The 71,168-nt window shown below is 50.5% G+C and overlaps 1 long non-coding RNA gene and 4 other non-coding genes across 5 annotated transcripts; 4 read left to right on the top strand and 1 right to left on the bottom strand.

Annotated features, from left to right (window-relative positions):
- Positions 1–35,574: 35,574 nt before the first annotated feature.
- On the top strand, positions 35,575–36,204 carry LOC115658408. The gene is made up of 2 exons (XR_004002271.1): positions 35,575–35,609; positions 35,928–36,204. It is a non-coding gene; the product is annotated as an uncharacterized LOC115658408 (long non-coding RNA).
- Positions 36,205–37,624: 1,420 nt separating this feature from the next.
- On the top strand, positions 37,625–37,706 carry TRNAS-GCU. The gene has a single exon. It is a non-coding gene; the product is annotated as a tRNA-Ser (tRNA).
- Positions 37,707–47,508: 9,802 nt separating this feature from the next.
- On the top strand, positions 47,509–47,580 carry TRNAC-ACA. The gene has a single exon. It is a non-coding gene; the product is annotated as a tRNA-Cys (tRNA).
- A 20,127-nt stretch (positions 47,581–67,707) lies between these two features.
- TRNAT-UGU lies at positions 67,708–67,781 on the bottom strand. Its single transcript has one exon. It is a non-coding gene; the product is annotated as a tRNA-Thr (tRNA).
- Positions 67,782–68,547: 766 nt separating this feature from the next.
- On the top strand, positions 68,548–68,621 carry TRNAT-UGU. The gene has a single exon. It is a non-coding gene; the product is annotated as a tRNA-Thr (tRNA).
- The last annotated feature ends 2,547 nt before the right edge of the window (positions 68,622–71,168 follow it).

Raw genomic sequence — 71,168 nt, 5'->3', positions numbered from 1 at the left:
GTAGGTCCCCTGGAACTATGATTAGAGTCCCCACGGGAAGGGCCCCTGGAGCTTGGGTTAGGGACCCCACGGGCAGGGCCCCTGGAGCTAGGGTTAGGAGCCCCAAGGGAGGACAAGTGGAGCTAGGGTTAGGGGACCCAGGGATCCACTCTTCTCCTGCCCCACCCTGCCCTCAAGAGAATAAGGAAAAAAATCGTTTCTCGCCTTTTTTTTCCATGTCACCCTATGTCTACTCCATGCTGGTGGTAGACAGGATGCTGCAGCGCTGAACACCAGTCTCCCCTTCCTGGTGGCAGATGGTACAAAGTGATGGGTAGTCATTGTTATCATCAGCTAGTGAGTGCTCCTGGTTGGCCTTGGTCAGGTTGGCCTGAGGCACCTGGGTAAAAATGGGAATGATTCTCAGCCGTTCCTGGCAGATGGTACAAAAGGCTTGGTAACAGTCCTCATCATAGCAGCTGGAGACTGAGCTCCATCAGCCCCCCTCCCTTTCATGTCTAAAGAAGATTCTGTACTCCTTGGACTATCATAGCAGTGCTCCTTTCCCCCCCACCCTTTAATGTCCTGCCTGGACTATGAGCAGCTGGACCCTGCCTCCCCCTCATTTTATCTCTCTAAAAACTCAATGTTTCTTATTACTTCATCACACAAATGGGGGAACACTGCCACAGTAGCCCAGGAGGGTTGGGGGTGGAGGGAAGCAACAAGTGGGGTTGTTGCACGGGCAGCCTCTAGAATGGCACGCAGCTCATCATTTCTGCAGGTTCTCTAGTACACTTGCCCCATATTCTAGGCAGGAATGACTCTATTTTTAGACAAAACATAAAGAAGGGAATGACCAGGGGAATCATTCCTATTTTTGTCCATGCAGCCCCAGCCAAGTTCAGCAAGGCCAGCCTGGAGCACCTATGACAGCAGCAGACTGTACAAAAGGATTGATAACCACCATTGCCAATTTCCAATTGCAAAGGATGCAAAATGACTGATAACCATCTTCTCATTGCCAACTTACAATAGCAGATGGTGCAATAGGGATGGTAACCATCTCTGCTACCTTGCAAAAGCAAATGAATGCTGCTGTGTAGCACTGCAGTACCGTGTCTGCCAGCAGCATCCAGTACACATACGGTGACAGTGACAAAAGGCAAAACAGGTTCCATGGTTACCATGCTATGGCGTCTGCCAGGGCAATCCAGGGAAAAAGGGCGCTAAATCATTGTCTGCCATTGCTTTCATGGATGAAGGATTGAGTGACGACATTTACCCAGAATCACCTGCGACACTGTTTTTGCCCCATCATGCATTGGGATCTCAATCCAGAATTCCAATGGGCGAGGGAGACTGCGGAAAATATGGGATAGCTATGGGATAGCTACCCACAGTGCAACACTCTGGAAATCGACGCTACCCTCGGTACATGGACACACACCGCCGAATTAATGCGCTTAGTGTGGCCTCGTGCACTTGACTTCATACAATGTTTTACAAACCGGTTTCTGTAAAATCAGAATAATCCCGTCGTGTAGACATACCCTTAGTCTATTCTGTGTAGGTTCTTAAACCGCTCCCCTTAGTCTACCTTCCAGAATTAATTGCATGGTTTGGATCATTCTTTCCCTCGTCTCCCCACAGAAGAGAAATTTTCCATCCCTTTTCCATTGGCAAAATACCATCGTTTTAACTTAGGAAACAGTCTCTGTAAATGTTTTGCCCAGATGAGGGATAGTTCATAGGAGCAGACAAGGAATACTGTTGTGGCCCTTTGAGTCATATTTCTAGCGTTTAAGACTGGAAGGAACCAGCCGATCACCTTGGAAGGACTGGGGTGCACCAATGCCCGAGGCCCTATCATGCAAGGAATTGATTTGATGCCATTGACCGTACGTTTGAGGTAGTTCTGCGGGAAAGAAGCAGAAAAGTCACTCATTGCCTTTTGGCAGCAGAAGGTGCATTATGATTGATAGCAATTGTCATACTCTTAGGTGCTCTTTTAGTCAATTTCGGTGAGGTCAGTTGGGGCGCCTGGGCAAACATGGGAGTGACTCAGCCAGGTCATTCCCATCTTCTGTCAAGCACCCAGGAGATGATGATGACCAGCAGTCCTACTGCACCGTCTTCTGGTGAGCAACCAGGAGATGACAATGGCTAGCAGTTGTATTACCAGCCTAAGATGTAAAAGCCGGATGGCTCAAAACAAGAAATTGACCTGATTTGTTCTGTGAAATCAATGGCCTGCTAAACCCAGGGTTTTGAGTTCAGTCCTTGAGTGGACCATTCTCTGTGACAGTTGTTTGTATTTCTCCTTGATACAAAGCCACCCCTTTTGTTGATATTAATTCCCTGTAAGCCATGCCATCAGTCGCCCCTCCCTCCATAAAAGCAATGGCAGACAATTGTTTCGTGCCTTTTTTCAGCGCAGAACCAGAAGCTGCAAAAACAAAACCAGGCAAGGAGGCGACAGCAGTGCGGTGACGAGAGTGATGAGGACATAGACATGGTCATAGACTTCTCACAAAGTACGGGCAGGGCAATGTGCCCTGGGAACGTGCACATCATGCTGATGAGCTCTGCATGGTCACCTGTGCTGATCAGCTCGCCAAGCTGGCCAAACAGGAAATGAAATCAAAAGTTCGTGGGCCTTTTCCTGTCTACCTGGCCAGTGCATCTGATTTGAGAACGCTGTCCAGAGCGGTCACAATGGAGCACTCTGGGATAGCTCCCGGAGGCCAATACCATTGAGTTGCGTCCACACTACCCTAAATTTGACCCGGCAAGGCTGATTTCAGTGCTAATCCCCTCGTTGGAACTGGAATAAAGAAATCAATTTAAAGAACCCTTTAAGTTGAAAAAAAGGCTTCGTCTTGTGGATGGGTCCAGGGTTAAATCACGGTAAAGCTGCTAAATTCAACCTAAAGTCATAGTGTAGACCAGGCCTCAGAGGGATTTTATAGCTACTGGCTGGCTGGGTGTCCAAAAAAGGGAGCTACTCGCCCCCACCCCTTTCATTGATCACACTTGGGCTACGTCTACACTACAGGATAAATTTGAATTAGCTTAAACCGATTTTATAAAACAGATATTTTAAAGTCGATTATGCACGTCCACACTAGGCACATTAATTCACTGGTGTGCGTCCATGGTCGAGGCTAGCGTCGATTTCTGGAGTGGTGCACTGTGGGTAGCTACTGTAAAATAATGAGGCCAATAACGTCGATTTGCGTCCACACTAACCCTAATCTGATATAGTAATATCGATTTTAGCGTTACTCCTCTCGTTTTGTAGGAGTACAGAAATAGATTTAAAGAGCCCTTTAAATCGATATAAAGAGCAGTGTAGTGTGGATGGGTGCAGCGTTAAAACGATTTAATGCTGTTAAAATCGGTTTAACAACGTAGTGTAGACCAGGCCTTGGTAACTACTAAGTAGAAGCACAGAATCATAGATTGATTTGCTGAGTTTCCTGCAGGCCTTCCTAACGGAACAGCAGGGCTGGTCTTGGTTCTGAACAATGTTGTTTCGCTTAGCAGTGACTGTGAAGGCACTTCCAGCTATTTGGCCGTGGGAACGCTGGTATTAAGTGGACACCTTGTCTTAGCTGTGTATGGCTGTATTGCTTGTAGATTTATATATTCTGTACTGATGTTACCAAGTGGAGTATTTTGTAGCTGGCTGCTGTAATTTGTTTAACTTGTATGAACTATGAATATGCTCCCTCAGACTTAACCACCTGCCTTTCACACACTCCCTGCCCCTCGCTCTCTGGGGTGGGAAGAAGCCACCAGCACGTGTGTCCATTGGATTTTTTTTATTTAATTACTTCTCATTGTTAAATTATTTATGAATGTTTCTTAAATTTCATTGCAGTGTGTTTTCTTCCTGCCACTGTCCCCTGGCAGCTCAGGGATGTGAGATTCTCCTCCATTGCATTTCTGCCCACGGAAAAAGAAGAGAGATCACACTTCAGCACCTTTGGAAATAAAAGCAACCTGGAAACAAACCAACTGTCTCCTCAGTGTGCAGTTTGTGTCTCTTTTGGTGCAGTTGATGTGTGTGCAGCATGTGTGGTGGACAGGGGCACTGTGTGCTCATATGGGAATTCATCAGCCTTGGTGCAGGATTTGACTTGTTCCTGGAGTGAATGTAGCACTGTGGAGTGTCAGGCACAGGCTGCATGACCCCCTCCATTTATCCTTGGTGCAAATACAGCCCAGGCAGTGCTAGTGCAACCTCCTCTCCTGCTGCCCTCCACCATCATCTGCACAGCCCACCTGTCAGGGTAGGGGGGGAATGTTGCTCCATGGATCCTGGTTCTCAGATGGGACTGCCCTGGCATGGCGGTGTGTGGTTGCATCCATGAGGTCACCAGACTGAACCTTCTAATATCCTTGGTGGTTGTTGCCAAGATCCAGGACTTTGTGCTCAAACATCTCCCCGCTTCCTTGTTGAAAAGAAGGCCAAGGTTTCCTTGCAATACCCAGGAAGAAAGCATATTTTCACCCCAGATTGGGCTCAAACCCACAATCTATTGCTTTGAAAAACCAATGCCTTATGCATTAGGCCACCGGGGCCCTGCTGCAGAGGTGCTGAAAAGATGAAAATTCCCTCTCAGAAATGCACATTCCTCACATTTGCTTCAACACCAAATAGCCTCTTTATGTGCCTTACAGAAATGTCTGCATCCCCTGGCAGCGAGGCAACTGGGCAGGTGACTGACAGAGCTGAGCACCACCTTTCAGCCAGCCATCTTTAGAGAAGAACCCCACCTTAGAGTCACCCCTCCCTCCTCCAGCACCTCCATGTCTGTGGCTGTGAGTGGCAGTAGGATGATTAGGGGGTGAATCTGGGGCTGGAAGGAGGGTAAGGTCGGCCTGTAAGGAGTAACCAGGTGGGGCAGACCCAGAGGGAGGCTGTGGGCTGCTGGTCGGTAGTTGGGACTGGAGCTCTAGATCAAAGCTGCTCAGCAACCTGACACCCAGGGTTATAGGGCAGACATAATAGTGACTCCCTTACTGGCCTCTGTGAACCCCAGACCCTTGTTAATAAGGGCATTGAGGAGTCTCTGTCCCTTAAAGCTTCTGGGAGCTCCCCAGCAGGCTGCGGGCATCAGCTGCCTCCTGCCACACAGGTTAGACCCTTGGCGCTGTGCCAGCCACCCCCTCACTTGAGGGCCCAGTGTAAGAAGAAGGAGGCCCAGAGGTAGCAGAAAGGGGTTTTGATTGATTGACCTCTGTGGTATGGGCACAGGACGCTTCCACTGTGTCCCTCTGCTGGCTTTTCTTCAGCAGCACCTAGCGGCCCTGGCTCCAGGCTAGTGCCTGGTGAGCTCTGGCACTGGCAGGAAGCGCAGCAGGGTGCTGGGCAGCAGCCCTGGCAAACCAGCTGCTGGTAGGTGTCTTTGTGGTATCATGGGTCAGTGAGATAAGCTGTTAATGGAAAAGACGGGGGTTTATGCTCCCCCAGGGATGCCACTGAAGGCTCCTCGTAGGCTCCTCAAGGTCTGCTGGGAGCCGTGATGTTCCCCTTTTGCCACCTTGAAGAATCCCTCCTGGACACAGTGGGTTCACCTGCTGCCTACAAGAGTGTGGGGATCGCGCTGCAAAAGCCCATCTCCTGGCAGCCGTGCTGGAGGCTCGAACTTAATCCTCAAAGCCGAGCGCAAAACCTTCAGCCAGGAACATTTCACTTCCTCCCGCCTCCGCCCAAGCGGCAAGAGAGAAGCGGAGGAGACACGCCGGCTCGAAGACACCTCCCTCCCACTTCCCTGTAGGCCGTGCAAAGCTCTTGGCCTGCCTCATGCCTCGTCAGGAAAGAGCGGCCATGCTGCCCAAGCCTCAGTCACATCCACAGCCTGGCCCGCCCCAGCTGACGGCACGCAGAGCCACGTGAGTCAATGGCAGGTCAAGTTGGGAGCATTGGTTCTTTCCCCTGACAGTTACACAGGGCTGCCTAGCATCACGAGAGCCTCCCTCGTGTTCTTCCGCAGCAGCCACCTGGTGGGAAAAGGGGATGAGGAAGTACTGCGGCCTCAGGCTGGGACAGGAGACCCTCGCCACGCCCAGGCCTACCTCTTGCCTTCAGCCCAAGCAGCCAGAGGTGCCGGGGAGCTCCTGGGCAGGCCGCCGCCTCAGCCAGGAAATAAGGAAAAGGCGATGAATGAAGAAGTCAGGAAATAACAAGGAAATGAAGAGGTTTGTCGAACGGGTTTCTGTCTGATTTACCATCTTCTCAGCTACCACTGAAAGTTAAAGACCTGAAGTCAATCTATTGGCATAAGTACAGAAGGTTAGATGGGAGTTAAAAGGAGCTGCTGTCACAAGTGTTAGGTGCCTGCAAGCAGCATGCAGACCGTTTAAAAACACTGCAGTTAGAGGCTCAGATGAAACTTTTGCCCTAAATCAGAAACGACAATAGGAGGACCAGCAGAAAGCCACTCTTGGTAAAAGTCGAGTAATGGAGGCTGTTAAAGGCAAAAAGTCATCCCTCAAAATTTGGAAATCAAATCCTAGTGAGGATAATATGAAGGTGCACAAACTCTGGCCTGTTAAGTGTCAAAGTGTAACAAGCCAGGCCAAGAAAGAATCTGAGAAGCAACAGTTTAAAGACACAAAAGCTAAGCATAAATCCGGTCAATGCGAGTCCTGATCTGTCCCTGCAGAAAGGTGAACCTCCTCTGTGGCTGGAGTGAGCTCCTCTAAGCTGACCTCACTACAGACCTGTGCCAGGTAGTGCTCATTGTAAAAATGTTTCCTCTGATGGTCAGAAAAACGGGACCAGCGGTCCTCAGGCCAACTGACACAATTAAAATCCTCCCCCCAACAACAAACATCATGCAGTCCAGAGGAAGGGATCCTTTGATCTTCCCTCTCATGTCTTAACTGGGGACCATATACACTAATATAGCAGTAACCAGTGCCACAGAGCACAAAGTCTGCCAGTAATGCCCTCCCTGGTCGAAGCTCCACCACCTTCTGTACTCGCACCACGAATGTGAAAAACAAGACTCCAGCCACATCACTCTTCCCTGGCCAGAAGGCCCTTCCTCCAATCACCCGCTGCCTATTGAGCTACCCTAGAGCTGTTAATGTGCATTTCCTGAACACCCACCATGTCCAAGTCCAGCTGCTCCAAGGCACTGAGCATCGAGCACCTCCTCCTGGGCCCCCAAATCCCTTCCACCTTCCACACAGCCATTTTCACAGTTGCCCCTTCCCTGGTACTGCCCTTGCTCAGCTGCGCGGAGGAGTTTTCATCCCGAATCCCTGCCTGTCACTGCCCAGCAGCCCTCTGGCACCATTCCTGAGGGTCACCCTGCCTTGCTCTCTTCCTGTCATGTTGGGAAAGATAGCTCTTATCGTTAAAGGTCAGATGGGCCAACTAGGGGCAGAAGCCCATTCTATGTTTTCCTACTGCAGAGCCTAAGATCAGAGACTCACCTTCAGTGCCACCCAGAGGGGAGGCAAGTGTGGCATTATGCCCCAGACCCCACAGGGGCCCCATGAGAAAATAATGCAACTTTTTTTTTTAATGGAATGGACCCCCAAAATTGCTTTGCCCCAGGCCAGCCCTGCTCACTTTGGGTGCAGGCGTCTCTGTGCTGCTAGAAAACAAGATGCCCCTGCACAAAGAGGATGAAAGAACCTGCCAAAGCCTGGGCTTGATCCATGGACCGTTAACACGTCAATCTAATGCTCACCTAACTGAGCTATTTTGGCAGCCCTACAGGCTTATTTTGGCCTGTTGCTTCTCTGTCCAGGATGTTTTTGCAGCAGTTGCACACAAAAAGGACGTCATTGTGAGAGGCCCATGAAGACAAGACTCGTTTTTACCTGCCTTGCTCGGCTTGACTTACTTCCTCACCCTGTTCCTGCCCTAGTGCCCGGGTTGACCTGGTGGTGGAAAAGGACTAGGGGCCACTGGCGTGGGGATGAAGTTGAACTGGACTCTGAGCTAGACTAGACCCTGGCGGTAAGAGTCTGGCCACTACTTGCCACCCCCCCTGTTGTCCTGGCTTCCCTCACAGGATGTCATTTCGGGAGGGAAGTGGGGCTTCGGCCTCCCTTCCCCGATTTTCACACGGCAGAGGAGTGAGAACAGGAAAACGAACGGCTGCTCCACACCCCCACTGGAGGAACCTGACGTCCTTAGCTGTGGTGAGTAAGAAGTGGCTGTTGTCTGACAGGGCCTGTCCCCGAGGAGCTGGAACAGCAGCTGCCGCCTCCCTCTTGGCTCCAGGCTGTGGGAAATGCTCATTGCCTAGCTGCATGGGCGGCTGCTGCTCCATGCTCTGGAGAGCGTCTGTATTGCTCTGTCAATCTCCCTTCTTCACTGAGCCAGTCTGGTAAGGTCCCAAGTTCCCCCTTTGGCTCGGCAGCTCAGAGTCTGTGCAGACATCAGCCCCCCTGCCAGCCCCACAAGCAGCAGCAGCGCCAGCCCCCCAGCACCACAGGGGCACTCAATGCACTTCCTGTGGGGAAATGGCTCCTTGGCGTCCAGCTGCTAGAGTGAGAGCCAGGAGAGAGCAGTGTCTGGCTCACCTTGGCGGAGACAAGGGACCTGATGAGTCCGGATCTCCCTCTGTTTCCCCCACAATGCTTGTCAGTTTTATTGTCACTGTGATAGTCAGCGTTTCCCTTTAGGGCTGGCCCTAGAAGGATCTGGGGTCTGGGACAAATCCCCCCTTTCCTCCCCAGGTCCTGCCCCCACTCCACCCCTTCCCCAGGCCCCCACCCTTGTCCCATCTCTTCCCAGGCTACGTCCAGACTACCCGCCGTGCTGGCGGGTTAAAATCGATTGCTTGGGGATCGATATATTGCACGCTTATATCGATTCGGGAACTCCATCAACCCCAACGCAGTTGCGGAATCGACAGGGAGAGCCGCGAACATCGATCCCGCGTGGTGAGGATGGGTGAGTAATCTGATCTTAGATATTCGACTTCAGCTACGTTATTCACGTAGCTGAAGTTCCGTATCGAAGATCGATTTCCCCCCATAGTGTGGACCAGCCCCCAGATTTCACCATTCCTCTCCCTCTCCCACCTCTTCCCGTCCCTGCTCCTCCCCCACCCCACCCAGCACCTCCTGAACCCACTGAACAGCTGATCACTGGCAAGTGGGAGGTGCTGAAGGGGAAGAGGAGGAGCTTGTCTGCAAGGCCTGTAGTGGTGGGTGGGAGTTGGCTGCCAGTGGGTGCTGAGCACCTATTTTTTCTCTGTTGGTTCTCCAGCCCCATAGCTCCCATGGAGTTGCTAACTTGGCTTATTTCGCACTCTAGAGAGAGGAGCAGAACCAGGGCTATGGCTGATCTATGGGGCACCAGGTGAGTGCGTCAGATGCTGAGAGTTTGCCTGACACCTCAGGGACACAGTGTGAGGTGGCATCCCAGGCATCTCTATGAAAGGAGTAGAACAGGATTTACTTGGAGTGGGGAGAGAATTGAGAGTGTCTCAGGGGGTTGTACAGAGGTATTGCCTGGGTGAGAGACTGGCTAAAACACAGGCCTCGCTGTGCGCAAGATTCAAACCTATGCAGGGGAACCCTATTGGATTTCAACTCCAACGCCTTAACCACTCGGCCATCACAGCTGTGAGCTCAAAACTGCCCCAATGCCAGAGAAACTGGTAAAGAATCACAATGTCCAGGCTTGAATCATCCGAACTACAGAATTCCCATCTCAAACCTGGCTCCCAAAGCACAGGTGGGGATTTGGGTTTGTTCTCTTTGCTTAGCCATGTGCAGTAGCACAGAGAGCGTGTGTCATGGTATAATTCCCCACTATGAACCTTAGCGTCCAAAAGATGGGATACCAGCATGAATTCCTCTAAGCTCAATTACCAGCCTAGTACCTGTAGCATTGCCACCAACCAGGAATTCCAGTGCCTGGTACACTCTGGTCCCCCCAAAACCTTGCCCGGGGACCCCCAAGACCCTGACCCTCTGGATCTTAACACAAGGAAAGTAAACCCTTTCCCTCACCGTTGCCTCTCCCAGGCTTCCCCTCCCTGGGTTACCCTGGAAGATCACTGTGATTCAAACTCCTTGAATCTTTAAACAGAGAGGAAAATGCACCTTCCCCCCTCCTTCTCTTTCCCCCTCCCAGATTCTCCCTGAGAGAGACAGTAATCCTAACACAGAGAGAAATTAGCCTCTCTCTCCCCCTTCCCTCCTTTCTCCCCACCAATTCCCTGGTGAATACAGACCCAGTCCCCTGGGGTCTCACCAGAATAAAAAAACAATCAGGTTCTTAAACAAGAAAAACTTTTAATTAAAGAAAGAACAAAGGTAAAAATTATCTTTGTAAATTTAAGATGGAATATGTTACAAGGTCTTTCAGCTATAGACACTGGGAATACCCTCCCAGCCTAAGTATTCAAGTACAAATTAAAATCCTTTCAGCAAAATACACATTTGAACTCCTCCCAGCCAAATACACATTTGCAAATAAAGAAAACAAGCACAAGCCTAACTCGCTTTATCTACCTAGTACTCACTATTTTGAATATATAAGAACCTGTATTAGGGAGATTGGAGAGAAACCTGGTTGCATGTCTGGTCCCTCTGATGCCCCCAGAGTGAACAACAACCAAAAACTAACAGCACATACACAAACTTCCCTCCCTCAAGATTTGAAAGTATCCTGTCCCCTGATTGCTCCTCTGGTCAGGTGAAAGCCAAGCTCACTGATCTTGTTAACCCTTTCCAGGTAAAAGAGATATGAAGCACTTCTGTTCTATTAACTCTTATTTATCTGTTTATGACAGTGCATTTAAAAGTTTCCCCTCCCATAGAGAAGGAATGGGAAATGATTCTCAATTTGAAGCTTGATGTGAATGAGGATGTCTGGACCACAGGGCCAGGGACTGATCTTTGCTAGAGAAACCAGTGACACACAGAACCAGGCTAAGGAAAATGCTTCCTGGAGTCAGTAACTGGATTAGCAGCAGTATTATGCAGAGAAATGTCTCACAAGAGGACTCAGAGCATTGGTGGTTCGGTAGCAGAAAGTCACAGCTATAGTGGGGGAGGTCTAGCTTTGTTTCTGGCCAACAAAGGGATGAGTTTTATTGTCTCCAAATTTCAGTAGAAAAATTCAGACCCAAACTGTGTGTGGTGGGGGTTTCTCTGGTTTGTTTTGTTTTTCTCATTTGAAACGTCCTTGATCTTTTTTCAGGGAAACTATTTGGAGAAGGCCAAGGAGGAGTCCGTACAATTACAAATCTCCACAGGAGTGAGGGGGTCTCTCAGCGCCAGGGAGGGGTAAAGATTTTCATGGAGGGGAGTTGAGGGGATAAATGAGAGACTTTTGTTCCAGCAGAGGGAGCGGCTTGGCAGGTTCATTTTTACCAAGTGAAACCCTCCCCCCCCACACACATTCCCCTGCTGCTGCTGCCCCAGCTCAAAGCCAACTGTCACCCCTCGCATGTGACTTACAGCTTGCCACTGACAAAGCCCTTATCTATCAAAGACAAAATCCCCTCGTCTGCCCCTTCTCCCAGCTGAGCCCTCTCCCCACATAGTCCAGGACAACCCCAATCCCTGCCATGCCGGGGGGTTGGGCTTAATCTTCAATGCCGAGCACAAAACCTTCAGCTGGGCACGTTTCGCTCCCTTTCTGCTGTCACGGAGTTCCCGGGCGATTCTCTGGACCAGCTCCCCACAGGGAGGCTCCTCTCCCTTGGAGCAGACTTGTTCAGGGCAAGAAGCTCACACGTCTTCACCTCCTGGGTCTCTCCTTGGAGCATTCAGCATCCTCTGCCCCTCTGTGCACTTCTCACAGCGAGCCCACCCAGGCGGGGTCCTAGGGAAGCCACAGGGTTCTGCACCCCCACTTTGCAGTCAGACATGACTCTCAGCCAGCCAGGAACACAGAGGTTTATTCGATGACAGGAACAGGGTCTAAAACAGAGCATGCAGGTACAGAGAACTGGACCCCTCGGCCAGGTCCATTCTGGGGGGCAGGAGCCAGACCCTCACGTCTGCACTTCACTCCTTGTCCCCAGCCTGCTCCAGACTAACAAGCCCCTCCAACCCCTCCTCTCTGCTCAGCTCCTTTCCCGGGCCAGGAGGTCACCTGACCTCTTTGTCTCCAACACCTTCAACTGGCACCTTTGCAGAGGAGGGGCCCAGGCCATCAGTTGCTAGGAGACAGAGTGCCAGGCATTTAGGTGCACTGGCCCTTTGCTCTGCAGCAATCACACACCGTTATCCCACCACCTAGATAATAAGAACTGCATAGGGGACACTGAGGCACCAACACAGTATTCAGAGCAAACATTAAGAACATGCCCAGTTCGTCACACCCACCTCGACCCAAGAGGCAAGGGAGAAACGGATGAGACACACCAGCTGGAAGATGTCTCCCTCCTGCTTCTCTATAGCCTTCTGTGATGTTAATAATATGAACTGGGACCGTAGAGATCATTGTTGCCACCACTGTTATATATGTACAGCAAATATTGTGCAAAGGTTGGTGTGTGAGGCGTCTATGACTGGTTATAATTATGCTGGCTGTATGCATGTACCATTTTTGTGTTTGAAGTTATGAATATGGGCTATGTACTTGTATCTCAAATGTATTTGATTCCAAGTAGCCTCAGTGTCATCAGCCCCTGACTCCTTCACGGTATATTAATTGAGGGAGGGAGTGCCCTAGGACACTGGGTTGCCCCAGTCCTGGACAGGTCTCTTCCTTAATTAATATTGCTTGAGAAATAATAAAGTATTTGATTTTGCTGCACCCAAACTAAAAGCGAGAACAGAGTTTTTCTCCGACAATTTGGGGGTAACAGTTGTGGTAGCAAGGTGGTTTCGGTATTCATCATCTGAAAGCCAGTTAGGGAGGGCAGTACATCCCCGAGGTTCTTGTCCATAAGCACAAAGCCCTTCCCCTGGAAGAAATCCAAACCACCATTCAATCCCACATTCCCAAGAACGATCACCACAGTTTCCTCCTTGCCAAGTAACAATGCTTCGTTTCTTCCACCAGGGCCAGTTCTTAATGTCTCTTGTAGTCAGGAATCCCTGGACTTTGGAGGTTTCTGTAGAACGAATGTTTCTTCTTTTCTTTTCCCAGGATAATTGTGGTTTAGCATGATATAGGGGAGAGGTTGCTAGCACTTCACCCTGTAATGTTGGAATTCCTTTAGAAAAATTCAAAGGCACAGTAGGTCTGTCAGTGGACAAGGGAGAGGTTGCTAGCACTTCACCTTGTCCTCCTTCCTCGCTGTCCAGTAGGTACAGTAGGGCTGGAAGAAGTAGTACGTTGGTCATCAGTAGGAGGGTCCTCCCAAGGTGGAGGGGTCTTTTTGCAGTGAGACGCATGGGTCCAGGCAGGTAGTCCTTGACACTTCACAGCAGTGTTGGTGGTTAACAGGACTTGGAAAGGGCCTTTCCAGCGTGGAGCCAGAGCAGTCTTTCGTTGATGGACCTTTATGTAGACCCAGTCTCCTGGTTCCAACGAGTGGCAAGGTTGTACAGGATCCTTGGGTAGTGCTTCTTTCACCTGTATATAAAAAGACTTAACACATTTCATTAGTGCCTGACAATACTTAAGCATTATGTCATCCATCAAATGAATGTCCATCTGAGCTAGGGTCAGTGGGGGTGCAGCTGGTAATCGCATCGGGCGCCCTGTTAAAATCTCATGAGGGCTGAGTCCAGTCTTTCGATTGGGAATGGCTCTCATACTCATCACTGCTAGAGGAAGAGCATCTGGCCATTTTAAGTTTGTCTCAGCACAAATCTTGGTTAGTTTATTTTTTAAAATCCCATTCTGGCGTTCCACTGTCCCAGCAGACTGTGGGTGATGAGGGCAGTGAAGGTTGTGCTGGATCTGCAAAGCTGCACATAACTCCTTTACAATTTGTCCAGTAAAATGAGTTCCACGATCACTGCTGATACTCACAGGGATGCCAAACCATGGTACAAAATCTTTAAGCAAAAGTTTCACAACAGTCCTGGCATCTGCTTTCCTGCAGGGAAAAGCTTCAACCCAATTGGTAAATACATCAACTAAAATTAACACCTCCCACCCCCCCGCCCAATGGAGCACCAAGGATTAAAGTGGCAGCATCTAGTGTCAGTGGGGTTCAGTGGCTCAGTGCAGACGCCTGAGCTGGGGACCTGCCCCCATAGCACTGCTCGAGGGCCTGGGCCTGGGGTGTTCACAGCCCCCTCCTCACCTCTCCCTGAGCCCAGCCTGGCTCCTCACCTGGAACAAAGCAGAAGGGTCCATCGGCCACGCTGCTGTCCGAGTCCCAGGCACTGCTACTGTCCCATGGAGAGCGGGCCAAGCTGCTGGGGCTGGGAGAGGGATCCTCCACCTCCTTCCCTGGGAAGGCTGGAAGGTCCCCACTGACCGGGAAGGGCAATGCCTCCTCCTGGAAATCGGGGCTGGGCTCCTGGGGCCGCTGCTGCCCACACAACAAGTCCCAGAGCCACCCTGCCCAGTTCCGCTCCTGGGCTGAGTCCTGCCTACCCAGACGCATCCTGGTGCAGCTCCATTTTTGGCCTGGCCAGTGCCTCTCCCACCTCGGCGCCTGTGCCGGGAGCAGGTTTCCTCTTCCAGAAGGCTGGGCACTTCCACCTCCTGGCCCGGCTGGGAGCGCCTTCCCCGCAAGTGGGGATGGAGGGGCCACTCCGCTCGTGGGGAAGATGGCAGCTGCTTCCCTCAGGCTCTGTGGCCACCTGCAGAGCCTTCCTTCTGAACATCCTCAGGAGCTTGGCCATCCTGGAACTGAGTGGGGAGCAGGCGTGAGTCTGGGGTCAAGGCAGCCTCTCACTAGCCAGCCTGTTTGATCCCTCCCCATCCCTGCCCCAGCCAGAGCAGCTCGTCCTCCCCCCACTGGGGTGCAGGGAGTGAAAGCTACACACACTGGCAGGAGTTCATTGCACGATCTGCTCCCCCTCAACGTTCCCCCTCCTCATCCCTGGGGCCGCAAGAAACGGGGGAGTCTCGTCCTTTTCGAGCACTGGGGTCAGTCACAAAGACCATCGGTCACTTTGGACAAGCAGCTCCCTCCTGCCAGCCCAGGACACACTCTCCCCCCACCAACCCCCTCCCAGGCTAGAGAAGGAACAGAACCCAGGAGTCCGGACTTCTCCTGGGAAACCATTCCCCACTTCAACGTCCCTAGGCTAGCAAGGCCAAGACCCCCTTGCTTCCCATTGATTTCCATGCTCAGCAGCTCCCCGGGTCTGGCCCAGTGCAGAAACTCTCAGCCTGGGGAATAGTCTCCCACAAGGGAAGGGCTGGAAGCCCTATTGCTGGGACCTTACCGAACACAATGGAGACAGCTCTGAAGAAGCCTCTCCCTGGTCTGTGAGTGAGGGGCTCCTGGGGGCTGTTTGCAAATCCAATGTCCTTTGGGAGAGATTCTCTCCCTATCTTTCTGCCTCTCTCCAGACAGACAGGGGACACCATCGAGGAACCCTAATGCCACTCACTTACTCTGGTGATGGAGCGATGGATGGAGGATGTTCAGTGTCATCCCTCACCTTTCTCCTCACTCTCCAAGCCCAAGGCAGGCTGGGGAGGTGGGTGGTGACCTGAGGAGTTACCCTACCCAGCCAGCAGGCAGAGTGATGACACTGGGCGATCGACTGGGTGGGAAAACAAGAGTCTGTCTTATTGCCAGGGAAAGGAGAAACTTGGACAGCAGCAGAGGGTGCAGAGCATCATCCTAGTGTGGGGGTGACAGTGCCTCCGGGATCCTGAAATCCCAGCACTTTACACACCTTCCTGGAGCCTCCCAACCCCCCTGGGCTGTCGGAACTGCGACCCCAACCCTACTGATGAGAAACAGGCCTGGGGAGGGGAAGCTACTGGCTCAGCATCACACGAAGTGTCAGATGTATGGATGGGACCCAGCAGTCCTTCTTTCCAGGACCCTTCGCTAACCACTGCTGCACACTCCCTCCCACAGCTGGCAATTACAAGCAGGCCCTCATGGCCGCTCCCCCTGCCTTTGAGAGGGAGTGTGATCCACTGGAGTCACTGGACCAGGGGACTGGGAGTCAGGATTCCTGAGTTCCATTGCTGGGGATTTCATACTTTCCCGCTATTGGAAAATGCTTGGAGAATCACCCAGCCAAAGCTGCTCTGACAGTGCTAAGCAGCATCTGACCATTCAAGGGCGGAGCACACTGCCCAGGAAGAGGAGTGTTTGGCTCTGGGGTTTCACTTCAGCCCAGTCTAGAGAGAGGGGCCCAGCCATGGAGTTTGGCTCAAGAGGACCAATTCTCCAATTTGTAAAGGGTGTTTTGAATACCAGTCCCGTGCTCCAAAGTGCTTGGTGTCATTTGCAAATTTTAGAAGCATGCTCTCCACTCCTTTTTCCAAATCAGTAATGAAAATATTGAATAGTACCAGACCCCGAACTGATCCCTGCCGAACCCAACAGGTACACCCTCTCTGTTGGACAGCCAGACATGGAGAAGGGCTCTTGGAGTCTGGAAATTTCCACTACATGCATCTGACGAAGTGGGTATTCACCCACGAAAGCTCATGCTCCAAAACATCTGTTAGTCTATAGGGTGCTACAGGATTCTTTGCTGCTTTTACGGATCCAGACTAATACAGCTACTCCTCTGATTCTTGGAGTCTGGGCTTTCAACCAGTTCTGCACCCACATCACACTGTATGCGTCTAGACCGCATTTCCCTCATTTGCTTGTGAGACTGTCCTACAGGACTGTGTCAAAAGCCTTAGTAACACCAAGCTAGATCCCACCTACTGTTTACCCACCTCCACTAGGCCCGGAACCCTGCTGAAGAAGGAAAGAGGATTGGTTTGGAATGATTTGTTCTTAACAAATCCATGCTCACTAGTCCTAAGAACCAAAGTATCCTGTAGGTGCTGCTGACACACTGATTGTTTAAGAATGTATTCCAGTATCTCTCCAGCTGTGGAAGTGAGGCTAGCTAGTCTGCAAGTCCCAGGGGTCTCTTTGTTCCCCTTTTAAAGATAGGTCCTGTCTTGTTCATGGATGGGAAGATGTTCTTTTTCAGGGATCTCAGACGAGAACTGAGGCACAACACCTGGTTTGTTAAGGCCACAAAAACAGAGGCAGAAACCTCTTCTCTCCTGTTGACAAAGAACCCCAGGCACCTAAGAGACAGGGACTCACATCCCTGAATGGGCTTTAAAAAAGGCAGTGGTTAAAAAGTTTGGCCCCGACCATTTCTTGTTTCCACAGACTAGACAATTTAGCAAACTTTAGAATTCCTTGGTGCTAAGCACCGTGAAACTCCCCTTTCTTCTTCACAGAGGGCTTTAACGCCCCTTATCTCACTCAAGCTCATGACTGCCCAGAGTTCGAGAATTGTCCCTGTTCGCATTGGACAGATGGGGAGGAGCCTGAGGTCCAGAGAAGGGAAGTGACCTAACCAAGGGCCTACACAGCAAGGCGGTGGCAGAGACAGAAAGAGAAGCCACCAGTCCTGATTCCTGTTCTAACAAACAGCAAACTCCCCCAGAGGCAGGAATAGAACCCAGGAATCGAGATGGTGGGGAAATTTCATTGAAACCATTTCTGTCAGAAAATCCCCTTCAGACTAAACCAGTTTATTTCTCAAAATCAAAACAAGTGAGATGAAAGTTCTTTGCAAAAATATTTTGTTGCAAAACAAAAGCATCTCCTGTTTGTCAGAGTGTGTTAAATTGTCTCATCGCAAACAAAGAGACACTTAGATCTCAAAAATTAGAAAAGATGCTTCAATCTGAGCTAAGTAGTTGCTGCTCTTAATTTCAAAATAAAAAAATACAAATGAAAAAGACTATTTCAGCTATTCTATTATGTCATAATCTGCTCTGAGTAAACGTGATAGGACACCTCATATTACGCACTACTCCTAGTGACACTCTTCAATTCATAGATTCATAGACTCTAGGACTGGAAGGGACCTCGAGAGGTCATCGAGTCCAGTCCCCTGCCCTAATGGCAGGACCAAATACTGTCTAGACCATCCCTGATAGACATTTATCTAACCTACTCTTTAATATCTCCAGAGATGGAGATTCCACAACCTCCGTAGGCAATTTATTCCAGGGTTTAACTACCCTGACAGTTAGAAACTTTTTCCTAATGTCCAACCTAAATCTCCCTTGCTGCAGTTTAAGCCCATTGCTTCTTGTTCTATCATTAGAGGCTAAGGTGAACAAGTTTTCTCCCTCCTCCTGATGACACCCTTTTAGATACCTGAAAACTGCTTTCATGTCCCCTCTCAGTCTTCTCTTTTCCAAACTAAATAAACCCAATTCTTCCAGCCTTCCTTCATAGGTCATGTTCTCAAGACCTTTAATCATTCTTGTTGCTCTTTTCTGGACCCTCTCCAATTTCTCCACATCTTTCTTGAAACGTGGTGCCCAGAACTGGACACAATACTCCAGTTGAGACCTAACCAGCGCAGAGTAGAGCGGAAGAATGACTTCTCGAGTCTTGTTTACAACACACCTGTTAATGCATCCCAGAATCACGTTTGCTTTTTTTGCAACAGAATCACACTGTTGACTCATAATTAGCTTGTGGTCCACTATGACTCCTAGATCTCTTTCTGCCATACTCCTTCCTAGACAGTCTCTTCCCATTCTGTATGTATGAAACTGATTGTTCCTTCCTAAGTGGAGCACTTTGCATTTGTCTTTATTGAACTTCATCCGGTTTATCTCAGACCATTTCTCCAATTTGTCCAGATCATTTTGAATTTTGACCCTGTCCTCCAAAGCAGTTGCAATCCCTCCCAGTTTGGTATCATCTGCAATGGATCCTCATCCTCCACCCACCGAGAGGTAGGTAGGAGCGGATCATTATTATCCCTACTTGAAAGAGGGAGAAGCTAAGGCTGAGAAAGGAGAATTGACTTCTCTTAGGTCACACAGACAGACAGTGGCAAAGTTGGGAAAAGGACCCAAGAGCCCTGATTTTGAAACTAACCATCAGATCTTGAATTTCAGACATTGAATGACTTGAGTAAACTGCCCTCAAATGAGCTCCAGACCAACAACAGTGCACTGTAATTATTCAGCAAGTATTTTAGAAGAACTGCAATGTTAGAAAGAATCATGAACTGCTCAAAGACAATTAATGCAGAGAAGCAGCAAAATTCGTCAAACATATGACTGGTTATGACTTATTTACTCGGTCTTAAAAGAGAAAAATAATGACCTGAGTCTCCTCCGTGTCAATAACCCCCTGCTCAGCCAGTCAGGGTAGAGACTGAGGATGGGAAGCTGAGGGTTCTCACTAGACAGGGATTGTGTAGCAGGTGCTGTATGCTTCCGCAGAGTGTCTGGTCAGGCTCAACTGGACCCTGACCGAGCCGGTCAGCTTCGGGCGGGGAGTGTGGCAGGGGTGCCCCCTCTCGGGCCAGCTGTACGCTCTGGCCATCGAGCCCTTCCTCTGTCTCCTCCGCAGGAGGTTGATGGGGTTGGTGCTTCGGGAGCCGGAGCTGCGGCTGGTCCTGTCGGCGTACGCTGACGATGTGCTTCTCGTGGTACAGGACCCGGGTGACTTGGCGCAGGTGGAGGCTTGCCAGGTGGTGTACTCGGCGGCCTCCTCCGCCCGGGTCAACTGGGTCAAGAGCTCTGGCCGGGTGGTCGGGGACGGGTGGCAGGCAGGCTCCCTCCCACCCGCGCTTCAGGCCATCCGGTGGAGCGCGGGTCCGCTGCTCTATCTCGGCGTTTACCTTTCCGCCACGCATTCGTCTCTGCTGGAGAACTGGCAAGGTTTGCAGGGCAGGGTGGCGGAGCGGCTCCAGAAATGGACAAGACTCCTCCGGTGCCTTTCCCTTTGAGGGAGGGCACTGGTGCTCAACCAACTGGTCCTGTCCATGCTCTGGTACCGGCTCAACACCCTGGTCCCGGCCCCGGGCTTCCTGGCCGACCTCTGAAAGGTGGTTCTGGAGTTCTTTTGGCCAGGACTGCACTGGGTCCCTGCAGGGGTACTCCACCTGCCCCTGGAGGAGGGAGGGCAGGGCCTGAAGTGTCTGCGCACTCAGGTCCATGTCTTCCGCCTCCAGGCACTGCAGAGGCTCCTTTATGGTGCGGGTAGTCCAGCATGGAGAGCCCTGGTGCACGCCTTCATGCGCCGCTTCCGAGGGCTCCGACACGACCGGCAGCTCCTTTATCTTGAACCGAGGGGTCTTCCGCGAGATCTCTCCGGGCTGTCGGTCTTCTACCAGGACGTCCTCCGGACCTGGAAGCTGTTCTCTGCGACCAGGTCCGTGGCGGCCACCGAGGGGGCCGACCTCCTCGCGGAGTCCCTGCTACACAATCCCCAGCTTCGTGTGCAGGTGGCGGAGTCCCCGCTGTGAGCCAGAGGTTGGTCCTGGCGGAAGCTATCAGTGTCGGAGATCTCCTGGACTATGATCGGGGAGGCTGGCTAGATCCCCTGACGCTCGCTCAACGCATGGGGCTCTCCAGACCTTATACTCCCCGGCACGTACTCCAGGAGGTGGAGGCCGCTTTGCCGCCCGCTGCTTGGGCCTACCTCAACCGGGTCCTGCGGGAAGGCACGCCCCGCCAACCCCCCACCCCAAGTCCTCCGGATCTTTTCATCGGGCCCCTGCCCCGTAGGCCCAACTGGCCCCCCCGCCCCTTCTCTGCAAGCCGGCTGCACGACCTGCAGCCAGTCCGTTTCCAAACCGCGCCAAGGAAAGAGCTCTACACGCTCGTGCTCCACACCCTTCACTTCCTCACCCTCGTGTCCCACCCTGATACGAAGTGGCGGGACCTCCTGCCACCTCTGGAGGGTGAGGAGCCCCGCTGGGTCAGCATCTACTCCACCCTGGTCCCAAGGCCCACTGGGGATATCAGCTGGTGGCTCCTTCATGGGGCCGTGAGCACGGGTGTGTACTTGGCGCGGTTTACCCGTCCCGGACACCTGCCCCTTCTGCGGCGTGAGCAAGACCCTGGCGCACATTTACTTAGAGTGCACCAGGTTGCAGTCCCTACACCGGCTCCTCATTAACATCCTCTTACGTTTCTGGCTGCACTTTTCCCCCACCTCCTTCTCTACGCACTCCCTATCCGTGGCCCCACAAAGTCCCGGGACCTCCTGGTCAACCTCCTCCTCACCCTGGATAAAAAGGCCATCTACACGACCAGGGAGAGGAGGTTGGCCGATGGAGACCCCGGTGACTGTGGGGCTTGTTTCCGATCCATGGTCCGTTCACGCATCCGGGCGGAGTTCCTCTGGGCAGTGTCCACTAGCTCCCTTGATGCCTTCGAGGAGCAGTGGGTGCTGTCCGGGGTTCTCTGCTCGGTGTCCCCGTCAGGTTCCCTTCTTATGACCCTTTGACCTCACTCCTGTCCCTGTTGTTTTATTAGTTGTCCCCCGAACTCAGTGGGTTCTGTGGATCCTCCCCTTAGGCTGGGGGTATCCTTTAGCAGTGGGCGGGCTTGGCCTGCCCACTTCCCAGACACCCAATAGACTCTTCCCACGCCAGAAGTTGAACCCAGGCCACCTGGGTGAACACCAGGAATCCTGACCACTAGCCCATATGGGACTATTGTTGCATCTGACGAAGTGGGTATTCACCCACGACAGCTCATGCTCCAATACGTCTGTTAGTCTATAAGGTGCCACCGGATTCTTGGCTGCTATTATTACTACAACTCAGGCCTTGGCTACACTGGAGAGTTACAGTGCAGGTGGTGGCTTTACAGCGCTGTAACTTACTCCCCGTCCACACTGGCAAGGCACATACAGCGCTGTATCTCCCTGGCTACAGTGCTGCATGTGCTCCACCTCGACGAGAGGAATAAAGAGAACAGAGCTGGTGATGCAGCGCTGGGGTGCCAGTGTAAACAGTGATTAATCTTACTACACTGTCACTGACCTCCGGAACCTTCCCATAATGCTTTTAAGTAGAGATAACGCTCTTTGTTTTGCTGTGATGCCTCTGTTTGTTTTGTTGTGAGCTTGGGGCTCCCGGAGCTGCTTAGCTTAAAACCAAACACAGTTACTGTTTGCAGTGAATGAGCAGAGGCAGGGGGATCCCTTTGGAACGCCCACAGCTGGTGTTTGCTTGAGGAGAGAAGCAGCCCGGTGGGCACGGGGGGGGGTCTGTTTTGGAGCAGCTGCTTATCTGGTCTGTGACGAAAAAAACAAAGGCGGCTATTTGCATTTAGTGAATGAGAGAGGGGTGGGGGAGGAGGCTTGAACTTGCCAGGCAGGGAGCTGACACAGTGTCAGCTCCAAAAATCCACTCGCTCTGTCTCCCCTACGCTCCCTGTCACACTCTGCCCCACCCTTCTCTTTTGAAAAGCATGTTGCAGCCACTTGAACACTGGGATAGCTGCCCATAATGCACCACTCCCAACAGCGCTGCAAATGTGGCCACACTGCAGTGCTGGTAGCTGTCAGTGTGTCCACACTGCAGCGCTTTCCCTAAACAGCTGTAGGAAGACAGCTTTAACTCCCAGCGCTGTACAGCTGCAAGTGTAGCCAAACCCTCTCTAAGCCGACCCCTTATGAGAACAGCAGGGACTAGCATGACTAGATGTCCCGATTTTTGGGTCTTTTTCTTATATAGGTGCCTATTAACCCCACCCCGTCCCAATTTTTCACATTTGCTGTCGGATCACCCTAGCAGGGGTTGCACACAGGGCTGCATTAACCTTCAGGTGCTAAGGTTTCCCTCTCTCCATTCCCAGAGCCTGTGATCAGGAAACAGACATCAGGGCTCCCAGGTGCTGCACAGACCATGACTGAGATCAGACCCCATATTATGCAAGGTGCTGTACAAACCCTGGCCAACACTGAGACACCCAGGGGGTTCCCCTCAATTTCCCTGGGCCTCTGCTGCCCAACTTCTTCTGAATCCCTCTGGCTCACCCCCCCCACACACAAAAAACCCACGTTTCCAAACAGTCCTTCTTTCCTTGCCCCCTGATTCTGGTTTCACACCCTGGGACCATCTCCTCTCTTTGTCTCTCCCCCTCCAGGTGAAGCAGAGATAGAGGCAACTTCAGCCACTGGAGTCAGCCTCAGCGAGCACTGCAACCAGCCCCAGGGGGAGGGGGGTGTTTGCAGACACAGGAAGGGAGCAGCTGGGAGCAGGCGGTGCTGGGAAGAAGGCGGCAGGAGAACAAAGCTCAGAGACCCAACATGGGGAAATTCCAGGGGGCGGGGCTCTGGCACATCCCAGGTGCGGGCAGCTCCTGGGGGCGGGGCTCCAGCACAGAGCAGGGGCGGAGCAACTCCCGCGGGCAGGGCTCTGGCACAGCCCATGGGCAGGGCAGCTCCTGGGGGGGGGATCTGGCTCAGCTCAGGGGCGGAGCAGCTCCTGGGGGCGGGGCTCTGGCACAGCCCGGGGGCGGGGCAGCTCCTGGGGGCGGGGCTCTGGCACATTGTGACGCGGAGCCCGGGCTGAGCAGCTGCTCCCTGGTTCTCCACGTGCTGGCGCTGTTCTCAGCTGCAGCCAGGATCTGCCCCGGCCCCGCTGGGATCCAGGTGGGGACAGAGACTGGGGCCCGGGGGTTCCCCTTGGTGTGGCTGGCGGGGGCGGGAGGGGAGGGGACAAGCCGGAGCTGCAGGCGGGGGAAGGGCGGTGGGACATTGTGACCCGGAGCCCCCGGGGAGTAAGAGACCCCGGGGGAAGGGAAAGTGACTCTGCCCCGGGGAGCCTGGGAGAAGCCTTGGAGCCGCCTCGGCCCCAGTGGAGCTGCAGGAGGATCCGCCCGCCCCGCTGGGATGGGGGGGCCGGGGCCCGGCCGTCGTGTGGGGGAAGGGGCGGACCCCGGGCCCGGCCCAGGAGGGGCGGAGCCTGGGGCAGAGCCCGAGGCCCGGCGAGGGGGCGGAGCCTGGGGCCCGGCGGAGGAGCTGGTGTATTAAATCACTCCTCATAGCAATGTGCTACTCCCGGGCACTGCGCATGCCCAGTAACAGCCGCTGAAGCCGCTGCCCTTCCCCCTGCCCGGACCAGCCGTAACGTTCCGCCGGGCGCTGGGGGCGGGGCTGGAGCGGGGCGGGGGAGTAACAGGGAGCGTGGGGGGGGCGGGCGCTGAGCAGGAAATTGATGGGCGGGGGGGGGTCAGGCAGCTGGAGGCAGGGTTCCGAGGGGGCTAAATGGCACAATCCGGGCTGGGGGGAGGAGCAGGAGTTGAGCTCAGGGGGAGGCGCTGGCAGAGCCCCCCCCTTTGGTGTGTGGGGGGTGTCAGGGCGGGGAGAAGCCGGAGTTGCAGGGAGGGGGAGGTCACTGGGGTGGGGGTGGGTAGATCTGTCTCTGTGCAGCCAGGACATTCCCGGGGTGGGGGGGAGGTGAGTTAACTGGATCCTGTCCCTGTTTTTGCCACTTCCTCCCACACACACATTCTCTCAAGATTTCCCCTTTTCTCTCTCATTATCACACGTGGCTATAAAATCCAGGGAGATTCTCCTCCTCCCCCCAATGATCAGCTCTCTAATTGCCTCTAATTTTCCCTTTTCTCTCCATACTTCTCAAATGTCAATTTAAAATCTCTCCAATGGGGGGGTGGATTTTCCCACCCATTTTATCTGCAGCGATTTGTCCTTGTTTGGGTGGGAAATTGTTGCCCTGGGTCATTCCCCAGAACATGGCTCCCACTGGAGTGGGGATGGGATGGGATGAGGTGCCCGTTCTCTGCCAGGAAAGGGAAGGGAGGAGCACATCCCCCATGGAGACTGCCCAGACCCCATTTCCCAATCCCCCTGCGGCCCCCTTCCATTGTCCAGGGAGCCTTCCAGCTCCCCCCCCCCCTTAAATCAGCTCCTCAAAGGGCTCTGAGCTGCTCACGTGAATGGTTGCCCCGGGGCCGGGGGGGACCATCACATTCTGTTTATGTATTGGACAGTCATATAAAATCCAGTCCAACAGTCCCCCTTTTCCACTAGTTATTTAATAGCAACATCAAATCCCCTCCGATCTTGGTGGTTTTCTCTCATGTTATCAAATGTCGTTTGTGACAGGTTCTCTCTGCGTATCTCAAAGATTGATATAAAATACCCCAAACATTTGCCCCACTTCTCTCTAGTTGTTTTATTTCTAATTGAATATGATGGGTTGTTTCCCAATGTGCTAAGATGCAGCCGCCTCTGGGGTGGATCCATGGTGGCCATTATTTGCTAGTGACAGCCCGTGGACCTTTCTTGCCCTCCAGGCCTTCCATTCTCCTGTTAAAGAAGCACCCCCCAGGCTCCCTCTGCCTGTGTGACTGGCCAGCAGGAGGTGGTGTTAACTTTCTAGCCACTTCTCACACTCTGTGAGGTAACACTTGCAGGGGCAGGGAAGGTGTCTGTGTGGGGAGATTGCAGCTGAAGGGGCATTGTGGTAGGGGGAGGCCTCTGGGTGGCTGGGCAGGGGGTACCCTAGTCAGGTTGGTGGGTTGTGGAGGTTTGGGGTTTTCGGGGGTGGTGGTTCTGATGTGCCCATCCCTGAGGCTATGGGTCCTGGAGGTGGGTATCGCTGGGGGCCTGGTGGCTGCAGAACAGTGGGGGTGGGTGTCTCTTGGGGGGGCGGGACAGAGGGTTAGAGGGAGCCTGGTTCTGTGCCAGGGGCTCTGTCTGTGCTTCCCCTGCTGGTTCCTGGTTTTGTTGCCATGCCCAGTGCACAGAGCTGGGGGAGAGGATCCCTGGCACTAGGTCAGGGCATGCCAGGGAAGCAGAGTGAGGGGTCCCACTGTAAAGCATCAGGGGGTCACACTGGGCAGAGGAGGGGGTCCCAGGCAAATGTCAGGGTAGATCGTTCTGGAGGGTGGGGAAGTTCCTAGGCAGGCAGTGAGGGACTGAGTTCCCAGTGGGGGGGGTCCCTTGAGGGGGTCCCTGGCTGCTGGGGGCTCTTGGTGGGGGAACCCTTTGGGATTCCCAACCTGGCAATCATGGTCTGGTGGGGGTTCTCTGGCCGGTGGGGCTTTGAGGGGTATCTGGGGTCCCTGGCCAGGGACTCTGGGGGCTGCGTCCCAGGGAATATCTGATGGGATCCTGGCTGGGGGGTGTCTGGGGCCCCTGGCTGGGGGGTCTGGGCTCTGGGTACTAGGGGGTGTCTGGGGGCTGCTGCTAACCATGATCCTTCTCTCTGGTCAACTTGTGCCAGAGTCCTGGCTCCAAGCACTGCCCGGCATTCCCCAGTCACGTGCCCTGTCACTGTGATAACTTTCTGTCCACTTATCAAACACTGTTAGTGTGAAATCACAGATTTTGCTTTTCTCCTCTTTTGAAAACTGCAGGAACTTTCGGTTCCATTTGGAAAATTTGTGCCCCCAGTCCTTGTCCTAGATCTGCGGGGGTGAGGGAGGTGGGAAGGGAGTCAGCACTGCCACACGATGGTCTTTTCCACAGCGTTCTGGACTCATTCTTTCTGAAATCTAGTGTCATTGAGACCATTGTTAATCCAGAGTCACTGTATGGAAAGACAAGGAGTGATTCCAGATGGACAGTGGGGCAAATGAGATCAGCCATTCTCCCTGTGAGGAGGGGCTCCCATTAGCTGCTCTCCCCAGAGAGCTAAAGGAGGGAAGCTGCTCAAATGCGCTGTCCCTCTCTGCTCAGGATATTGGGGTTCAGCTTCCTGGGTCAGAGACTGCAGCCTCCATTGTGATCTGGGAGACCAGGCTTGGCAGCTGCTGCTCCCCCAGTGGGGCTCTGTGCTGGGAAGTGACCTTAATTAAAGCTTCTTCTCTGCCCGGCCCAAGGGATGACTTTCTGCAGCTGGTCCTAGCCCCCTAGGGCAGCCCTGGGCCCTGTTACTACTAAATTCTGAGCCAGAGTCTCCAGGTAACTGAAAGACCTCAGGGAATGTCCTAGGGTCTGGCAAGAAAGTGACTGCACAAACAACCCCACCTCATTTCTCCTCCCATTAGTGGTTGAGAGGAGGAAATCCAGCCATGGGAGAGCAAAGCCCCCAGGAATGGGACTGTCCCAGCCAGAGGGGCAGGGAGAGAGGACAGGGGAAGGAGAGACTGAAAGGGGCAGTGGGAGAAATGAATGTGGGGGAGAGATTTCCAGCTCTCTAGTCCACCCAGACACATGTATTGCTGCATCCCTGGGCAGAACCACTTTCCAGTGAACAAAACAAGGATCAGACAGAGCAAAAGCCAGTTCCTGACTCCATATTCCCCCTGCTGGGGTGTGGCTGCCGTGGGGTCAGTGTCTGAGGGAATCCCCCACAGTGACTCCTTTGGTTCTGCTCTTTTCTAGCCTTGTGTTCAGAGAAGAGATGAGGGAAGGGAGAAGGGAGGTTAAAAATGTGTCTGTGGACTTAGCCTGGCAGGAGGGGCCAGGTCTAAATTGTAATAAACAGATTGAGCATTTCCCAGCATGACAGAATCTAGGGTGTCTGCCTGCAGGGAAAGGGCCTGGGGGAATTATGATGTGAAATTAACTAAAACCGGTTCTGAAACGCCCACAACTGCCCTTCTCCCCCAGACAGGCTGCAGAATGACGTCCATGTTTTGCTCCAGCTCATCCCAGCCTGGCGTGGGACAGGGAAGAGAAATGGCTGCAGTGGAGTCAGTCCAGGTAGAGATTATCGGGGGGTTGCTGGTGGGTTCCTACTGGAGGAAAGGGAGAGCAAATACACCAGAGGTGGGAAGGTTTGCAGAGTCTGGTTTGGAGGTTGGAGCGGGGCAGGAAATTCACAGCGTGGGGAAAGGAGGAGGCCAGGGTGTGGCAAACCTGCTGGGAGTTATTTACTAAGTGGCCTAGATTCTAGGAACAGACCCAGGAGGTTTGGAGGTGGAAATGCCCTAATTTGTGAAGAAAGAAAATAGCCCACCTACATGGAGCTAGTCAAACTGACCAGACTCCTAGTGCTGGAGCCTGACCTCACTAACCAGCAGCTGCTGTGAGATATGAAGGGGGCACCCATGAGTCAGGCTTATTGGAGCTGCCTCTCCCTTCATATCCCGCTCCTCACAATGAGGAGGGTGTTGGGCGTTCTACCAGCGAGCTCTCCCTGGACCCTGCTGGGGGTTCCATCTCCTGTATCAGTCAGTGGCTAATAGTGGGGTGATGGATCTGCTGGGAGAGACAAGGGGCTCTCTCTTCATCCCCTCACCCTGGTATTTGCTGGATACTCTGAGCAAGGTCGAGGTGGGACTCTCCTGACTACGATCCACCCAGAGCTTCCATTTGATTCACTCCTCTCTGCCACAAATAGTGGGGCTGTGAGTGGGGCAGCAAGTCCTTAGTGTTGGACTCTTGCTCTTTCAGGGGCCGGTGACCTTTGAGGAGGTGGCTGTGTATTTCACCAGGGAAGAGTGGGCTCTGCTGGACCCCGCTCAGAGAGCCCTCTACTGGGATGTCATGCAGGAGAACTATGAGACGGTGGTCTTGCTGGGTAAGGGTTCCTGTCCCTTCTGTTCTTGGAAGGGGAAATGAAGAGTGAAGGTTCATGCCACCCCCACAATGCCATCTGTACCCTGTCCTGTTTCAGCATCACCCCAATAGGCCAGTGACACACATACTACCGGAGACCCTCCTCTGCTGCAGAACACTTTGGGAACAGAGCACAGGAGCCGTATTGCACAGTGTCAAATATCTCCTGTTTGCTGAAGTGAAACTGGAGGTTAGGTCTGGCATAACTGTCCCATATCCCTAATCATTTTTGTTGCCCTTTTCTGAACCTTTTCCAATTCCAATATATCTATTTTTGAGATGGGGTGACAACATCTGCATGCAGTATTCAAGATGTGGGTGTATCATGGATTTATTTGCTGTTTTTACAAATATGATCTATGAGATATTGTCATATCTATCCCTTTCTTAATTATTTCCTACATTGTTCACTTTTTTTCACTGCTGCTGCACATTGAGTGGATGTTTTCAGAGAACTATCCACAGTGACTCCAAGATCCATCTCTTGAGTGGAAACAACTAATTTAGGCCCCATCATTTTGTATGTATAGTTGGGATTGTGTTTTCCAATGGGCTGCACTATGTGCTATCCTGTCATCTAGCACTGCTGAGATCCTGGATTCAGTAATATCCCTGCCCTTCCTGTTCCCTTTCTCCACCGAACCCCGCCAGCCCATGCTTCCTGTTCCCAGCTTCCCCAGGATTCTCACACTGTCTCTGAACCTCTCTGTCAGCAAGAAGCAGTGCCAGGGACACTTGCCCTCTGTCTGAGTCTTCGATTTCTGGGACATGGATTTACTTTCTCTGTGTTGTAAGAGGCTCTGTCATAGTGAGTGTCTGTGACGTTACCCTGAGTACAATCTGGACTGTTAAATAGCTGTGTCCCCTCAGTTCTCTGGCCTGGGGTGCCTTTTCCACTGTTTTCCCGCGAGAACAGCCCCTCTTGGCCAATTAACACACAGTCTCCAGCATGTAACTCACTCCCAGCTACACAGTATTGAGTGCTGCTAGACAGCCACTCATGAATTACACCTCAGGAGAAAACCAGCAAATTCTCAAGTGCCCAACTTTCCCCCAGAAATGTGCATCTTGCACTGTCCAGCACGCTACTGAACGACACAAGCTCATATGAAGTCTGTCATTTCATCAGTGGAAAATGACATGCACCAGCTTGTTATCCCAAACAGAGTTTCCAACACACTTCAATCCACACATACTGGTTAGATGAACAATAAACCAAGATTGTTAACTACCAAAAACTAAAACTAGGCCCAGTCCATGAAAGGGGCACTCCCAGGAGAGACTGTATAAAGGCTGGAACATGAAACACCTTTGTAAACCTGAGACAGCTGCCTTGGGGACAATGACAGGGAGAATCCCCCAAAGTGACTCCTTTGTTTCTGCTCTTCTCTGGCCTCCGATTGTTCCTTCCAACGTGGAGTACTTTGCACTTGTCTCTACTGAATTTCATCCTATTTACTTCAGATCATTTCTCCCGTTTGTCCAGATCATTTTGAATTTTAATCCAATCCTCCAAAGCACTTACAACCCCTCCCATCTTGGTGTTGTCCGCAAACTTGATACGTGTAAGAGAGAGACTGTTACTGGGAGGGTTTCCCCATGTGTCAGAGGGTTACACCCTGGTGGGAGGGGGCTAGGCCTGTACTGGAATAAGGTCACTCTGTGCTTCACAGTGTGCCAGAACCTAGAATATGCATTAGCAGGGGAAAAGCTGGGGGAAATCGGCTTGTGGAATGGACAAAAGCCTAGTCTGAATTCTCACACCTTGCCCTTTTCACCCCGGCAGGCCAGAGAATAACATCCATGTTTCGCTGCAGATCATCTCGTCCTCCCAGGGGCAAGGAAATGGCTGCAATGGAGCTGGCTCAGGTAAGAGATTATCAGGGAGGTGGTGGTGGGCTCTGCTTGGAGGTTGAGGAGCAGTAAATGCATAGGAGGGTGGGAATTGCTAGAGGTGGTGGGAAGCAGGAAATATCTCGGGTGGAGAAAGGGAGGGGACAGCATGTGACAAACCTGCTGAGACTTGTGTAGTGTAGGGCATGATGGGTTGTCACCCCCAGGCGGCAGTTTGTGGAGCTTCTGGGAACTGCTGTGTCCTCTAACCCTCACGCTGGGCTGGCCCTTCTCACACTGCTTTGCTGGAGATTTCGCCAGCCTCTCCAGGGCCTGTTATCACCCAACACAACAGCAGGTGGCGCCATGCTGCCAACTAAGCTACCTGAGTGCTCTACCTAAGCCACTCAAGGACAGATAGAAGACAAGAGCCAATTTCCCACTCCCCCACCTTGCACACTTGCTGTAGTATAAATCCAGAATTATACCATCTTATAGTGCACGGGGATCTCTATAATGCAAGCTCATTAATATAGTTCCCCTTCCCCTCGATATGGGACAGATGTGCACAACAAGCTGAGATTTTCCCCAGACACTTCACTCAAAATACGCTGGTTAAGATAAAGCATCAAACAAGTTTATTAACTGCAGAAAGATAGATTAAGTGATTATAAGTGATAACAAACAGATCAAAGCAGATTATTTAGCAAATAACCAAAACTCAGACTAAGCCTAACATACTAGATGGATAGAATTTGAATTAGCAATTTCTCACCCTGACTGATGGTACAAGCAGTCCCCCAAGTTTCCATACACAAGCTAGAAATCTCTTGATCCTGGGAGCAGCACTTCCCCCACATCCGTTTTTGTTTCTCAGGTGTTTCCAGGAGTTCTCTTGTGTGGGGAATGAGGCCAAGAGATGATGTCACACCCCACCTTATGTAGCTTTTCCATATGGTGGGAACCTTTTGTTCCAAACTCAGTTCCTAGTCCAGTTTGTGGAAAAATACAGGTACTAAAATGGAGTTTAGTGTCATGTGGTCTGGTCACAGGCCCTGCTGAGTCATAGTAGCCATGACTCCTAGGCTGGCTGAAACATTCACAGGAAGGCTAAGCTCTTCCACAGTCCATTGTCTTTGTTGAGCCATCAGCGCTGTCTGGCTTCTTCATTGTTGTACCTGAAAGGCTCGTTGTGGGTGTTACCCAGAGTAAGCACATTTGAAATACAGATACAGAGTCAATATCCATAACTTCAGATACGAACATGATATGTGCACACAAATAGGATAATCATATTCAGCAAATCAGAACTTTTCCAGTGACACCACACATGATGCATCTTGTACAAAATAGATCATAATTATGTCCTAATCATATTATAATCATACCACTATGATGAATATGGGGGTGTAGTGTCAGATAGGTCCTAATTTCAAGGCACAGGAGTTGGGAATGGAACTTCCCCTCTTTGTGGAACAGGAAATAACCCTCCAGCCAGGGCTGGGACAACTTCCCAGACTCCCAGTGATGGAGCCTGAATCTCCTGGCATTTCATTAATTACCACCAACCCCAATCTTTGTGGCAACTGTAAACTTTATCAGTGATGATTTTGTACTCTCTTCTAAGTCATGGATAAGAATGTTAAATAGCACAGGGCCAAGAACCAATCCCTGCAGGAACCTGCTAGAAAGAAATCCACTCGACCATGGTTCCTCATTTACTATCAGAGTTTTTAATCTATTTAATGTATGCCATGTTTATTTTGTATCATTCTAGTTTTTTTAGTAAAAATATTGTGGTGATCAAGTCATGTCCCTTACAGAAGTTTAGGTATATTACATCAATACTATTTGCGGCAACTAAACTTTTGGTCTCATCCAATAAGGATATCTCGTTAGTTTGATAGGCTCTATTTTCTCTAAACCTTTGTTAATGGGCACTATAATTCTGACCTTCTAACTTCTATTCTTTACTATTGACTTCCCCTTTCTTCCATATATTTTATTTGGAGAGTGCTGGGATTCCTACCAGGGAGCCACTAACAGGGTCCAGAGACAGCCCCATCTCCTATATTTAGCTCTGGCTAGTAGCTATGTGATAAATGTGAAGACCCTGCTTCTGTCTGTCAGCTGGGAGACACAAAGGTTCTCTCTTTCTACCCTCTGATGCCTCCTGGCTGCTGTAAGCAAGGTGGGGTGGGACTCTGTTAACATGTGCCTTCCGGAGCTTCCATTTCCCTGGTGCTGCTGTTGCGTGACTAGTGGGGTTGTGAGTGGGTCAGCAGGTACTGAGTGTTGGACTCTTGCTCTTTCAGGGGCCGGTGACCTTCGATGAGGTGGCTGTGTATTTCTCCAGGGAAGAGGGGACTCTGCTGGACCCCACTCAGAGAGCCCTCTACAGGGATGTCATGCAGGAGAACTATGAGACGATGGTCTTGCTGGGTAAGGATTCCTGTCCCTTCTGTTCTTGGAAGGGGAAATGAAGAGTGAAGGTTCATGCCACCCCCACAATGCCATCTGTACCCTGTCCTGTTTCAGCATCACCCCAATAGGCCAGTGACACACATACTACCGGAGACCCTCCTCTGCTGCAGAACACTTTGGGAACAGAGCACAGGAGCAGTATCATACAATGTCAAATATCTCCTCTTTACTCAAGTAAAACTGGGGGTTAGGTCCAGCATAATGAACAGAAGGTTCCTACCCCCAGCCTTCTCTCAAACCCTGAGCCTTCTCTACCCAAACCAGAATGTGCTTGGGGTGTAACAAGCAGGCGGCTGGAGTCAGAGCTGCCGGTCCAGGGTTACTTATCATACAGACACTCAGTGCGTCCTTGAACGCTGGCTGGGAGTATCCAGACAGGGGAGCTCCAGCAGCAGAACTCTGAATCTCACCCAGGATTACAGATGACACAACTCCTCACTGATCTAGATTGTACCCTAGCATGTGAAAATGGCCTAGGTTGGTAGTGACATTTCTTGAGACATGGAGAGTCTTGCTCCCATATCACCAGGTGTAATAAAAATAACAGGAAAGGCCAAATATGGAAAACTGATTGTTCAGCTTGCTTTTGACCTGCATCATATTTTGCAATATATTCCAAATAAGGAAATTAATGTGCAACGTATGTGTCATTGTTTGTGGTTTTAAGTTGTAAAAGGCTTGTGTGATTTTTAGCTCGGGGACAGTATTCCAATAGCTGTCGCCCCCTGCGTGCTTGTAACCAAGAAAAGAGCCTCAGGCTGAGCTGATTCAAAATCAGTCCTGTGGTTGTTTTCCACAACAGCCTTAATAGGTCCCTGTGATGGAATGTAAGGCTACGTCTAGACTACCCACCGTATCGGCGGGTTAAAATCGATTGCTCGGGGATAGATATATCGCGTCTCATCTAGACGCCATATATCGATCCCCGAGCGCGCTTATATCGATTCCGGAACTCCACCAACCCCAACCGAGTTGCGGATTCGACAGGGGGAGCCGCGGACATCGATCCCGCGCGGTGAGGATGGGTGAGTAATCCGATCTTAGATATTCTACTTCAGCTACGTTATTCACGTAGCTGAAGTTGCGTATCTAAGATCGATTTCCCCCCGTAGTGTAGACCAGCCCTTAATGTCTTCACACCTTCCCCCTGCAGGAGAATGGCTATTGGACCAGCTGTTTGCCTTGCTGTCTCTGAGGAACTGGTCTGTGGGTGTTCCCCAGAACTGAAACTTTTTCAGTAATATCATACTGTAAAATCTCACAATTTTACATACAGTGTTACTACACATTTTAACAGGAGGATAATATTCAGTAGGTTATGTGTTTTCTAATGATACCTCACAAGCCATACTGGGTACAAAATTGATCATAATTTTCTAGAAGAGTGAACACAGGGGTATAGACTGACACAGTGTCTGTGTGTGTGTTCCCAGCAGATATGTGGGTATTTCAATCCCTCATAAGCACAATGTTTGGCATCTTCAAGGACCTGGGGAACTGGTCCTGGGAATTCACTAGTTTAGCAAGTGTGAGACTGCATGAAATTGTGAGACCCTTTGGTATTAATAATAAAATAATATAATCTGATAAAATTGCAATGAATCATGCTAGGTATGCCATGTAAAGTGGCAATGAAAATGTTATGATTTGCCAAGTATGATAATTTTGTTTCTATGTTTCTATCACCTTTGTATTGTGAGTTACAGATATGTAGGGTATATCTGTATTTCCAGACTTGTGCAGTTTTTCTGGGTGACACCCCCAGACATATTGGCATCAACACTGCCTAGCCTGTTTGATGGCCCATTGAGGGTCATCAGCTGTACAATGAGCCCATGGACCAAGGGGATACACCTATTGAGTCAGCAAGACATGCTGGGGTATGCCTGTGTAATGAGACCTCCAAAGCTTTTCCATGCCATGTACTGTGAAGCTTGTGTTTGGGACACAGGAAGTACAAGCCACATGGCAAAAGGAATATAAAGTGCAGCTGCATCATCTCCATCTTGTCTTCAATCCCCCTTCCTACCTCTGGAGCAACTTCTCTACAAATTGAACCCTGGAACAAAGGACTGAATGACCCATCCAAGCTGTGGATGCGTTCCAGACAGACTTTCAAGCCAGCAACTCACCAATACTGCTAAGAACCTGATATATCCATTTTGGAATGTATCTGACTGCTTTTCCATTTAACTTCTTTCTGTCTTTCTTTCGTTTAAACCTTTAGTTTAGATGCTAAAGAATAGTCTGGAAGGATGGAATTTAACTTCATTCTTTCATTCGTTCTTTCTTCTAAACATTTAGTTTAACTGCTAAAGGATTGGCTGTCAGCATGGTATTTTGGATGAGATCCAAACCTATAGTGACTGGGTAATGTGGCTAACCTTCCACCCACCCACTTCCTGGATCCAATTAGGATCACTCTCCTGCTGCCCTCTGGCCATGCTGTATCACAGTGAGCAGAGTTTTTAAATAACCTCTCACTGTACGGGACCTAGTTGCTGATTAGGAGTCAGGGAACTGTCATGCAATAAAGGGGGCCGTGTGATTTCTTTTTTCAGAGTCTCGTTAACCAGTGTGTGGGATCAGAAGCACAGTTTGTGACTGGTCAGTGAGTTTAACTTCAGTGTTAACCACCAGTTTGGGGAGCATCTGCTCTCCCTTTTTCAGCCTGCTCTGACCTTGGCATTTTCAGTGAGGACTGCCCCAGGCACACCAGGTCACACTAAGCACTGAAGATAAATTAATAGAATGTTTTTATGATCAAGCTTTATGAAATCAACTGAACTCCTTTGTTTTCTTTCATCTGAGCAGGGTTTCTGGTTTTCCAACGTGATGTGATCTCCCAGCTGGAACAAGGGGAAGAGCCATGGGTCCCAGAGCTGCAGAGTTCAGAGGAAAGAGAGATCCTGAGATCTCCCCGCACAGATGAGGAAACATTAAACCAACTCAGAATCTGTAAGTGCCTGAAGGAAACATCTGGGATGCCCTACAAAGGTCTTGGGAAGTCTCTCAGTTCATTATTGTCCATAGCAGGGGTCGCATCTGCAGGGTAAATATAGCTCAAGGCTTCCTATAGATCCTAGCAGACACCGGGCAGTAGCTTTCTCCCTTCCCCCTGTGAAGTTGGATGGGATGTGAAGGCTGAATTGATCCCCTCCTCTCTCCTGTTGGGGGGAGCTGAGTTCCTGATTTTTATTTGACCTCTCTCCAGCACTTGTTTTGGTTTGGCCTTCCCCTTTCCATCCCTGTTTGAGGTTTCTGTCTCTATCACAGCAGGTGATGCAATGACGTGTGAGAAAGAGGAGCAGAATTCTCAGCAGGGAAATGTTGAGCAAGTGGATAAACACAGAGCATTATCGCAAAGAATGAAAAGGAATGTGTCCAGCAGTCATGAGCAGGGAAGATCCTGTGAGGTTCAGCACAGACCAGAAAAAGAGCAGGGAAACCAGCCAGGGGAGAAAATGGATAAATTTATTTCCTGTCAGGGAACTCAGAAGGGCCTTAAGGAAACCAGAATACAGCAGGAAATCTGCAGGGAAAAGCAAAAAAATACATGCGCTGAGTGTGGGAAAAACTTCACTTACAGATCACGCCTTTCTCAACATCAGAGAATCCACACAGGGGAGAGGCCCTATGAATGCTGTGAGTGCGGGAAAACCTTCAGTCACAGCTCAAACCTTATTAGGCATCAGAGAATCCGCAAGCAGGACAGGCCCTACAAATGCCTTGTGTGGGAAAACCTTCAATCGCATCTCACACCTTATTAGGCATCAGAGAATCCACACAAGCGAGAGGCCCAGCGAATGCCGTCAGCCTGCCTGCACAACTCGTAAAGCGGCGAGGGCCACATTACTCTAAAGAAAACAGCTAAGGGCAGGAAACCCCCGGCTCTGTGGAACCACCCCCCCTCAGGACTTCCCGGCCCGGTGGAAACACCCCGCCCAGCCCTGCAGAAACAAGCCCTCCTTTCTCAGCACCACCCCACCAAAACAGCTGTGGGTCAAAAAGGAAGGTTGAAGGTGGGGAGGTGATACTTAATTTTAAATCAACCAGGGGCTCCCAGCTGAAGAGGTGGCTGGGAGCCCTCAGAGTCAAATTAAAGGGCCCGGGGCTCGGTGGCTGGGGGAACCCGGAGCTTTGTGGGGCTGGGGCAGTGATTTAAAGGGCCCAGAGCTGCTGCTGAGAGGAGCCTGAGCCCTTGAAATCCCAGCCCCACTCCATCCGCTGGAGCTGCGGCCGGGATTGAAAGGGCTCTGGGCTGCCTGCAGCCGCAGGGATCTCTGAGCCCTTTTGAATCCCGACAGCGGCTGACATTTAAGGGCTCTGGGCTGCCCGTGATGGCAGAGAAGTGATTGAGGATGTCACCCTAAACCAGTGGTCCCCAAACATTTCACACTGTGCCCTCTTATCCATGGCTGTGGCCCCTCAAAAACCACGGTCGAGAACTGGGGCTGGGAGTGGGGCTGTTGCTTGCTGGGGAGAGGGGTGTGGACAGTAGTAAAGGGGTCGACTCCGGGCTGGGAGCCAGAGTCTCAGGCTGAGGGTGGGGTTGGGGAGGAGCTGGGACAGAATGCTGCTGAGTAGTGCTCCCTCCCTGCCCTCCATAGGGGCTGGCTCAGGCCCTGAGGTGCCTACCCCTCCATCAGGATGCAATAGGTATGTTCTGCTGCCCTTCACTCATACAGGAAGGAGAATAACATTTCATTCCACTCAATCCTAAAGTGATTGGTAACCCACCACCATCCCAAACTGGTCATTTTGGGCAAGCGGCCCCATCATGCTGCATACCTAGGCAGAGTAGGTGTCTCTATGCAAACGCGGTCTGTTCCTGTAGTCTTTCCCCCAGTTCCCACTAGATGTGAGTGGGGAGCTCATTCAGCCCCTGCTTATGCTTAGTATTTAAAAACTCCATGATATCCCTATCTCTGCCGGCCTTAAATTTCTCTTCCTGTCCATTTCCTGACAACTCAGGTGAGGTGACCGAGTGGTTAAGGTGATGGACTGCTAATCCATTGTGCTCTGCATGCATAGGTTTGAATCCCATCCTCATTGGAGGCATTTGGTCTTCACCCCTCCTTTATAGACAACCATCTCCCCCTTTGGTACAATAACAGCTCAGCAATGTTGCTTCCTACAAACAAAAACCTTCTGAGAAATTCAGAGCCCCTATTGCTTTAACTAAAATGTCTAAATCCCACATTTTTAAAATGTTTTTCTCTAGTCCTGTATTTCTTAGCTTTTCTCTCAAAAGGTAACATCCTCATAATCTCCCCCAAAAACGCTGGGACCTGCCCAAATTCTTAAAATACCCCCATCCTGAGCAAGTCTCAACAGTGAATCAGAGCTAGTGTCTAGGCCAAGCTGTTCTGAAGGAGGCAACTCAAACATTTTCTCTCTGCTTCCCTTGACAAAGTCTGACTGGGAAAAGAAAATCCTCCCAAACTGAAAATTTTCTCCTGAAAAACCAATACTAATCTCTTTGGGGACTTTGGTTTGAATGTATTATTATTCTCTTCTGATTTCTGAATCAGTTTTGTCATCCAGGTGTGTTTCCAGCTGTTGAGTTGTGGTGAGAGAGGCCAAATCATGATGTCTCTACCCGTCTTTCATAGTTCCTTCCAACTTTCTAGAAAGCTCCTTTGCTAGGATGTGAGTCAAGCAGTGCCCAGTGTTGCTGTGTTATCTCGTAGAAGTCTGCATTGTACACGGTTCCTGGGATAGTCCTTGGGAGTGTGGATCCCTTTAATGGGCCAGCAGCGAGTCTGGTTCCTCCACTGTCAGACCTGAAAGGCTGGTGGTGGGCATTTCCCAACCTCATAACATATCTCAGTAACACACACAGAGCAAACTTCATAACTTCCCAACCAATGCTACACACACAGTCCAACACAATATTAGTGTTCAACAGATCAAGACTTCTGAAATGATACCTCACCAGGCAGACTTTGTAGAAACCGTATCATCATTATACGAGAGTGGTGAATATGGGGCTTCCAGGTGCTGCTTTGAGCACAGCGTGCCACACCTGGACTGACATTGCAATGGAGATGTACCCGTAGAGTCCATCTCTCCTGGGACAAAGATGGCAGCATGGCTGGCCTGGGTCATCTGACTTGGGCTCATGGAGCTAAAGCTGAGGGGCTAAAAACTGTGGTGCAGATATTTGTGTTCACGCTGAAGCCTGGGTTCAGAAACCCTCACCTTCCTGGTGTCTCTGAGGTTGGGCTCAAGCCCATCTGTCTGCACTGTAATGTTATAGTCTTGCAGCCCAAGCCCCATAACCCCAAGTCAGCTGGCCGGGCTTTGAGACAGGTGCCCTGTGTGTTTTAATCACAGTGTAGACATAACATTAGGATACATCTACAGTGCAATGAAACACCACGGCTGGCCCATGTCAGATTAATCAGGGTCATGCGGCTTGGTCTGTGAAGTTGCATTGTACGTATCTCGGCTCAGGCTCTGAACCCTGCTCTAGGAGCCCAGAAGGTTGGGAGGGAGTTTAGCTAGTGGAAATGGTAAAACCGCAGTGAAGTATTACCCTGGACTCATGGCATTTCTCCATCTGTCTGTCTGCTTTGGGAGAGGGACATAAACATGTCCTGCTGCAGTCGTTATTTCAAAGGGTGGGTTAGGATTTTCATTCTCAAACACGGTGCACAAAGTAGGACTCAATCCTCAGTGTAAATAAACAAGCTACCAACACATCAGGGATTCCAATAACAGCGGCAGGTTTTCTCTGGGCACTGAGATTTTTCAAGGAGTTGGTGGCTCCTTTCTTTCCTCACCCTGGAGTAAACTCAGCTTTTTGTTCCATCCTTGATGATTCATGGGATAATAGCAGCAGCCTGAAGGAAGAGGAGAGGGAATATGTCACTGCCAGGGGTGAAGGTGGCCACGTCCCCTCTGTTTGACCATTGCCATTGCAGGAGAGAAGGTTTCACTGGAAATGAATGCTCTGGCTCAGACAAGTGACACAGGAAGATTTTACTGTTCATGGATCCATGCAAAGGAAATTGTGTCTCTGTGTGAAAATGGGGAGGGAAATGAAACACCCACATGGTGGCATCTAAGGCAGAAGGGACCCCATAGGATTAGAACAGAATAAATTCTCAAGCAACATGTTTCTTACTTTGCCCATCTGTCAAGTTTGATGATTATCAATGGAAATATTTTGCCATTGGATTGTGTGTTTACACAGAAATTGACATTTACTAACAAATAAGTAATTCTTCCAAGCCTGCCTAGTCTGCCGGTGCTGAGTTTAGAAGGACGGAGTCACTCTTCCCCGTCCCCATGCCAGGCCTGGGGTCTCCATGCTGCCCACTTTCCGCAATGTTGGGATCCATCCCTGATCTCCCCTTGGACCTCTGCCCCCCACCCGCACTTCTGGGATCCCCTCCCCACACTGTCCAAATGCCCTGCTTCTAGGATCCCTCCCCCTTGCCCTTCCTCCCCTCTGAGCAAAAGCTCTGCACGATTCCCACACTGGGAATTGAATCCCAGACCACCTGGGTGAAAACCGGGAATCCAGATCACTAGACCACATGGGATTGGGATTGTGTTGTTTGTCTACTAAGCCAACCCCTCATGAGAGCAGCAGCGCCACCCAGCAGGGACTGCACAGAGGGCTGCATTAAGCCTTCAGGTGCTGAGGTTTTCCCTCTGTCCATTCCCAGTGCCTGTGATCAGGAAATAGACATCAGGGCTCCCAGGTGCTGCACAGACCATGACTGAGATCAGGACCCCACATTGCGCTAGGTGCTGTACAATCCCTGGCCAACACTGGGACACCCAGGGGGTTCCCCTCAATTTTCTTGAGCCTCTGCTGCCCAACTTCTTCTGACTCCCTCTGGCTCACCCCCCACCCCCCACCCCCCACAGCTAAAGATCCAGCCGATGAGGAGGCCTTCTGTCTCTAGGTGGATTACGGTGAACTTCTGGTGTTGTTGCACCCAAAAGTACCATGGGCTTAGGGTCTGCAGCACGAACAGGTGAGGAGGTGGTATCAGCTCATGCTGGGCAAAGGGGTATCTCAGCCACTGGCAGTAAGGGAGGAGAACAGTCAGGAATAGGTGATTCGTGAGTCAGTGTCTGACCAGAAGAGGTGAAGTCAGACCACTCAACTGCAGATGTGTCTGAGGACTGGCATGATCTGGCAACAGCTGATCTACATGTCGCCACCAGGTAATATTCTCTGCAGTCTGGACTGTGTAGGAAACAGGTCCTATTTGAGTGATGATCCTGGCAGGGACCCATTTAGCTCAAGTATAATTCCAAGCCAAAACTGGCTGTCCCGGGCTAAAGGTTCGGTCTTTTGCTCTGGGTGTATGTCTGATGACTTGATGTTGCTGCTGATGTTGCACAATTTGTCAGGGTTCAGAAGGTTTCAGCAGATCAAAGCAAGTGCGCAGCTGTCGTCCCATCATTAGAAAGGCCGAGGGTGCCTGGGTGGTAGCATGAGGTGTGTTTCTGTAGGAAAGTAAGAAGGTATCCAGACGCTTTTGAATGGAGTGTTGTCCCCTTGCTGATTTCAAAGCGTGTTTCATTGTCTGAACAAATCTTTCAGCTAATCCATTGGTAGATGGATGATATGGTGCTGACGTGATGTGGTGTATCCCATTTGCCTTCATAAAATTTTGAAACTCCTGAGAGACGAACTGCAGTCCATTGTCGCTCACAAGTTGTTCTGGGAGACCAAAACGACTAAAGAGTCCCCATAGTTTTTGGCCAGTACTCTCTGCAGTAGTGGACTGCATTATAGAGGCTTCTGGCCATTTAGAATGGGCATCTACTGCCACCAAGAACATGCTTCCTTCAAGGGGGCCAGCGAAGTCAATGTGAATACGTTGCCACGGGTTTTCAGGCCAGTCTCATGGGTGTAGGGGTGCCCACTGGGGTGCATTCCTCATACCCTGACATGACATACAAGCTTTTGCTTTCTCTTCAATAGCACTGTCCAATCCAGGCCACCAAAAATAGCTTTGTGCAATTTCCTTCATGTGCACTATTCCACAGTGACTGGAATGTAGCTGTTCTAACATCTGTGATCTCAGTGGTGGTGGAATAATGACACGTCTCCCCCACAACAAACAACCGGATTGGACCGATAACGCCATCCTCCTGGACATGTAGGTAACAAGGTCGGGTGAGACCGGAAAGGTTTGTCGAGATTTTCCATGCATCACCAGGTCCATAACTTGGGACAATACTGGGCCAACGTGAATTGCCTTCTTTATCTGAGTAGCAGTGATGGGTGTATTCTCTACCTGATCATAGTAGAGATTTCCTTTTGGGCACTATCTTGATGTTTGATCGGCAAAGGCAATCTTGAGAGGCCATCTGCATTGCCGTGCAGAGTGGATTTCCGATATTTAATTTTATAAGTGTGTGCTGAAAGTAACAATGCCCAACGTTGCATACAACTAGCAGCTAATGGAGGAATGCCTGTGTAGGGTCCAAAAATTGACGTCAGAGTTCAATGTGAGAAGAGTAAACTTTCGCCCAAATAGGTACTGATGAAACTTCTGAATTCTAGAAACAATTCCTAATGCCTCACGTTCGATTTGGGAGTAGTTAGTTTTTGCTTTGCTTAGAGTGCATGAAGCAAAAGCAATAGGTCTCTCTTCTCCAGAAGGCATAATGTGTGACACGACTGCTCCCACTCCATAAGGGGAGGCATCGCAGGCCAATTGTAGGGGTAAGGATGGATCAAAGTGCGTTAGAACTTCAGAATTTAGCAGTGCATCCTTAGCTTTGTTAAATGCAACATCACAGGCTTCAGTCCACTTCCAGGCCTTGTTCTGCCCCAGGAGCTCATGAAGTGGTTTTAGCAGTGTGGCTAACTGTGAGATGAACTTTCCATAATAGTTCAGTAGTCCTAGAAACGAGTGCAGCTGGCTTACATTTCAAGGTGGGGGAGCCTCTACCATAGCTTTAACTTTTGCAGGGGCCTTATGAAGACCTGCAGAATCAATGATGTGTCCCAAATATTCAACAGAGGGCTTGAAGAATTCACACTTGTCTTTGCGAACTCATAGGCCATACTCTTCCAGTCTTTGTAGGGTAGCCTCTAAATTCTTTAAGTGATCCTCTTCATTCCTTCCAGTGACCAGGATATCATCCAGATAGCACTGAACTCCTGACAAGCCACACAAGATCTGGTCCATAGCCCTCTGGAACAGGGCGGGAGCAGACATTATTCCGAAGGGCAGGCGACAGTATCGATAAAGCCCCTTATGAGTCACAATAGTCAACAGATCTTAGGACTTGTAATCAACTTGCCTCTGTAAATATGCTTGACTCAGATCAATCTTACTGAACTTTTGTCCCCCAGCCAGGCCTGCAAAGAGGTCATCTATACCGGGAAGCGGGTATTGCTCTGCACACAACACTGGGTTGACAGTGACTTTAAAATCACCGCAAATCCGGAGAGAGCCATCTTTCTTCACTATTGGAACGATAGGAGTGGCCCATGAGCTATGGGTAACTGGTGTTAGGACTCCATTGGTGACCAGGCGCTCCAGGTCTGTTTCGACTTTTGGCCTGATGGCATATGGCACAGTACAGGCTTTCAGATATTTTGGTGGACTATCAGGTTTAATGTTCAATGTCACAGTGATTCCCTTCATACGTCCCAAATCATCTCCAAAAACAGCAGCATGTTTCCTTAGTATAGGGGTTAGACTGGTTTCTTCTTTAGTCATCCGGTGCACTTCTGCCCAGGTCAGCTGAATCTGCCCAAGCCAAGACCTACCCATTAAGGCTGGGTAGTTACCTCTCACCACAAACAGTGGCAATTTAGCAGCCTGTCCATTGAGCTCCACCTTAACATCAATAGTGCCTGACATGGGCACAGCTTCTCCCGTATACGTCTTCAGAACAGTTTTTGTTGCCTTAAGCGGAAGATGCTGTAGCTTTTCTTTATAGACAGTTTCGGAGACCAGCGAGACGGCTGCACCGGTGTCCAGTTCCATGCGTATAGGTTTGCCATCCAATTATGGGGTTACCCTGTATTCATGTGAGCCCACTGCCAAAGACAAAACATGCAGTGGCACTTCCGCTTGCGATGAGGTGTCACCTTGATCATCCTGGGTCTGCTCTAGGGTATGCAGGGTTCCTCTTTTTGTCGGCCAGACCGCAGGCCTCTTTTTCTTTTGTTTACAGGCACACTCAATGTGTCCCTTTTTGCCACAGTGTCGACACACCAGGTCCTTACACCAGCATTCTGATGCCTGGTGACCCGGCTTACCACAGCAGTAACATTCCTGACTCTGCACAGTTTTGTGGGTAGGTTCTTGTGACACTTTTCGCAGCCTAGGGGATACACCAATGTATTGCGCCTCCCTTGTAGCCAGTTCCATGGATACAGCAATATCAACAGCCTTCTGTAATGTAAGCTGAGCCTCTGTCAGTAGGCGCTTCTGTATAGCTTCTCTGTAGAGTCCACACACTAACCTGTCACACAGGGCATCATTTAACATCCCTTTAAATTCACAGTGTTCTGCTAGCTTTTTTAAAATTGCTACAAATTGTACAACTGTTTCATCTTCTTTTTGGTCTCTTTTGTGGAACCGATATCTTTCAGCAACTACCAGTGGTTTTGGGGAAAAATGGGACCCCAGGATTTCCACCATGTCACTGCAAGATTTAGTCTCAGGCTTAACAGGGTATAGTAAGCTGCGTAGCAGGGAGTAGGTTTTAGCTCCTACAACACTTAAGAATATGGGCACCTTCTTCTCTTCTGTAATGTCATTTGCAATAACCAAAAGCTCAAAACACTCAGTATACGCAGGCCACTGCTCTATATTCTCATCAGAAGGTTCCAGTGGCCTGGTCAGAGTAGCCATGATTTTTAGTTTCACTTTCTGTACCTTGACTTCTACTTCCTTGTGTTGCTGGAGCAGCACCAGAATCCTATCCTCGTCGCCACTTGTTATATCCTTGAGGGCAGCCGGTTTAGGAAGAAATCACTTGAGGCCAGACAGCAGACAGCTAACAAAACTACCATTTATTTACAGACACAGAGCTCACCCAACCAGCCGAAGCTGGCTGGGCTAACCCCTAATAATCTAACCTAGTTGCCATGGGAACAAAAACCATGACAACCAAATACGCAGCAGTGGGCACCCTGCTGTGTGGGTGGGATCGCGGTAACCCAGACTCAGGGCTGGAACAGGCCCCTTATTGAGGGGGTGGCTGCATGATTTACAGCGCCCTGATATCTCAGACAATGTGTCTCTCCCAAAGCCTCAGATCTGCATCCCCAGAAGGCTTCTGCGTTACCTCCGCTCCTTTCACCTTCTACAGCAAGGAGCAGCAGCAAGGGTCAGGGATGAGCCATAGGCACTAGGTGGGGGGCAGAGGCTTCAGGAGCCCAGAGTGTTTGCCTGTCTGGGCATTTTGGCTGAGACCTCAGGGACACATTCTGAGGCAGAATCCCAGGCATCTGTATGAAAGGAGCATAAGGACGTAAGAGCAGCCAGACTGGGTCAGACTGGGTCCATCTCGCCCAGTGTCCTGTCTTCCCATAGTGGCCAAAGCCAGGTGCCCCAGAGGGAATGAACAGAACAGGTAATCATCAAGTGATCTATCCCCTGTCACTCGCTCCAAACAAACAGAGACTAGGGACACCTTCCCTGCCCATCCTGGCTCAGAGCATGTCCTCCATGAATCGATTTAGCTCTTTTTTTGAACCCTGTTATAATCTTGACCTTCACAATATCCTCTGGCAAGGAGTTCCGCACTCTTGACTGTGCATTGTGTGAAAAAATACTTCCTTTTGTTTGTTTTAAATGTGCTGCCTATTAATTTAATTTGGTGACCCCTAGTTCTTGTGTTATGAGAAGGAATAAGTAACACTTCCTTATTTACTTTCTCCACACCAGCCATGATTTTATAGACCTCTATCATATGTCCCCTTTGTCATGGTATAACCCCCACTCTGAACCTTAGCGTCCAAAAGATAGGGTACTAGCATGAATCCCCCTAAGCTTAATTACCAGCTTAGATCTTGTAGTGTTGCCACCAACCAGGACTTGCAGTGCCTAGTACACTCTGGTCCCCCCAAAACCTTCCCAGAGGACCCCAAGAACCAGACCCCCTGGATCTTACACAAGGAAAGTAAATCCTTTCCCCCACCATTGCCTCTCGTAGGCTTTCCCTTCCTGGGTTACCCTGGAAGATCACTGTGAATGAAACTCCTTGAATCTTAAAACAGAGAGGAATGCACCTTCACCCCTCCTCTTTTCCCCTCCCCAAGAGGTAATACAGATTTAAGCTCCGTGAATCTAAAACAGAGGAATTCCACCTTCCCCGCCCTTCTCTCTCCCTTTCTCCCACCAATTCCCTGGTGAGTACAGAGTCAATTCCCTTGAGCCTCAACAAGGGGAAAAAATCAATCAGGTCTAAAAAAAAAAGAAAAGCTTTTAATAAAAGAAAGAAAAAAGTTAAAGTTGTCTCTGTAATCAAGATGGTAAATGTTACAGGGTCTTTCAGCTTATAGACGCTAGAGAGAAGCCTTCTCCCCCAGCACAAATACAAATTAAAATCCTTCCAGCAAAATACACATTTGCAAATAAAGAAAACAATCAAAAAGACTAAACCGCCTTTCTACTTGTACTTACTTCTTGAACAGAAATTTAGAGAGCCTGTAGGTACATTTGGTCACTCTCAGAACCCAGAGAGAACAACGGACAAACAAACAACACAAAACAAAAACTTCCCTCCACCGAGATTTGAAGGTATCTTGTCTTCTGATTGGTCCTCTGGTCAGGTGTTCCAGGTTCCAGGTTCCTTTATTTCCTCACCCTGGAATAAACTCGGCTTTTTATTCCATCCTTGATGTTTCAAGGAATAACAAGAGATGACTGAGGAAAGAAGTGGACAGGGCGAGTCTCACGGGAGGGGCAGAGAGGTTTGGGCAGGGTGAGTCTCAGGGGAAGGGTAGAGAGGTGGGGGCAGCAGGCAGACCTTGGGGTAGGGGGTGGAGAGGCACAAGGAGGCCTTTGAGGAGGAAAGGAGTGAGCAAAAGGTGGACCAGCAGGCCTCAGGTAAAGAGGAAGAGCAGGGGTGGGAAATGGCCAAATGGGAGTGAGGGCAGAGCACAGGTGGGGCCTCAGAGGGAGGAGAATGAGTCAAGGAGGTGGAGTGGGCAGGGCCACCCAGAGGATTCAGGGGGCCTGGGGCAAAACAATTTTGGGGGCCCCTTCCATAAAAAAAAGTTGCAATATTCTAGAATACTATATTCTCATGGGGGCCTTGCAGGGCCTGGGGCAAATTGCCCCACTTGTCCCCCCTCTGGATGGCCCTGCCTATAGTCTCTCCTCATAAGTCCCCTGCCCCCTAATAATTTTTGTTGCCCTCCCCTAGACTCTTTCCAATTTGTTTCTGTAGTGGAGGGGCAAAACTGGACGTAATGCTCCAGATATGGCCTCACCAGTGCCGAATAGAGGGGAATAATCACTTCCCTCGATCTGCTGGCAATGCTCCTACTAATCCAGCCCAATATGACCAGTTACCCATATTGAATGCAGACCCAGCAATATGTGATCAATTGGTTACTGTCCATTCAGGAGGTTATTTCCTACCTATTCATAAAGAATGAAGATGCTCTAAGCAGAGGAGAGAGAGCTGTCCCATCCGTGTAGTTAACCCATCTCCCCGAGAGGTGGTAGCTACATCACTGGGGGAAGCTATGTGGGTGGGTGTGCAAGCTGTGGTGTCTCCATGTATCTATAAGTTTAATCAAACCCCATTTTTAAAAGCACTGTGATCTGGGAAGAGAACAGGAGATCTCTGAGGCAGAGCCTGTCCTTCAAAATCTTTAAGATCACTGACTTACCTCCACAGCAGTCATGGGGGTATAGCTCAGTGGTAGAGTGTTTGACTACAGATCAAGTGGTCCTTGGCTCTAATCCAAGTACCCCCTTATAAACCTCTTCCTTCAACCAAAATAATGGCATTTCCATTATGTTGAGGAGTTCCACTGAATAGGGATCCCTGAAATGAATGGAAACACTCAATGTTTTCCTGTGCAAATGCATGAAAATCTAGCAAACATGTGCCTTCACTGAAATAAGTTCCAATCCTCTAAAGGATTAGAGAATCCTTATTGAGGTTGCAGGAAAAAACCATCCTGATGTGTAGAAAGAATAGTAAATATGGCAGGCGACCAGCTTGGCTTAACAGTGAAATCCTTGCTGATCTTAAACACAAAAAAGAAACTTACAAGAAGTGGAAGATTGGACAAATGGCCAGGGAGGAGTATAAAAATATTGCTCAGGCATCCAGGAGTGAAATCAGGAAGGACAAATCACACTTGGAGTTGCAGCTAGCAAGAGATGTTAAGAGGAACAAGAAGGGTTTCTTCAGGTATGTTAGTAACATGAAGAAAGTCAAAGAAAGTGTGGGCCCCTTACTGAATGAGGGAGGTAACTTAGTGGACAGAGGATGTGGAAAAAGCTAATGTACTCAATGCTTTTTTTGCCCCTGTCTTCACAAACAAGGTCAGCTCCCTGATTGCTGCATTGGACAGCACAGTGTGGGGAGAAGGTGACCAGTCCTCTGTGGAGAAAGAAGTGGTTCGAGACTATTTAGAAAACTGGAGACGAGCACATGTCCATGGGGCTGGATGTCCTGCATCCGAGGGTGCTAAAGGAGTTGGCGGATGTGATTGCAGAGCCATTGGCCATTATCTTTGAAAACTCATGGTGATCTGGGAGGTCCTGGATAACTGGAAAAAGGCTACTGTAGTGCCCATCTTTAAAAAGGGAAGAAGGAGGATCCGGGTAACTACAGGCCAGTCAGTCTCACCTCAGTCCCTGGAAAAATCATGGAGCAGGTCCTCAAGGAATCACTTCTGAAGCACTTAGGGGAGAGAAAAGTGATCAGGAACAGTCAGCATGGATTCACCAAGGGCAAGTCATGCCTGACTAACCTAATTGCCTTCTATGAGGAGATAACTGGGTCTGTGGATGAGGGAAAAGCAGTGGATGTGTTATTCCTTGACTTTAGCAAAACTTTTGATACAGTCTCCCACAGTATTCTTGCCAGCAAGTTAAAGAAGTATGGGCTGGACGATTGGACTATATGGTGGATAGAAAGCTGGCTAGATTGTTGGGCTCAATGGGTAGTTATCAATGGATCCATGTCTAGTTGGCAGCCCGTTTCAAGCGCAGTGCCCCAAGGGTCGGTCTTGGGGCTGATTTTGTTCAATATCTTCATTAATGATCTGGAGGATGGTGTGGACTGCATCTTCAGCAAGTTTGCAGATGACACTAAACTGGGAGGAGTGGTAGATACGCTGGAGGGTAGGGATAGGATACAGAGGGACCTAGACAAATTAGAGGGCTGAGGCAAAAGAAACCTAATGAGGTTCAACAAGGACAAGTGCAGAATCCTGCACTTAGGACGGAAGAATCCCATTCACTGCTACAGACTAGGGACCTAATGTCTAGGTAGCAGTTCTGCAGAAAAGGACCTAGGGGTTACAGTAGATGAGAAGCTGGCTATGAGTCAACAGTGTGCCCTTGTTGTCAAGAAGGCTAACAGCATTTTGGGCTGTATAAGTAGGGGCATTGCCAGGAGATCGAGGGATGTGATCATTCCCCTCTATTCGACACTGGTGAGGCCTCATCAGGAGTAGTGTGTCCAGTTTTGGGCCCCACACTACAAGAAGGATGTGGAAAAATTGGAAAGAGTCCAGCAGAGGGCAACAAAAATGATTAGGGGGCTGGAGCACATGACTTACGAGGAAAGGCTGAGGGAACTGGGCTTGTTTAGTATGCAGAAGAGAAGACTGAGGGGGGATTTGATAGCTGCTTTCATGTACCTGAAAGGGGTTTCCAAAGAGGATGGATCTAGACTGTTCTCTGTGGTACCTGATGACAGAACAAGGAGTAATGGTCTCAAGTTGCAATGGGGGAGGTTCAGGTTGGATATTAGGAAAAACCTTTTTCACTAGGAGGTGAAGCACTGGAATGGGTTCCCTAGGGAGGTGAAGGAATCTCCTTCCTTAGAGGTATTTAAGCTCAGGCTTGACAAAGCCCTGGCTGGGATGATTTAGTTGGGGATTGGTCCTGCTTTGAGCAGCGGATTGAAGTAGATACCTCCTGAGGTCCCTTCCAACCCTGATATTCTTTGATTATATGATTAGATGCTCTGATGGTCTCTTCTGGCCATAAAGTCAACTAATTTCTGAAAAACTGAGTGTAGCATTGGGAGCAGCATCTGATGTTTTCCTGTCTAGCCGGCTTGCTGCCTAGAACGAACGCTTCTTGAGTGGGGTGATCCACAGGGAGTAGCTCAAACCTCCAAAGTGCCTGGCCAGGGGCAGGACATTAGCACAGCAAGGGAGGGGTGTGGCAGTGATATCACAAAGCCCTTTTGCAGGACCTCAGACTATTGGTCAGAGGTGGTGTGGAGGTGGTGACCTCACAGAGAGATGCTGACATCAGCCAGGCAGGACAGGGGCGAGGGGCCGGGAAACCTCAGAGACCCCTGTGGCTTTGTGTCTGCAAGTCTCCTTCTCCAGGTCTCTCTTTGAGGACTGAGAGAGTATTTGGGTTCACGGACGTGAGCACCAGGAGGAACCTCTTTTGAGTTTTCTATTTCCCTTGTAGTGATTTTACTAGAGACCAGCCTTCCCTGTTTAGAAGGTAAGAGCCTCCTGGAGGTTTGAAACCTTTTCAGTCTGATCCATCTGGTGACAGTTGAATTCTAGGCATGGAAAACACGAGCTTCAGGAGGCAGAATTTTATTCCACACCTGGGATTTTGTCCCTTAGAATCACTGGGGACATTAGGGCTTGTCTTTTTTGTTTCCACCTTTTCCTCCATCCCTCCCTCCTCTTCTTCTCTTGCTCCTTTTGTCCTTTCTCCTGTTCCCTTCCCAACACCAGGAGGGGTGTGTGTCTGTGTGTGTGTGTGTGGTGGGGGAGTGCTCTGCAGCTTTCACTGTGGGAAGTCCACCCAAAAATGTGGGGCTGAACTAGTGCTCGGGCAGTGATCCCCACCACTGACCTGGGCCATCCTTTGGGCTCTCTGGTGAGAACCTTCAGCCTCAGTCTCTACCCTGATTGGCTGAGCAGGGGGTTATTGACAGGGAGGAGATTCAGGTCCTTGTTGGTCTCTTTTAAGATCAAGTAAATAAGTCAGAACCAGTTCTATGTCTGATGAATTTTGCTGCTTCTCTGCATTAATTGTCTCTGAACAGTTGATGATTCTCTCTAACATTGCAGTTCTCCTCCAATACTTGCTGAATAATTATTGTCACTGTTGTTGGTCTGGAGCTCGTTTGAGAGCACTTTATTCAGGTCATTCAATGTCTGAAATTCAAGATCCGATGGTTAGTTTGAAAATCAGGGCTCTTGGGTCCTATTCCCAACTCTGCCTCTGACTGGCTGTGTGACCTAAGACAAGTCAATTCTCCTTTCTCAGCCTTAGCTTCTCCCTCTTTCAAGTAGAGATAATAGTGATCCGCTCCTACCTACCTCACGGTGGGTGGAGGATGGGGATCCATTGGAGAGTGTCACTAGGAGTAGGGCATAATATGTGGTGTCCTATCACGTTTACTCAGAGCAGATTAACACATAATAGAATAGCTGAAACTGTCTATTTTATTTGTATTTTTTATTTTGAAATTGTTAAGAGCAGCAATGACTTAGCTCAGACTGAAGCATCTTATCTAATGTTTGAGATCTAAGTGTCTCCTCTTTGTGTGCGAGGAGACAATTTAACACACTGTGAGGAATAGGAGATGCTTTTGTTTTGCAACACAATATTTTTGCAAAGAACTTTCATCCCACTTGTTATGATTTCGAGAAACAAACTGGATTAGCCTGAATGGGATTTTCTGACAGAAATGGTTTCAATGAAATTTCTCCACCATCTCGATTCCTGGGCTCTGTCCCTGCCTCTGGGGGGTTTTTGTCTGTTAGAACAGGAGTCAGGATTGGTGGCTTCTCTTTCTGGCTCTGCCACCACCTAGCTGTGTAGGTCCTTGGGTAAGTCACTTCTCTTCTCTGGACCTCAGGCTCCTCCCATCTCTCCAATGGGAACAGGAAGAGTTCTCGAACTCTGGGCAGTGTGAGCCTGAGTGAGATAAGGGACGTTAAAGCCCTCTGTGAAGGAGAAAGGGGAGTTTCACAGTGTTTAGCACCAAGGAATTCTAAAGTTTGCTAAAATGTCTAGTCTGTGGAAACTAGAAATGGTCGGGGCCAATCTTTAACAAGTGCCTTTTTTATAGCCCATTCAGGGATGTGAATCCCTGTCTTTTAGGTACCTGGGGTTCTTTACAAGCAGGAGAGAAGAGGTTCCTGCCTCCATTTTTGTGGCTTAACAAACCAGGTGTTGTGCCTCAGTTCTTGTCTGAAATCCCTCAAAAAGAACATCTTCCCATCGATGAACAAGACAGGACGTTTCTCTAAAAGGGGAACAAAGAGACCCCTGAGACTTACAGACTAGCTAGCCTCACTGCCATAGCTGGAGAGATCCTGCAATACATTCTTAAACACTCAGTTTGTCAGCAGCACCTACAGAATAATTTGGTTCTTAGGACTCAGTCTTTAATAAGGCTAATGAGGAGCTTAGGGGTAATGGAAGGATGACAAACGGGAATGAGGATATGGAGGTGGATATTGCCACATCTGAGGTAGAAGCCAAACTTGAACAGCTTAATGGGACAAAATTGGAGCACCCAGACAATCTTCATCCGAGAATATTAAAGGAATTGGCGCATGAAATTGCAAGCCCGTTAGCGAGAAATTTTAATGAATCGGTAAACTCAAGGGCTGTACCGTATGACTGGAGAATTGCTAACATAGTTCCAATCTTTAAGAAAGGGAGAAAGAGTGATCCGAGTAACTATAGGCCTGTTAGTTTGACATCTGTAGTATGTAAGGTCTTGGAAAAAATTTTGAAGGAGAAAGTAGTTAAGGACATTGAGGTCAATGGTAATTGGGACAAATTACAACATGGTTTTACTAAAGGTAGATCGTGCCAAACCAACCTGATTTCCTTCTTTGAGAAGGTGACAGATTATTTAGACAAAGGAAATGCGGTAGACCTAATTTACCTCGATTTCAGTAAGGCGTTTGACACGGTTCCACATGCAGAATTATTAGTCAAATTGGAAAAGATGGGGATCAATATGAGAACTGAAAGGTGGATAAGGAACTGGTTAAATGGGAGACTACAACGGGTCATACTGAAGGGTGAACTGTCAGGCTGGAAGGAGGTTACTAGTGGAGTTCCTCAAGGATCGGTTCTGGGACCAATCTTATTTAACCTTTTTGTTACTGACCTTGGCACAAAAAGCAGGAATGTGCTAATAAAGTTTGCGGATGACACAAAGGTGGGGGGTATTGCTAACACGGAGAAGGACCGGGATATCATACAGGAAGATCTGGATGACATTGTAAACTGCAGTAATAGTAATAGGATGAAATTTAATAGTGAAAAGTGCAAGGTCATGCACTTAGGGATTAATAATAAGAATTTTCGATCTAGATTGGGGATGCATCAGTTGGAAGCAACAGAGGAGGAGAAGGACCTTGGGGTATTGGTAGATCACAGGATGACTAAGAGCCGCCAATGTGATATGGCTGTTATAAAAGCTAATGCAGTTTTAGGGTGCGTCAGGTGATGTATTTCCAGCAAAGATAAGGAGGTATTAGTACCGTTATATAAGGCGCTGGTGAGACCCCACCTGGAATACTGTGTGCAGTTCTGGTCTCCCATGTTTAAGAAGGATGAATTCAAACTGGAACAGGTTCAGAGACGGGCTACTAGAATGATCCGAGGAATGGAAAACCTGTCATATGAAAGGAGACTCAAAGAGCTTGGCTTGTTTAGTCTAGCCAAAAGAAGGCTGAGGGGGGATATGGTTGCTCTTTATAAATATATCAGAGGGATTAATATTAGGGAGGGAGAGGAATTGTTTAAGCTTAGTACCAATGTAGATACAAGAATGAATGGCTATAAACTGGACACTAGGAAGTTTAGACTTGAAATTAGACGAAGGTTTCTAACCATTAGAGGAGTGAAGTTCTGGAACAGCCTTCCAAGGGGAGTAGTGGGGGCAAAAGACATATCTGGTTTTAAGACTAAGCTTGATAAATTTGTGGAAGGGATGGTATGATGGGATAGCCTAATTTTGTCAATTGATTTTTGATTATCAGCAGGTAAGTATGCCCAGTGGTTGGTGATGGGATGTTGGATGGGATGGGATCTGAGTTACTGCAGAGAATTCTCTTCTGAGTGCTGGCTGGTGAGTCTTGCCCACATGCTCAGGGTTTAGCTGATTGCCATATTTGGGGTCAGGAAGGAATTTTCCTCCGGGGCAGACTGGCAGAGGTCCTGGAGGTTTTTCGCTTTCCTCTGCAGCATGGGGCATGGGTCACTTGCTGGTGGATTGTCTGCAGCTTGAGATCTCCAAACCACAATTTGAAGACTTCAATAACTCGGACATAGGTTAGGGGTTTATTATAGAAGTGGATGGGTAGGGTTCTGTGGCCTGCTTTGTGCAGGGGGTCGGACTAGATGATCACATTGGTCTCTTCTGACCCTAGAATATATGAGTCTGTGAGACTAATGAGCATGGATTTGTAAAGAACAAATCATTCCAAACCGATCCTCTTTCCTTCTTCGGCAGGGTTCCGGGCCTGGTGGAGGTGGGTAAACAGTAGATAGGATCTAGCTTGGTGTTACTAAGGCTTTTGACACAGTCCCATAGGACATTCTCACAAGCAAACGAGGGAAAAGCGGTCTAGATGCAATCAGTGTAATGTGGGTACAGAGCTGGTTGAAAGCCCAGACTCCAGGAGCCCTTCTCCATGTTTGGCGGTCCAACAGAGAGGGTGTACCTAGTGGGTCTGGCAGGGATCAGTCCGGGGTCCGGTACTATTCAATATTTTCATGAATGATTTGGAAAATGCAGTGGAGACCATGCTTCTAAAATTTGCAACTGACACCAGGAGCACAGGATTGGAATTCAAAACGCCCTTAGCAAATTGGAGACTTGGTCTTCTTGAGCCAAACTCCATGGGTGGGCCCCTCTCTCTGTGCTGGGCTCAAGTGAAACCCCAGAGCCAAACACTCCCCCTGGGCAGTGCGCTCCAACCTTGAATGGTCAGATGCTGCTTAGCACTGTCAGAGCAGCTTTTGCCGGGGGATTCTCCCAGCACTTTCCAATAGCGTGAAAGTATGAAATCCCCATGTGACTGCTGGGGACAGAGCCCTAGAGGGTGGAGAAACTTGCCCAAAGCCCCCCAGGAAAAGGAAAACAACCAGCAGTGGAACCAATAGGAAACCCAGCAATGGAACTCAGGAGTCCTGGGGGTGTGCTAAAGTGACCAGATGTCCTGATTTTATAACGACACTCCAAATTTTGGGGTATTTTTCTTATCTAGGATCCTATTACTCCCCACCCCCTGTCCCAATTTTTCACACTTGCTATCTGGTCACCCTAGGGTGTGCACATGTGTGGGTCCCAGATGCTCCCTACCCCCCTCATTGAAGCAGATGTGCATGGTTACTGCCCTGGGAACTGCAGGGCACCAGTGGACATGGGGTTGGCTGGAGGTAGGGTCTGGCTGCAGGCAGGGCAAGGGATGTGGGGCTGTCTGGCTTCAGGCAGGGGGGTGCATCAGAGGTTGGCTGGAGTCAGGGCAGGGGGTGCGGGGCTAGCTGCAGACAGGGGGTGCAGGGCTGGTGCAGGCTGGAGAGGTGTGGGGGCTGGCTGGCTTTGGGCAGGGCCAAGGGGGGGTGCGGCAGGAGTTGGCTGGAGACAGGGCAGGCAGTGTGTCAGGGGCTGGCTGTGGGGCTGGCTGCAGGCAGGGCAGGGAGGATGCGGCTGGTGCGGGCAGGGCAGGGGGTGCAGGCCTGGCTGCAGGCAGGGCATGGGGCAGGACTGGTGCAAGGATGTTTCTTGCCCTAGGTGAAACTTCCACCTTGTGCCCTTCCCCCCCGCCCTGAGGTGCCCCTCTTTGGCAACTCCCGTGCTCTGCCCTGCGGCATCCCCCTCACCTCAGCTCACCCATGCTCAGAGCACGAGCACCCTGAGCACACCGTGACCGCTTAACTTCTCCTGCCTCCCAGGCTTGCAGCCCCTAAGCTTGCCAGGCAGTCAAGATCCCTCCTCTGAGCCACAGCAGCCCTGACAGTTGACAATAGAGGCACCTTAACCCCTGAATTCCTTCAATGTGTCCCCCTCCGGGGTCCAGCTCCGATCACCAGATACTCGGGGTACGTCTATACCACCTGCCGAATTGGTGGGCAGTGATCTATCCAGCGGGGATCGATATATTGCGTCTAGTGTAGATGCAATACATCGAGTGCTCTCCCCTCGACTGCTGTACTCCAGCTTGGTGAGAGACGCAGGCTAAAATGTATTAGAAAAGAAAAGAGAGAGAGTGTTGGTTAAAAGATTAATAGACATATAGACTTGAATTCAATTCTTGAGGTTCAGATAAATAGTAGAGGTGAGCTTGTAGTAGGGGGGGTAGGTATCTGTGTACCCTCACGAACCCACTGATCCTCCCAGCGACCCCTGCAGCATGGACGTAGGTATCTGTACCCTATCTCTTTTGGGGGGACACAGATACCAATCTCCAGGATCTAGGGGTCCCAGGGGGGCTTAGGGGATTAGTGGGTGGCATAGATACCTACGTCCAGGCTGGAGGCATCCTGGGAGTCTTAGGGGATTTTTGGTGGCCCAAGATACCTATGTCCAGACTGTAGGGGTACCAGGGGGTCTTAGGGGTTCGGGTGGGCACAGATACTTATGTCCAGGGTGTATCGATCCCGGAGGGGGTTAGAGGTTTCGTGAGGGGCACAGATATCTACGTCCAGATTGTAGATGTCCCGGAGGGGCTTGGGGGGTTGGGGGGGTACAGATACCTACATCCAGGCTGTAGGGGTTCCTGGGGGGTTAGGGCGTTTCTGAGGGCCACATATACATACATGCACACTGGAGTGTCCCAGGGGGCTTCTGGAGCCTATATGTGGCACAGATACCAATGCCCTGGCTCTATAGGTCCCTGGGGGGCTTAGGGCGGTTGTGGGGAGCACAGATACCTATGTTCAGGCTGGAGGGGTCTCCAGGGGTCTTAGGTGTTTGGTGGGGGGCACAGATACCTACTTCCAGGCTGCAGGGGTCCCGGAGGGGCTTAGGGTCTGTCACGAAGTGTGGGGGAGTCCGGTCCAGCACCCCTCTTCCTGGGACTCACAGTGACTCTCAGCCAGCCAGTAAAACAGAGGGTTTCTTGGACAACAGAAGTGAAGGATACAGCAGAGTTTGGAGGCACAAGAAGGACCCCGCAATCGAGTCCTTCTGGGGGTTCAGGAAACATAGTTCCCAGTATGGGATTCCCTGAATTCCAACCACCCAGACCAAAACCGAAACTGAACTAACCCAACTCCCTCCAGCCAGCCCCTTCCTGTGTTCAGCTTCCCGGGTAAAGTTGCTGACCCTCTTCCCCCTGCCTAGCTAGTGTTACAGGCTGAGCACGTGTCCGGTCCTAAAGTCACTCCCTGCTCTCCCATCCCCCACACAGACAGTCCCTACTCCATAACAGTAATGCACAGAGCATTTCCCGCATGGAGCAACAGTGACACCGTGTGGCCATGCAAGGTAATGCACAAAGCATTTCCCGCATGGAGCAACAGTGACACCGTGTGGCCTTGCAGGGTAATGCACAAAGCATTTCCTGCATGGAGCAACAGTGACACTGTATCAGAGGAGTAGCCATGTTAGTCTGGATCCGTAAAAGCAGCAAAGAGTCCTGTGGCACCTTGTAAACTAACAGACGTTTTGGAGCATGAGCTTTCGTGGGTGAATACCCTCATGGACTTTTTTTGAGGGTCGAAATGACAGTCTGGACCTCTACATTGAATGCTTCTGCAGACGTTCACAGGCAGAAATTGTGGGAAAACAACATCACTTGCCTCATAACCTAAGTTGTGCAGAACGCAATGCCATCCACAGCCTCAGAAACCACCCAGACATTATCATCAAAGAGGCTGACAAAGGAGGTGCTGTTGTCATCATGAACAGGTCTGACTACCAAAAGGAGGCTGCCAGACAACTCTCCAACACCAAATTCTACAGGCCACATCCCTCAGATCCCACTGAGGAATACACTAAGAAACCGCACCATCTACTCAGGACACTCCCTACACTAACACTAGAACAAATCAACATACCCTTAGAGCCCCGACCAGGGTTATTCTATCTACTACCCAATATCCACAAACCCAGAAATCCTGGACACCCCATCATCTCGGACATTGGCACTCTCACTGAAGGACTGTCTGGATATGTGGACTCTCTGCTCAGACCCTATGCCACCAGCACTCCCAGCTATCTCCGTGACACCACTGATTTCCTGAGGAAAATACAACGCATTGGTAACCTTCCAGAAAACACCATCCTAGCCACCATGGATGTAGAGGCTCTCTACGCGAACATCCCACACACAGATGGAATACAAGCTATCAGGAACAGTATCCCTGATGATGCCACAGCACAACTGGCTGCTGAGCTCTGTGCCTTTATCCTCACACACAACTATTTCAAATTTGATGACAATATATATCTCCAGATCAGTGGCACAGTTATTGGCACCCGCATGGCTCCACAATATGCCAATATTTTTATGGCAGACCTGGAACAACGCTTCCTCAGCTCTAGTCCACTCACACCCCTTCTCTACCTATGCTACATTGATGACATTTTCATCATCTGGACCCATGGGAAGGAGTCGCTGGAAAAATTCCACCATGATTTCAACAGCTTCCACCCCACCATCAACCTCAGCCTGGACCAATCTATACGGGAGGTCCGCTTCCTAGACACCACGGTGCAAATAAGTGATGGTCACATTACCACCACCCTATTCCAAAAACCTACCGACAGCTATGCCTACCTTCATGCTTCCAGCTTCCATCCCGGCACATCACACGATCCACTGTCTACAGCCAAGCACTGAGGTACAACCGCATCTGCTCTAACCCCTCAGACAGAGACCAACACCTACAAAATCTCCACCAAGCATTCTCAAAACTACAATACCCACACGAGGAAATAAGGAAACAGATCAACAGAGCCAGATGTGTACCCAGAAGCCTCCTACTGCCAGACAAACCCAAGAAAGAAACCAACAGGACTCCACTGGCCATCACATACAGTCCCCAGCTAAAACCTCTCCAACGGATCATCAGGGATCTACAACCCATCCTGGACAATGATCCCACACTTTCGCAGGCCTTGGTGGCAGGCCAGTCCTCGCTCACAGGCAACCTGCCAATCTGAAACATATTCTCACCAAGATCCGCACACTGCATCATAGTAACTCTAGCTCAGGAACCAATCCATGCAAGAAACCTCGGTCCCAACTCTGCCCACATATCTACACCAGCGACACCATCACAGGACCTAAGCAGATCAGCCACGCCATCATCAGTTCATTCACCTGCATGTCCACAAATGTAATATAAGCCATCATATGCCAGCAATGCCCCTCTGCTATGTACATCGGCCAAACTGGACAGTTGCTATGGAAAAGGATAAACGGACACAAATCAGATATTAGGAATGGCAATATACAAAAACCTGTAGGAGAACACTTCAACCTCCCTGGCCACAGTATAGCAGACCTTAAGGTGGCCATCCTGCAGCAAAAAAACTTCAGGACCAGACTTCAAAGAGAAACTGCTGAGCTTCAGTTTATGTGCAAATTTGATACCATCAGCTCAGGATTAAATAAAGACTGTGAATGGCTTGCCAATTACAGAACCAGTTTCTCCTCCCTTGGTTTTCACACCTCAACTGCTAGAACAGGGCCTCATCCTCCCTGATTGAACTACCTCATTATCTCTAACTTGCCTGCATATATATATCTGCCCCTGGAAATTTCCACTACATGCATCTGACGAAGTGGGTATTCACCCACAAAAGCTCATGCTCCAAAACGTCTGTTAGTCTATAAAGTGCCACAGAACTCTTTGCTGCTTTTACAGATCCAGACTAACACAAGCTACCCCTCTGATAAGTGACACCATGTGACCACACAGGGTAATGCACAGAACATTTGCTGCATGGTGCAACAGTGACACCTTGTGGCCACGGAGGGTAAGGCACTATCGATTTCCTGACTGGAGATACAGTGACACTGTGTGGCCACACAGAGTAATGCACAGAGCATTTCTCTCATAGAGGAACAGTGACACTGTGTGGCCACGCAGGGTAATGCACAGAGCATCACACCTATGTAGAGGCTGTAGAGATCCCTGGGGGGCTTAGGGGTCGTAGGAAGGACAGATAGCTACGTCTAGGCTGGAGGCATTCCAGTGGGGATTAGGGGCTTCATGGGGGACACAAATATCTACATCCGGGCTGGAGAGGTCCCTGGACGGCTTAGGGGGTTGTGGTGAGTAGATACATACGTTCAGGCTGTAGTGGTCCCTAGGGGTTTAGGGAGTTGGTGAGGGGCACAGTCACCTATGTATGGTCTGGAGGGGTCCCTGGGGGGACTTAAGGCCTTGTGGTTGCACAGATACCTACGTCCCGGTTGGAGGGGGCCCTGGGGAGCTTAGGGGTTTGTGTGGCATACACATAGCTACAACCAGGCTGGTGGGGGCCCTATGGGTCTTAGGGGACTTGTGGGAGGTAGAGATACCTATGTCCAGGCTGGAGAAGTCGTGGGGAGGGCTTAGGGGGTTCCTGGAGTTCACAAATATCTACATCCGGGCTGGAGGGGTTCTGGAGGTATTATGGGGGTTGTGGGGATCTCATAACTATGTCGAGGCTGGAGGGGTCCCATCGTGGCCTAGGGGGTCTGTGAGGGGCACAGATACCTGCGTCTAGGCTGGAGGGGTTTCGGGGGTCTTAGGAGGGTTGTGGGGGCACAGATACCTATGTCTGTGCTGGAGGGGCCCCGTCTTGGCTTAAGGGATTCGTGGGGTCAGAGATACCTACGTCTAGGCTGGAGGAGTCCCGGGGGGGTATTAGCTATGTTGGGGGGGACAGATACCTACGTCCCAATTGTAGATGGCCCTGGGTAGCTTAGGGGGTTTGTGGGGGTCACAGATACAAACATCCATGCTGTAGGGGTCCTGAGGGTTTTGTGGGGCTCTGGGGGTCACAGAAACCTACCTACAGGCTGGAGTGGTCCTCTGGGTCTTAGGGGGTTTGTGGGGCATACAGATGCCTACATCTGGGCTTGTGGGTTCCCTGGGGGGCTCAGAGGTTTTTTGGGGAACACAGATAGCTTTATCCAGCCTAGATGGGTCCCAGTGGGATTAGGGGGTTGTGGAGGGCACAACCTATGTAAGCAGAAGCAGGATGAACTCTACCCTGACATCTGGTGGTGAATTATGGCAAGTGTGGAAAAGAATTTCAGGGGCTGATCACGTTTGCATAGGCACACCCACTCTGCCTGACATGGCCACGGCAGCCTGGGATGATTGCTTTGGCAGCTGTGGTATCCCCAGTTTATTTGTTGTTGGGGCATGAAATGTGGAGAGTTGTCACCCTGATTGTGTGGATGAGGAACTGTGAAACTACTTTGAGGCAGGGATTCCCACCATCAATTGAGTGGCACTCACTAGACAAGGGAATGGGATCCTTGGGTGAGCCAGAAACATTAATTGCACCATCTTCTTTTTTAACCGTTGATTAGCAGAGCTGATTTTTGATTCTCTTAAGAATTGAAGTTCTAGGTTTTTGAGCTGAAATCACTAAAGAGCTGTGCTAGCTAGTGGGGGATTCTGAAACTATATGGCAGAGCAGAGCAGCTGACGGAGAGGAGCAGTTTGTGGGATGGTTGGAGTGGTCCACAGAGTGAGGTGAGCCAAGCAGTTTTTGGGGACAGCTAGAGCAGATCACAGGTTGGCCGGCGGAGCAGAGCAGCTGGTGGACCGAGCTGAGCAGTTAGTGGGGAAGGCGGAAGTAGAATCCCATGGAGAGGTAGGGCAGTCGGCAGTGGACCACGTAAGGTGCCCCTTTCTACCCAGGCTGGCAGGGGGAAAAACCCTGCAGATAGACTCTTGAACTCTGGGGCTGCGGGACTGTGGGTGATTTTGAGGTTGCTGGACTCTTGAAACATTTGAGGTATTGGACTTTGGAGTCTTGGGGTGATTTGGGGATTGCTGGACTCAAGAGCCGAGGGGAAAGGACACGGCCTAGTTGAGGTGTTTTCCTAATTTAATGCTATGTTGTTTATCTCACGTTATTAAACGTTTTCTACTACACCCAGACTCTGTGCTTGCGAGAGGGGAAGTATTGCCTCTTTGAGGCACCTAGGGGTGCCTATGTAAAATTTTCCCATGTCACTGGGTGGGGGCTCGAGCTGGTTTGCATTACATTGTAGGGAAGGGACCCCTATGTATTGAACCCAGTCCTTGCTGCTATCAGTTCATCCTGGTAGAAGGGTTCCACCTACGTCCAGGCTGGAGGAGTCCCTGGGGGGCTTAGGGGGTTCGTGGGGGGCACGGATATCTAGGTCCAGGCTGTAGGGGTCCCTGGGGGGCTCAGGGCTTTGGTGGGGGGCACAGATACCTACGTCTAGGCTGCAGGGGTCCCAGAGGGGCTTAGGCGGTGTCACGGAGTGTGGTGGAATCCGGCCCTGTACACCTCTTCCTGGGACACACAGTGACTCAGCCAGCCAGTAAAACAGACGGTTTTTTTGGCCAACAGGAGCGAAGGATACAGCAGAGCTTCTGGGCACAACCAGGATCCCTCAATCGAGTCCTTCTGGGGGTTCAGGAAGCTTAGTTCCCAGTTTGGGATTCCCTGAATTCCAACAACTCAGCTCCAAACCAAAACTGAACTAACCCAACTCCCTCCAGCCGGCCTTTTCCTGTGTCCAGGTTCCCGGGCAAAGGTGCTGACCTCCTTCCCCCTGCCTAGCTCGAGTTACAGGCTTAGGTCCTGTCCCTCACCTAAAGTCACCCCCTGCTCTCCCATCCCCCACACAGACAGTCCCCACTCCATCACAGTAATGCCCATGCATTTCCCGCATGGAACAACAGTGACACCATGTGGCCACTCAGGGTAATGCCCAGAGCATTTCCTGCATGGAGCAACAGTGACACTGTGTGGCCACTCAGGGTAATGCACAGAGCATCACACCTACGTAGAGGCTGTAGAGATCCCTGGGGGCTTAGGGGTCATGGGAGGTACAGATAGCTACGTCCAGGCTGGAGGCATTCTGGGGGGCTTAAGGGGGTTCGTAGGGTCACAGATACCTACGTCCAGGATGGTCTGGACTCTGGGGGAGTTAGGGGGGTTGTGGGGGGCATAGGTACTTGCGTCCAGGGTGTAGAGGTCCTGGTGGGGATTAAGGGCTTCCTGGAGGACACCAATATCTACGTCCGGGCTGGAGAGGTCCCTGGACGGCTTAGAGGTTGTGGTGAGCACAGTGATCCCTGGGGGTTTAGGAACTTGGTGAGGGGCACAGATACCTATGTTTGTCCTGGAGGGGTCCCTGGGGGGGCTTAGTGGTATTGTAGGGGACACAGATACCTACGTCCAGGCTATAGGCATTCTGGGGGGGCTTAGGGCTTGGGGGGGCACAGATACCTACATCCAGGCTGGAGGGGTCCCGGGGGGCTTAGGGGGGTTGTGGGGGGCACAGCTATGTACGTCCAGGCTGGAGAGGTTCCAGGGAGTATAAGGAATTTTTGTGGACAGCAGAGATACCTATCTCCAGGATCTAGGGGTCCCTGGGGGGCTTAGGGTTTTTTTGGGAGGCACAGATAACTATGTCCAGGTTGGAGTGGTTCCTGGGGGGTTTAGGGGGTTCCTGGGGGGCACAGATACCTAGGTCCATGCTGTAGGGGTCCCCGGGTGGATTAGGGGTTTTCTGAGGGGTACAGATACATACGTCTAGGCTGTAGGGGTCCCTGGGAGGCTTAGGGGGTTTGTGGGGGGCAGCGATACCTAAGTCCAGGCAATAGGGCTTCCAGGGGGAATTAGTGTGTTGGGGGGGGGCACAGATACCTAGATCCAGGCTGGAGGGTTCCCGGCGGGGGGGAGGGCTTAGGCAGTTTGTGTTGGGCAAAGATACCTACCTCCAGGCTGGAGGGGTGTCTCGACACTTAGGGATTGTGGGGGGGCACAGATACCTCCGTCCAGGCTGGAGGGTCCTTGGGAGGCTTAGCGTGTTCATGGGGGGCACAGATACCTAAGTCCAGGCTGGAGGGATCCAGGGGGGCTTATGGAGTTCAGGGGGCACAGATACTTATCTCTAGGCTGTAGGGGTCCCTGGTGGGCTTAGGCAGATTTGGGGGGCCCCAGGTACCTAAGTCTATGCTGTAGGTGTCCCTACAGGTGCTTATGGGTTCGTGGGATGCACAGATACTTATGTCCAGGCTGGAGGGGACGGGGGGGGTTGGGGTTTCATGGAGGGCACAGATACGAACCTCCAGGCTGTAGGAGTCCTAGGGGGGCTGTGGGGGTACGGATACCTGCATCTTGGCTGGAGAGGTCCTGGCGGGTATAGGGAGTTTGTGGGGGGCACAGATACCTAGGTCCAGGCTGTCGGTGTCCCAGGGAGATTAGGTGGTTCACTGGGGGCTCAGATACATCCAGGCTGGATGTGTCCCGAGGAGCGTAGGGGGTTCGTGGGGTGCTCAGACACCTGTGTCCAGGCTGTAGGGATCCCTGGGGACTTAGGGGGTTCGTGGGGGTCACAGGTAGTTACGTCCAGGCTGAAGGGGTCGCTGGGATGTTTAGGGGGGTTGTGGGAGCACAGTTACCTACGTCCAGGCTAAAGGGGTAATGGTGGTGCTTAGGGGATCGGGGCGGACACAGATACCTACGTCCAGGGTCTAAGGGTCCCGAGGGGATTGGGGGTAGAGGGGGGAACAGATGCCTACGTCCTAGCTGGAGGGGTTCTGGGTGGTTTAGGAGGTTCGTTGGAGTCACAGATACCTAAGTCCAGGCTGTAGGGGTTCCCGGGGCGTTCAGGAATTTCTGGGGGTCACAGATACCTACGTGGAGACTAGAGGGGTCCCAGAGGGCTTAGGAGAATTATGGGGGGCACAGATACCAACATACTGTCTGTAAAGGTCCCTGGGGGGCTTTGCGGGTTCGTGGGGGGCACAGATACCTATGTCCAGGCTGTAGGGGTTCCCGTGGGGATTAAGGGATTTATGGGGGGCACAGATACCAATGTCCTGGCAGTAGATGTTCCTGGGGCGCATAGAGGGGCTATGGTCGCACATAACCCTACATCCAGGCTGTTGGGATCCCGGGGGGGTCCTGGCCAAATTGGGTCCCCCTGGAAAAGTCTCCCTCACGGTGGCCCCAGGGCTGGAGGAGCTCCCACTCCCTGCTATGGCCCAGAGGCTGCAGCAGGGGCACAGAGCTTCTCTGGTCTGAGGGCCACAGCGGGGCAGGGGTAAAGGAGTGGGAGGGTGGGGCCAGTGGGGCAAGGGGTGGAATAGAGGTGACAGTGGATGGGGCCATGGGTGGAAGGTGTGGAAGGGGGCGGAGCCACAGACAGAAGGGGGGGCCATGGTTCTGTTGCCCGGGCCCCCGCACTTGTTCTCCCTTTCCCTGGGCTTTGGCATCACTAGCCCCTTCTTAGAGAGTAGAGTTCATTGGTCCCCATAATGTGGGGCATGGCTCCCAGGGGGACACAGAGGAAGATTCATGGGGGCACCTCAGGGCCTGAGTCAGCCCCCATGGAGGGCAGGGAGGAATCACCACTCAGCCCCACTCTGTCCCAGCTCTTTCCCAACCCCACCCTCAGCCTGAGACTCTGGCTCCCAGCCCAGCCTCGACCCCTTTACCCCTGTCTGCACCCCTCTCCCCAGCAAGCAACAGCCCCACTCCCAGCCCCAGTTCTCAACCGTGGCTTCCGAGGGGCCACAGCCATGGCTAAGAGGGCACAATGTGAAATGCTTGGGGACCACTGGTTTAGGGTGACATCCTCTATCACTTCTCTGCAGTCCAATAAAAGCTATTCCTCACCCACCTACCCCTCCATCAGGACGGACTAGGTATGTTCTGCTGCCCTTCACTCATACAGGAAGGAGAATAACATTTCATTCCACTCAATCCTAAAGTGATTTGTACCCCACCACCATCCCAAACTGGTCATTTTGGGGAAGTGGCCCCACCATGCTGCATAGCTAGGCAGAGTAGGTGTGTCTATGCAAACACGGTCTGTTCCTGAAGTCTTTTCCCAGCTCCTCACTAGATGTGAGGGGGGAGCTCATTCAGACCCTGCTTTGGCTTAGTATTTAAAAACTCCATATTGTCCCTATCTCTGCCGGCCTTAGATTTCTCTTCCTGTTCCTTTCCTGGCAGCTCAGATGAGGTGGCTGCGTGGTTAAGGTGATGGACTGCTAATCCATTGTCCTCTGCATGCATGGGTTTGAATTCCATTCTCATCAAAGGCATTTGGTCTTCACCCCTCTTTTACAGACAACCATCTCCCCCTTTGATACAATAACAGCTCTAGCAATGTTGCTTCCTGCAAACAAAAACCTTCTGAGAAACTCAGACCCCCCTCCATGCTTTAAATAAAATGTCTAAATCCCACATTTCTAAAACGAGTTTTTCTCTAGTCCTGTATTTCTTAGCTTTTCTCTCAAAAGGGAACATCCTCATAATCTCCCCCAAACACCCTGGGACCTCCCCAAATTATTACAATACCCCCATTCTGAGCAAGGCCACAACAGTGAAACAGAGCTAGTGTCTAGGCCAAGCTGTTCTGAAGGAGGCAGCTCCAACATTTTCTCCCTGCTTCCCTTGGCAAAGTCTGACTGGGAAAAGAAAATTCCGCAAACTGAAAATTTTCTGCTAAAAAACCTGAAAAACTGTTTGGGGACTTTGATTTGAATGTATTGTTATTATTCTTTTCTGGTTTCTGAATCAGTTTTGTCATCCAGGTGTGTCCCCAGCTGTTGAGTTGTGGGGAGAGAGGCCAAGTCATGATGTCTCTACCCCTCTTTTATAGTTTCTTCCAACTTTCTAGAAAGCTCCTTTCCTAGGATGTGAGTCAAGCAGTGTCCATTGTTGCTGTGCTATCTCAGAGAAGTCTGCATTGTACACGGTTCCTGGCATAGTCCTTGGGAGTGTGGATGCCTTTAACAGGCCAGCAGAGAGTCTGGCTCCTCCATTGTCGCACCTGAAAGGTTGGTGGTGGGCATTTCCCAACCTCATAACATATCTCAGTAACACACACAGAGCAAACTTCATAACTTCCCAACCAATGCTACACACACAGTCCAACACAATATTAATATTCAACAGATCAAGACTTTTGAAATGATACCTCACCAGGCAGACTTTGTACAAACCGTATCATCGTTATATGACAGTGGTGAATATGGGGCTTCTAGGTGCTGCTCTGAGCACAGCGTGCCACACCCGGACTGACATTGCAATGGAGATGTACCCTTAGAGTCCATATCTCCTGGGATAAAGATGGCAGCATGGCTGGCCTGCGTCATCTGACTTGGTCCATGGAGCTAAAGCTGAGGGGCTAAAAACTGTGGTGCAGATATTTGTGTTCACACTGAAGCCTGGATTCAGAAACCCTCACCCGTCCTGGGGTTCAGAGGTTGGGCTCAAGCCCATCTGTCTGCACTATAATTTTTTAGTCTTGCAGCCCAAGCCCCATAGGCCTGAGTCAGCTGGCCAGGCTTTGAGACAGGTGCCCTGGGTATGTTAATCGCAGTGTAGACATAACATTAGGCTACGTCTCCAGTGCAATGAAACACCCACGGCTGGCCTGGGTCACATTAATCAGGGTCATGCAGCTTGGGCTGTAAAGTTGCAGTGTCCGTGTCTCGGCTCAGGCTCAGTCCCCTGCTCTAGGAGCCCAGAAGGTCAGGAGGGAGTTTAGCAAGTGGAAATGTTAAAACTGCATTGAGGGGACTGGACCACTGACCTACCAGCTCTTAACACCCAAACTTTCAGTAACTCTATTAGCAGTGCCTGTGAGTGTAATTTAAACCATAAGAAAAACCACACTGGGCTAGACCGAAGGTCCATCTAGCTCTGAGTCTTGTTTTCTGACAGTCGCCACAAAAGGCACTCAACCAAGCACCGCTAGGAGTTGAACCCAGGATCTCCTGTTTACAAAACAGGTGCTGTAACCAGCTAAGCCATGGTGCCTGCTGTTACTTAATGCATTGTGTCTGCCCACACCTGACTCTGCCAATCCCCACTGAGCCCTGACAAGCTTTGCTCGTGTTTGGATTCTGTAAAGCAGAATAGCAAGGGAAGGTTTATTCCCAAGGTGTGTGAGTGATTATTTGGACAGGTCTACGCTACAAAATTAGGTCGGTGTAACTACATTACTTAGAGGTGGAACAAATGTACACTCCCCCAACCAATGCAGTTATAGCAAACCAATGATGGTGTAGCTAGCAGTTCAGCTGTCAGAACGTTCTGGAGCTATGAAAGGGAAGGGGCCCAGCCTCTGTAGCAGGACTGCAGGGCAGGCGAGTTCACGGCAGGCATTGTAGGATACTGGAGAAGGCCAGTTATGGTGATATAATCAACAGCAGCATTTACACTGATAATTTCTCGCTTTAAGTTTGCTGCAAAAAGCTCTAGGCCTCTTGTCCAGGTTGGAATTGAGGGGCACTGGGAATAGGAGGGGCTGTGGGTTGGGACAGAAGGGTGCCGACCGAGGGAGCGTTGTGTGTTTTTCACACACCTGAGCAATAGAATTCTGCTGAAATAACTTTGTAGTGCAGACCTGGCCAAAGAGTGTCTCTCTCTCTCTCTCTCTCTCTCTCTCACACACACACCTTGCAAGGAAAACCTCACCTGCTCCTCTGCTTTGCAGAATCCAAACACATGCAAAGCTTGTCAGGCTCTGGTGGGGATGGCAGGGAGTCAAGTGTGCACAGAGAGTGTCCCTTAGCCACAGGCAGGCACCATGGCTTAGTTGGCTAAAACACCTGTTTTGTAAACAGGAGATCCTGGGTTCAACTCCCAGGGGTGCCTTGTTGAATAGTTCTTGGGGCACATGGTATTGGCTACAGCAAGAGGACAAAACACAGAGCTACATGCAGCTTTAGTCCAGTGTGACTGCTCTTATGGTTTAAATTACGCTCACAGGCAGTGAGGATAGAGTTACTGAAAGTTTGGGAGTTAGGAGCTGATAGGTCAGTGTTCCAGTCCATCACAGATGACCCCCTCCCTCTGGGACAGGGGCAGGTCTGAACTGTCACACCAAAAGGCTCATTTTGGCTGCCAGAATATGTGGGCAGCTCGTTCAGTTTACACCAAGGGTACAGTCCTGCTTTGTGCACCATGTGTGAAAATGAAAATCCTAAACTGCCCTTTGAAATAATGAATGCAGCAGGATGTGTTTCTGTCCCTGTCCCAAAGCAGACAGACCAATGGAGAAATGCCATGAGTCCAGAGTAATACTTCACTGCGGTTTTACCATTTCCACTCGCTAAACTCCCTCCCAACCTTCTGGGCTCCTAGAGCAGGGGACTGAGCCTGAGCCGAGACACAGACACTGCAACTTTACAGCCCAAGCTGCATGACCCTGATTAATGTGACCTGGGCCAGCCATGGCTGCTTTATTGCACTGTAGATGTAGCCTCACGTTAGGTCTACACTGTGATTAAAACACCCAGGGCACCTGTCTCAAAGCCCAGGTCAGCTGACTCAGGCTTATGGGGCTTGGGCTGCAAGACTAAAATTACAGTGCAGAGATATAGGCACTAGATTTGCCTTTTTCCAACCATCCGAGACCTCCCCCAATCACCACGAGTTTTCAAAGATAATGACCAACGGCTCTGCAGTCACATCTGCCAACTCCCTCCGGGCCCTCAGACGCATTAGATCCAGAACTGAGGACTTGGTCATGTCCAGCTTTTCTAAATAGTCCTTAATCTGTTCTTTCACCACCGAGGGCTGCTCACTTCCTCCCCATACTGTGCTGCTCATGTCTGTGAAGACCGAGGCAAAAAAAAGCATTGAGCACTTAAGCTTTATCCACATCATCTGTCACTAGGTTGCCTGCCCCATTCAGTAAGGGGCCCACACTTTCTCTGACCTTTTTCCTGTGTTGAAATTGACTTGGAAGCTAATCAAAATAAGTTACTTTTGAAAAACAAATCATTCAAATCAACACTGGGTCAGTTTTCTCCTCTATTCTATTTCTCACACACATTCGCCCACCCCATCCTTTGGAGTGAGGTTTTACATCCGGACCTTTTAGGCCAAGGGGGGTAAGTTACATCAAAGAAGCTTTTCAGGATTAGCCCCCAATTTCCTGTATTACTAACAAAAAGAAAAACAAGACAAGTTTTATTTTTCCAGTATAATTCAGTTGATCACACAATTAAGTCTCTTCTTGTTCAAAAAGTAACTTTGTGTTTAACTTCATTTTCATTGGTAATAATAAATCCTCAACAATTAAAGAATTTTCTTCTATATGGTAGTTTTCCTTTAATCCCCCTTTCCACTAGTGAACCCTCGAGTGCAGTTGTGGTTAGGGATTAGATCAGGGATGTGCAAATTTTTTGTCCCGAGGGCCACATCTGGGTATGGAAATTGTACGGAGCCATGAATGCTCACAAAATTGGGGGTTGGGGTGAAGGAGGGGGTGAGGGCTCTGCCTGGGATTGTGGCCTCTGGGGTGGAGCCAGAAATGAGTGCAGGATGTGGGAGAGGGCTCCAGGGCTTGGACAGGGGATTGGGGTGGGTCTAGGGGTGAGGAGTTGCTCCAGGCTGAGACTGAGGGGTTAGGAGAGTGGTAGGGCTGGGGCAGGGTGTTGGGGCAAGGGAAGGGGTCAGTCTCCAATTGTCACTTACCTCAAACAGCTCCTGGAAGCTGCAGCATGTCCCCGCTCTGGCTCCTACACAGAGGCACAGCCAGGCAACTCCCATTGGATGCTGTTCCTGGACAATGGAAACTGTGGAGGTGGTGTTTGGGATGGGGGCAGAGTGTGGAGCCCCCTGGCTGCCCCTATGTGTAGGAGCTGGAGTGGGGACATGCCATGACCCAGGGCCTTGAGGAACCAATACTTCCATGTCCAGGGTTGATCTCTCACTGCAACAGTCCCATTCCCTGAGTCACTTCCCATCCTTACTTCCAGCATCGCTAATGCCCTGGCATCCAGTGTCGCATCCTTACCGGTGAACTGGGCGTCTGCAGGGGCCTCAGCATGGCTGGACACTGCAGCCTGGCGGTCCAGCAGCTTCCTGGCAGGAGCCAACAATATAGGTTTGTTCTTCTCCTCAGTCCACCCAGGCTGAGCTGAGCTGCTCCCTTTTATACTCCCGTCTCCAGTCGGAGCATGCCCAGAAAGGGTGAGGCCTTTTCAGCCCACACGGTGCAGTTAACCCTAGCAGTGCCAGTGCAGGGTTGATACAAATCACAGACAGCATTTCCCAAATTTTGGGATTAGCTAAGAGATCTCTTCAGGAGTAACCTCCTGTAGGGACTGGGTCACAAATGCTTTGAGAACCAAATACCTGGGCATTTTGCCTAGTTCCAAGTCACTTGCTGTGGAATTCTATCCCTGGAGCATC

The sequence above is a fragment of the Gopherus evgoodei genome, chromosome 10, assembly GCF_007399415.2.
Source record: "Gopherus evgoodei ecotype Sinaloan lineage chromosome 10, rGopEvg1_v1.p, whole genome shotgun sequence".
NCBI lineage: Eukaryota > Metazoa > Chordata > Testudines > Testudinidae > Gopherus > Gopherus evgoodei.
The sequence above is the reverse complement of the archived record's forward strand: the minus strand, read 5'-3'. Positions and strand labels throughout refer to the sequence as shown.